Source organism: Etheostoma cragini, chromosome 5, assembly GCF_013103735.1.
Source record: "Etheostoma cragini isolate CJK2018 chromosome 5, CSU_Ecrag_1.0, whole genome shotgun sequence".
NCBI classification, from domain to species: Eukaryota; Metazoa; Chordata; class Actinopteri; order Perciformes; family Percidae; genus Etheostoma; species Etheostoma cragini.
Genome location: NC_048411.1, coordinates 14,574,353 through 14,641,560, shown reverse-complemented (window position 1 = coordinate 14,641,560; position 67,208 = coordinate 14,574,353). Strand labels below are relative to the sequence as shown.

The following is a 67,208-nucleotide window of genomic DNA, read 5'->3' as shown; positions in this document are numbered from 1 at the left end:
CACACACACACACACACACACACACACAAACAAACACATACACACACACACACACACACACACACACACAGCAGGAACACTGTGGTGAGCAGATGAAAGTCTTCCCTGCACTTTTCTTGGCATTGTGCAGTAGGACCCAGGGGGTGTTCTTAACAGTCTGGTACATATACAACACTCTACAGACAAGCACACACTCACTCACAAACACACACACACACACACACACACACAGACAGTAATGTGTGTGTGTTTTTTCAAGTGCAGGAAAACTCACTCAGTAAGAACTGACAGGTCACATAAGGGCAAGAACGCGCTCCAGTTACTACTTCAGTCTAGAGAGAAAATATCAATTCAAAATGTATTTTAAACATATATCCGTTTTGTAAGTAACTGTTCCCAGTGGACCATAAGATTAAAATCTAGTGTAAAGTAAAGATTTTGTGGCTGCGATTTCAATATTGCACATCTTTGAAATCAATCCCCATTCAGGTTTAGGTGAGTTTATGCTTCACCTTACACCTTTTGATGTGTTCTTATCCTAAGCTCAAAGTAAGATATAAAGAGAAATGTCAGAAACATTTCTCTTACTCTTTCAACTCTTGTGCCCATTAACAGTTAGTGCTTGGAGTAATTGTGATTTGAATGTAACCCCAAATCTGTTTAATGAGAGCAATGATCCTCAGAGGGAGCACAGGTAAAGTGCTTTTAACGAGAGGGCCCTTATTTTACCAGCCTGAGAGGAGCAGAGCTGCTATTTCACATTCGGCTTCAAAGCAGCGCTTCAAATTGTGCAGACGAGACTTCATTTCCTCTTATCTGCCAGTGTATAGGTCCTCCAGAGTGAGAGTGCACAGAGTGAAAATGTGAGGGAATGGTGGGTGAAGATGTATGGAGCACACAACACCACAGACAGACGGGAAGACTCAAATTAGCTGACAAGAGGAGTAGAAATGGAGGAAGTTGTTAGACATTACAGCTACGAGCTTTGGAGTGTTGGCTCTGTAGTTATGTCCTCCTCAAGACAGACCTTGAAAGATACTTTACAGGGAGGGATAGTCTACTATATGAATTTCACAGGGTCTCAATAGGCATAGCCTCAATATGATAACTGCCTTGGATCAGGTCTCTACTTTGAGTTTTTCAGTTGTTCTTAGGGTCCCATGTTTTATATTGTTTTTGAACATTATGATGCCAAAGGTCAAGGAGGGGTGCTATCATTGAGCTGAAGTAAATGTGAAGTCCAATACAAAGCAAAAGGGAAAAGGGTGTTTATATAATTGCCAGTCTAAAAGTCAAAGTCAAAAGCATTACAATTTCTGTTTTTATAAAAAGTGTATGACTTTGTGCTTATAACATGCCTTTACTAAAGCAAACACACTGTAATAAAGTTTAGCTAAGCTCTTGTCTACTCATACTGGTGTCATGTACTAGGTATTGTTGACATTTGCTAAACCTTCATTTATGCCCAACCTATTTCTCAATTTACTGATTGCTTTTCTTCTGTATTTTGGTTATTTCTGGTGATAAGAAGGTGATTTTGTGGCATCAAAGTCACACTTTGAGGGATTAGTTTTCACTCTATTTCCTTACTGCAAAAGCTAGTTTGACCCCAGTTCTAACAAAGTATTGACAGAAAACACTCCGGTGAAGCTTTGCTTATACAATGTGATGTGTAACTGGTGATTAAATTGACTCTAGCTGCTGAAATTAAAATCCCGTCTTAACGTGTCTCTTTGTGTCTATTATTCACATTGTATGCAGGAACGACTTCATGACACACAAGGTAATTTACTATTGACGCCATGTTAGATGTGCCATAAATAAAACCCAAATTGGTAATTCAATTGAAGTTAGCCACTTGGTCAAAACTACAATTAGGCCTAGTGAATTGTGTGAACATTATGCAGTATAATATAATACATAGTATTATTATTAAATAATAAATGTATTATTTAATATTAAATATATTTCTAAATTATTAAAAATGTTCACAAGAAAATCAACACTTCTGGTAAAAAAAAAGACAATGTACAATGACAACAAACAAATAGATGTGAATGGTGCGTCAACCTAACATATAAAGAGTTGTCTCCCTTTGAATGAAAAGCTTGAAGCTACACCAACATAAAAACAACTAACAGCTGTGCCCTCTTCTATAAACATGGGGAATAAAGAGCAGGAAAACTGACAACCTTGACCAACATTAGAAAACACAGCCTGAGTTTCCCTTTTCCCGACAGCTACTTGCCTGCATACTGCGGCCTTGACCACCTAATTAGCAAAGCCTAATTATTAAGCACATTTGACAGTCTTCATCTTCTCAAATAACCAAATAATCAATTCCACATTCTCACCTCACAATCCAAAGTGTTGCCTTTATATCTGCCAACACAAACACAGTATCCCTGCTTTATCTTTCCCCATCATTGAGTTCTGTTTTCTACAGTGTCTTCCGATCAGTTTTGATGCCATAATCCCATAATCCCACTGTTATCCCAAATGAGCGAGAAATTTGTGTGGAAACCATTTGCCTTAAACCATCTAAGTCTGTACACAAGGTGAAACTTAACCGGTCAAGCTGCATTAACACAGAACGGCAAGTTGATAAATGTTGAAAAATCAAGTTTACATTAGTAGTCGTTATTACTCTGGAAATCCACAGTTCTCGCGAGAGCACAATTTAAATTGCTCAGCGAGTTACTCTGCTCATTAACTATACCCTTGTAGCCGAGCTGCGCCAATCACATTGGTGTATCTGATATAGGCGGGCCAGAGGCGAGCTAAACAGATGACGACAGTTTATTCTACCAGTTAACTCCGCTGGTGGCTAAGCGCATGGGGCTCTAGATACGTCGCCCCATGGGTTGACGTGATTGGTTGTAGTGTTATCCAATTGCTTGCAATGACATTTTCAAATGCACGCTTAGGGCCGCCACTCGAGATGGGCAACTTTCATTACTCACTGCCAGACCCTTAATCTTTTGGATTTTGGGTCTGGATTTCCAGGCTAAGTCAGTACTAAAAATCATTAGTAAACAGAATAATTTTTTTCTGAATTCATGTTGTCTAAAATGTTAAGTTAAGGTGAAGCTTTAGTGCGATTCTTTTTAATCGTAATGAACGCCTGTTACATTCCACCCACTGTCAAATGATTTTCTACAGAGCTAATTCGTAAATTGAGACTATCAGCTACACACAACTCTATCATTATGGCTATGTTCAGAAACTAGTGTCATCCGGCAACTTTCGTGTGCAAAAAATCAAGTGAAGATAATTACCTTTTCTAAAGAGTCCATCATGTTTTTTTTAATCCTCTGTGTCCTCCTTGGCTACTAGCAGCTGCGTGGAGGAGGGGTGGAGATGGTGCGCAATCACTAAAGGCTTGTATTATATGAGCGCGCCAACAGTGTTGTAGTCTTTACTTTGAATTCCTCATGGAGGAGAAAGAAACTATGCACTATAGCTTTAAACATGCAAAGAACTATAAGAAATATAAAACATTAGGCTTCTTATCACTAATGCAGAAATAATTATTTAGTATAAATTACGTTTGTTTTCCTTCCTGACAGCAAGAGACCATAAACACACATAGACCATTGCAAAATGTAAATATAATGTGTGGCATGGTAAATTTTACTCAAGAGAAGCATTACTTTTTTCTAATCTGCATATTAATTACGTGATGATTTTTCGCTGCCCAGAAATCATGAATCCCTTCCTGAGTCTCGGTCATGGTGCAACAATAAATGATGATAAACATGGACACTAAATCAACCGTAAAAAAACAAAACCTAGATAACACATACATGAACATTCAAAACATTAACAGAATCATTACAACACACTTACTAGGACCCAAACCATTCAGAACATATTTTTCCCTGAACCTTTGCATTGGTCCAGCACAGAACAGTTTCAGTGACCCCACCACTCCCATTCAGAAGCTTAACATCCTTATTTGTCTCTTCTTAATATGATCTTTGCACTGCATACGGTGATCATTACAAACATCTAATGTGATTTAGCAATTACTAGGGTTTTTAACAAAACATGAAAGAATAGTTTTAGAAGAGTTTAATTACAGCTAAATCTGGGTTTACAAACGTAATAATACGATTCAGTCACATGGTTTGGCATGATGTAATAATATCCAACAACCCATGTCAATGGTATAGTTGTAATGCGATAATATCTCAGTCAGTGAAGATTGGCGGATAGAGGCATAAAACATAATATGAACTATGCTATATGGGCTAGCATAAGCAGTTAAAGTGAGTGCATAAATCAACTGTCAATATCGAGCTTTGTATGTGGGTATCTGTGTGTATGTGTGTATATGTGTGTGTGTGTGTGTGTGTGTGTGTGTGTGTGTGTGTGTGTGTGTGTGTGTGTGTGTGTGTGTGTGTTTGAGTGTGTGTTTAAGAGAAAGCATTTTCATGTGCAAATGTGCTTCAATGTACCTTTGTGTTTCTGACTTTTATAAAAAGAACTAAATCGGAGCAATCTAGATGCTTTATAAGCAAGGCACATAAAAAAATACATATTTTGTCAGTAACATCCTTGCCTAAATCTCCTGGTGTTCCATTACCCAGTATAGATAGAAATCCAAGAGCAACCCCCCATCCATACAAGAAAGCATCTTGTACTAAAGAAATACTGCTGGAAACCTTTGAGGTTGGATTGAATGAATGAAAAAAGAGAAAATGTCACCAATTTCATCTTCGAAGATTTCAGATAGAGAGTCTGACAATGAAAGTACATCAAAGGGAAATGCAGACCCCACAGTCTTCAAAAGGCACAGTGAGCTTCACATTCAGCATTATTAAATAGTCGAATATTGACAGGGTTTTTCCTATTTGAGGTGAACGACACCTCAGCTATCTCCACAGATCCAACAGGACCGGGGAGATGGCGAGTCGAGCTCTCTCCCACCTCTCAGTCATTCAAAGCAGCCTTAATTGACAGGCGAAACCCTATAACGACCATTTTTTTTCTCCTCTCACCTCCTCGCTGCTAACTTTGCCCACTGGACCAAGCTGTTGCTGAGCCAATCAGGGGAGGTTTTGTTTGCTGAACTCCGATATGTCCTTCAGCACTTTGGCCCCATTCATCTCACCAAACAATCCCCCTAAGAATTTAACTGGTGGGCAAACATACAGCATATGGGTAATGATGGGGGCACCTTGGCTGTCTCTGTGAATATTTACCCTGTCATCAAATGAGGGGCATGCATATAAATCTATGCCGCACTCCCAAGTTTAGGTTCAGGCTTTGGGAGGGCAGGAGGCGAAAACAGAGAAAGACAGCAAGTGAATAGTCCTCAGATCTTACAACCTATGGTAAGTGATAGAGCCTTAAACCTATGGAATAGGTTTAATAAAAATTAGCTTGCTATGTAACTCTGCAGGCACGCAAAGGTTGTTTAAAATGTCAGATTCATGAATAAATACATTTGAAAATAAAATGGCACCCACCCATGCCTCAGGGCTATTTGACAAGAGATGTGTGGAAATGCTGTGGTGCATCCAAAGCACCTAGCACTTCTTTCTTTTTTTCACATCCAAAGGTTTTGTGCCCTCTTAACGCAATGAAATTGAAACAAAGTTTGGTTTTGAGTTTTGTAACAAGTTGTGACCTTTTCCACAATATTCTTTTCTCTTGTTTAACACCTGATAAACCACCCCTATTCCATTGTTCAACACCTGATAAACTCAATTCGTAAGGGCCAGGAAACAATTCTGCTGAAGAGAGAAGCAAGAAAATAGCTGCAATCAGCCACTAGATTGCAATGTTTTGTCTGTGTTGTGGAAGAGTGGAGAGATTCTATCAGGCTAGTTGTTGTGGCTGATATGCTACTGGTAATATGTTCTGCCCAGGTAAATGTCCAATGGGATGAATAGACATTTTATATAAACTTCCATACATAACACTTAAGAGCTGGCATGGTCTACTGGAGACAAACAAACCGTGCTTCTCCATTTTTTCGATGTGCAAAAAATTCCCATCTCTGCCAACGTGATTCTTATATCCCCTCAGCCTTGAGCAGACTGTAGCTTTATAATTACTTTGTGTTCCGGAGAGACAAAAAAACTGAATTAAATGCAGTTAATGAATAAGAAATGATTAACAGGAAAACATGTCATTATTCCGTAAAGAAGAGAGAACAAATCAAAGCTCAGGTGTGTGGATTTTATTTTTATTTATCATATTCCCCGGGGATGACTTCAAAACATTTAAAGATGTGAGAGGCACAGAGTTGATCGTAAGGCATGAAACAAAATGGCTGCCATTCGTCACAACACATGCAAGCGGCACCAGGAGAAGAAAAAACGGCACAGATCCTCTCTGTGCACTCTACACCACAGAGCATTTCTCCTTCAAGATCCTCTGCTGCTTCTATCTTCACTCTCCACAGGAACAGTGCTCGTCCGTGTGTGTGCGTTCGGGTGGACAGAGTCTTTCTTATCGTCTCTCATAGCTAGCGAGCATGCATCTCTCTCAGATCAACAAAGCCCTAGTCACACATTACTGTACACGTCTGTTCCACTGCAAAGCCAGACTCCTAAAAACCTGTCAGAGACCCTGAAGATACGAGCAGGCGAACATTAAAAAAGGATGACCTTATTATAAGTAGGAACGTCGGTTATATTTGTTATGGCATGTAGACAGAGAGAGGTTGATAATGGCAGGATGATATGTTTTATTTATTCATTTTGCTGATGTATATTTATTATTCAATAGCTCAGTGTGTTAGCTTTGAATGACATCCTAGGACTACAAGAGGCAAAATGTAAATGCACATCTACTTAGTGAGTAAAGCATAAGGAAAAAGGAATTTGTGGGTTAATATTGCAGGATCATGTTGTGATATGAATAAACATGTGCACTACATGTAACAAAAAACAAAGTAGAAACACGCAATTTGCAGTACTGATAGAAACACTTGTGATTGCTCCAAAATCCCAACTAGTAATTAAACTAGTTAATAAATCGTGTTTTTGATTTCATTGTGGGTCACAAAATGCAAATATTTTATCCTGTGACCTCTGGAATTTATTCTCACACACACAATGTTAATCCAATTTATTATTTAAGATATTTTATTCAACTTTTTTTGCGTTCTACTTACATTACGTTGTTATTCATTTGGAATTAATCAGCAATTATGAGACAATCCTGACAACAACATCATTATTGAATAATCATACCATATGTTCACGAAACACACACCTTAGTGTATTTTCTACAACACAGGTTGCTGCTCTTACCCTGCTAAAATTACCATGACATTATTTGACGTCCTTATCCATTATCACAATTAGTTATTAATAAAACCGGAGATTGGAATTTAAAGCTAACATGGAAAAATAATAATTTATACTCACACAAACCTGCACAGGTGTATAGTCACACACACACACACACACACACACACACACACACACACACACAGACAAAGCCCTTTGTACTGTGTGCACACCAGCACTCCTCCAGGGGCCAATACTGTGCTCCAAAGCCCTTTAGAGGGGCAGCAAGCCGGAAAATGACCCCATGCTGTCCCCGCTCGCCTCAGCCCCGCCTGGTTACGCCCGTTTCCCAGGGACCCGCTGAGGGTCCAATGCCCCTAGGCCTCCCTCTCACGCCACACTACCTCCCAGGGCCAAACGTTAACGGGGGCTCCTCAGCACGGACAATGGGAGCCTGGAAACGTGGGAAAGAAATGTCACAAGGCTCTCTGACAACCAAGGTTCAACCCCCTGACCCCCAGGGCTGGTCCCACTGGGCCTCTTTATGTAAACACAGGGTGTCCAAACAAAAGCAAACGCTGTGTTAATCAGATTCATAACCCATGTGAGAAGATGTATAGAAGCTAAGGTGTTGAAGATTTAGATGTAGAAGTTTGGACTGATAGCAGCATACTCACTGGACTGAAGAAATTATTGACATGTGTATAAATCTTTTTCTTGCGTTTTTATATATTTCTATGGGAATAACTGCTACTTAGAGCGCTTTCATTTGGATCAATTAGTCGAGATTATTTCAAATAAATTGTAAAATCGTACAGTTTACCAATAATGGCTTAAACACTCCATGTCGCTGCTCTGTCCGCCTTTAATGGAGTCATTAGCAAGGTGAGGACAAAGACTGGACAAGCGTCTGCTGTTTGAACTCCCCGTTGCCTTGTAAACAGTCCTGGTCATTTAACCTCTGACCTCCCGGCAGTGTGTCCTCTCTGTCTGTCCAGTGCCTCTCTCCATATGGGAGATGCAGGTCAAATGAGGATAGGATAGGGGTGTGGCACTGGATGGACACAGACAGCAATGGTAGTGGGGCAATTTGTTGAGGAGTGGGGGGTTAACCAGGGAGTGATAGGCATTAAGCAACACTCGACTTAACCTAGACTCCTTTGCTTTGACTGTTTTTTTTGCTGGGATCGATGTGTGATTGGTGAGAGGCATGTTGGAGTATGTTCTGTTTTAGCTTTTTTTTAGCTGCTATTTTTCATTGTTTTTGTAAATTATTACACATTGCTTAAATTGTAGGATCAAATTTATGCCTTGTCAAAAATAGTCAAACAATATTTGCATGTTCTCCTGCTTTTTCTCAACAACGAGGTGTTATGCAAACTCTTTGTTGAAAGATTGTGCAAAGACACATACATCTTACCAAGGAATGCCGTTAAATTACTTGAACAACCACTTGAGCACCCAATAAACTGGGCCTTGTGTCAGTTTACTTCTTCACAGATCCCATCATTGTAGTGATGGGCAGTGAGGCAGCTGGTCATCCTATTACAAACAATGGGCCTAATCTGTTTGCTCAAGACCCTTGACAATGTCCCACTGATGACCTCATTGGTGCAAGAGCACATGTGTGGGTCAGACCACTGTCGTCACAAGAGGTCAGAGTTTGCGAACCAAACACCCCGACCTCATTCAGACTCTTACTGAAGGATTCTTTCGCTTGTGAGTGGACATCATTAAGGACTTAGGGTGGACAAGTGAAGGATTAATGACCCCTGACATGATGAGTTACTAACCTTGCGGTCAGAGTTATGACTGAAAAGCAAGGCAAGTACAGCACATTCAGTTTCAATGCAGAGAAAGAATAAAACCACATTGCAGTCATTGAATTCCCAGTCCAACACCTGCCCAGATGAAACCCCATGATAGAAAGCATTATAGTTTGAAAGGGGGGGAAATGCACTGGAAGTCGTTAACAATGCTGAACTGTAAGTGGGAAACCATAATTAAGTCTTCGAATGGGGTCTAGAGGGACATTGGGGATTGGATTTTCCAGCGTTGATTTCAAGGTTAACTATTCAGCATTGAAATAAGGGGCCAAAGGTGCAGCTTTCCCTGGCCATGAGCTTCATTCAGAATTAGCATCTTAATGTGTGGTTTGTATCCATGTGAGCATTTATATGGTAGTTTTCATATGAATTAGAACTGAATTGGTTTGGCTCTATTATCCATCCAAAAGCATCATGATCACAACATTGTGCGCAACAGCTTACTTGCTGTCCTTCCCCACCTTATCCCAACCTCCTATTTCTCTATCGCCTCATCATCGCCATCATCACCACCACCCCCATGACTGCATACAAACTCACAGGACTGTACTATTTATATGAGTATAGATAAGATTCTGCATTGTCCCATGTCTTCTTGCAACCCCCATGATCATAAATCTGCCAGCATGGCCTGTAATCGTTTACTAGCACTTTACATGAAGCTCACTCTCACAAACAACGCCCTTCAGCCAGTAATGAAAGCCAAGCGTCAAAGTTGAAGATCAATGTCAGGTTACGACCCATGTGTAAAGAAGAGCTCAATGGGATGTGAATGGCGAACAACGGGAGATACGGGACGATCCATTACGACCGGTGACGTTTTGCTTGATATGTCATCAAAATAATGGTATGTGAGCACCTTTTTTCAACTGAACCTTGGGCCTTTAAACAGATCTGCCCATCAAAGGGCCAAAAAAAGCAAAGCTATTGTTGAGTGTGAAAGTTAATTCTTGACCTGGAAAAGCTTCTTCTTCGTATTAGTTTTTTGTCCTAATAATTATATTATATTTTCAAAATCTGCAAAATCTATAGCACAATGTGTGTCCAGAACTTGATACTGATAGATCTTTTTTAAGCCACAGACCAACTGAAATAAACTGTATTCCCAAATTGGGACATGCTTTCAGCTAGTAAGGTGAAAGGTTAAATGGCTAAGGTCAGAGAGTCTCAAACCTCTGTCTAGGGACCCTTTCAGATCAATGAGAGGGTGTTGAACATATGTACTCATAATGGGGGATTGATTAGAGGAAGGACAAGTGTCAAAGGGGTTTATTGGTCTGTGGTCAGGCTTACCAAGAATTGTTTATTCTGTTATATCTGTTATCCAAAACAAAAAAGAATGTTATATTATAAAAGCATACAAAGTGGATATTTTGGTTTTGAATGCTTGAAGACATGTTCACATAAAATGGATGTTCTTGATTGAGAAGCTGACACTCCACATGAAACAACGAAAAATAAGTTTGTAACTGCAACACACACAGGCATGTTCTGATCTGACAGGATGTCTAACAGAACCACAACCTTACAAATCCATTGCATGATGTGTTCAGACTTTGGTTAAGATTTGGTTAGGTTTAGGTACAAAGATGACTTGGTTAAGTTTACAAAAATATCTTAGTGTGGTTTGAAGTTTATAGTTAAGGTTAGGGAAACATTGTGGTGTGGGTTAAAATGACTAGTTCTGTAAAGGTGAGAGCCGTGGTTACAATAACAATAACCACTTGGAAAAGGTTAGTGAATGATTGTGGTCTTAGTTTGAAAAAGAGAACATTGACTAGCGATTTGAAACGGGAAATGAATTGCACTTCCGTGTTAAAGTCATTTTTTGTTTTATCTCATCCACATTGCCTCCTCGTTGTAACATAACTTGAACGTAAACAAATGTTGTTTAAGGGCCCTTGCCGCAATGTTTAATCTTGATCTTGTTTTCTTGGGAGGACAGACTGGAAAAAAATAAAAACGAACCTGACCTTCATTACAGCAATACCTGTCCACTTCTTCTGCCTTCTTAAAACCTTGAATGCCTGGTGTTTACCTGATGCTGTGACCCGACGTAGCCCTTGCTGGGCTCAGGCAGGTGCCAGCTTAGATCAGCACCCCACTCTCTAGCCTGGGCCAAAGATTAAAACATGTCTCCCTTTTGCCCACTTTCATCTACGGCCAAATGTCCAGCCAAGAATACCCTATTCCTCCTCACCCCTGCCTCCTCTTATCCTCATCCTCCTCCTTCCTATGCCTTCTGTCTCATGCAGGGGACCGAGAGTGGCATGCAGGGACAACCCTGAGACCTTAAAAAGAAGAAGAAGAAGAAGAAAAAAGGATGGGAAGGACATTGAGGGGTGGGTATGGGGAGGAAGAAAGGAGACTAGGAGAAAAAGAGAAACGCACATTGTACTTTTCAAATGGATGGGAAATGATTCGCTGGGATTTGCTGACAATTATACGGTGGGGTTTAATCAATTCGGACCATTCACAGCGTGGAGAGGGCTGATCCTCCAGTACAAAGGAACAGACCGTGGGAGGGCGGTACCTGAGAAAGCGCCGGCCTGGTGTAAGTAACATGAGGCAACACTCCCCTCCCCACACATAGCACCGCAGCATATGGCCCCTCTCTGAACTTATTAGCTGGCGGATTAAGGCCAATCGCAGAGACCCAATGGCCTGTGGCTGCCTCCATCGCACCCTCCCTCGTCCCTCTTCACCACCAGGAATGAGGCTGACTGACAAGGGGCATTGTGTCGGGCACCTAGATTGCCACACCCCTCACTTACTCTGTCATGCGGTGCAGTTTGATGAGGTTATTTGGTAGAGAGAGCAGGATCTGACCATTAACCTTACAGCCACACAACACACTGTACATGATCTTAGATAATTACTGCGTGTTATATCAGAACAGCTCCCTTCAAATATGTCTACATTTTAATTTTTCATAAGATAATTTTAGCCTTTTCCCTTGACCGCTATATTAATACTACCTGCAAATTAGCAAGCTGCTCGGCTATGGAGTGGATTAAAAGCACCTGAATGTGAACACGCAGATTAGCCCTGTAGATATGAGGTCTAATTAGCATCTTATTGCAACTCAACATGCAAGCTCAACATGAGTGCAGACACGCTGAGAGAAAAAGGCTCCATTGGCCAGAGGTTGATTATAGGTCCATTATGCACACAGTACTTAGTGATGGGCTGAGAGTAGGAATTAAGAGCTTCATGGCTACTGTGAGGGGACCTGGGCTGAAGTACACGGGTGTTAGCAGTCAAAAGGGTCTCAGGTCTACAGAAGGCCAAGGCTGGGGGAGGCTATACAGTAGTCTCTGGCCTTCCTGAGTATTCATGGAGAGAGATTTGACAAGAGAGAAGCCCCCTATTTAAGCCCTCATTTGATCTGGCAAGCGGCAGGTGATCCTCTGCCTCTTTTTGTGTCAGACCACAGGGGTTTGTCGACCTCTCATGACCTGTCTTACCTGGAGCCTTTCAGGACACCTCATTTAGTGAGGAAGAGAGAAGCTAATTCAGCAGTGGGTACCACCCATCGTGGAGCTCCACCTGGCCACAGGGCTGCAGGGTCAGCTCCACACTGGGACAGCGGGTGGTGCTCGAGGCCCGCTTTGCTAATCCCCTCATATACTGGGAACTCTTGGAGGACCCGAAGGCCAGAGATGGAGCAGAGAAGCCATCTTCCTGGGTCTTTTAGACAGGATTAGAAGCCCAGCAGGGGTTGGTCTTCAGGAGCGAGGCCTCACGCTTGGAGATCATGAAGGCATTTCTCAGAAGGGCAGAAGAAGAAGGGCCCAGCTTTGCTCTGCTTCCCTCTTGAGACCACCTGTGACCTATGACCTCATCTTGATAGCGCACATCCACAATTTATCCTGACAAGCACGACGCTGGAGAGTTTAGTGGACGGACAGAGATGAAAATAAGCAATATTGTCTACTGTGCAAAGCCTCTTCTCCATTTTATGGTTCCCACCTTCCAAGTGAGTGCCTGTTTGTTTGTTTGTTTTCAAGGAGTTCTCGTTAGGCGAGAGCCGAGCAGTTGATCTTTAATGAGAGGGGAAATCCTCTTCCCCCTGCAGGATGGTTCACTATACTTTATCTCAACCCCCCCCCCCCCCCCCCTTGCTAGCTTTCATGTGTGTCTCGTCATTCGATGGTGAGTGACTGCTCCTCAGACAAACTGTGTCTTTGAGAACCAGGGATTAATTCTCTTTGAGGATGGAAGTGTGTGTGTGGGGGGGGGGGTGCTGCACCTCCCTTCTTTACATACAAAGCAAAATACCCTCCTTTTTCCTACACAAACGGTGATGCCACAGAGAAAGAGTTGGTAAGAGAAACGCACACAGGCTGCCCACACACAGATATCCTAATAGTCAAATCTTTTTCTCCAACCACCTCTCCCCAATCAGCACTTCTGCACTTTGTAGCTCACCATTTCTGACACTCTCTCACCTCTGAAAACACCCCAGAAGCCTGGCCTCTCTCCTCAAAAGCTTTTCTCACAATAAAATTAGCCCCGGTATGGGCAAGATCAACTATTTTTAAGAGTGAATGACGGATACGGAAATAGAGATGAACACAGATGCTTAGTGGAATCAAAAAATTCAATCAAAAATACAAACCCATGAACAAAAACAAAACACGTACACATGATTGCATTTGGATTACATTTGATTTCTTTCATTTACTGAATGCCAATGATCGCCACACTAAATGCTTGTAATGCTCAAGAGCATTAAGCAGAGGCTATTAGATAACCATAGTAATAAAACCAAGTAGCATCAGCGCAAGGGCAGCTGTTAACATTACAGATTAGCGCCATGCTGAACCGCGGGGTTCATTCGGCTGCGTTTGCTTCCATTATCAACTGAATAAGCAGATCCGGCTGGCAGAGATCCATTTCTCTCCACACACTGTACCACTTCGCCTGAGCCCACTCAAATCCCGTTAGCCAGTCAAATCAGGTTAGCTCCTCTTAAGCGTCAAACTTACTTTTAATTCAAAGCATCACTTCATCGACACCGACTTGTTGGCATGCCAAAGCCTGAGTTGTCAGTGCCTCTGCTGATCCACATCCACTGGGGTCAGACAGATCGGGATATTGAGCCAGTCTGCGTGTGTGTGTGTGTATGTGTGTGTGTGTGTGCGTGTGCATGTGTCTATGAGATATTTTAGGGCTCGATGAGAAGAGTTACTGACAACCTGGCAGTCCCTCACACTGACACGTGTGTTAGACGGTACACACAGCCCGTCATCAGACTCACTGACCCAGTGCTGACACAGAGGGTCGTTATGTGACAACGTGCTGCGGAGGCCCGCGGTTTGTTGAGGGTGGGATGGTGAGGGGCAAGGACAAGGCTGTGGGTTGTCGCTGAGGACAGGGGTTGTGTCGAGATTTCCACTCCTTGTGGTTGTGGGTCATGGAAATACACCCACCAAGTTTTTTTCGCCACCATCTTGATTTCACAGAAATCACAACAATGCAATCGTTTCTCCACGTTTTTAAATAGACACACATGGAAAACAACACATTTCACTTATCTCCAAAAATTCCAAATCTAGATAGACTGGCCAATAGCACATTTTTTTTAATCTTGACTTATCAATGTGTCACTTACCATGTGCACTTTTTCTTGAGGTCATTCATTTCTGACCCACTGCAAAAACACATGTAAAGCTGCGTTGTAGGCAGCGGAAACACTGTGTCCTGTCTATAATAAATCAGCAGGTTGAATGCAGAACAGCAGTGCTACACAGAAACAGTATTTCACAGCCTTTCACTCCGAGGGCTTGGTGTAGATATTGTTAGAGTCCCACTATGAACCCAGCTTCATCAGAGACCCCTGGTCTCATCCCACTCGCTGCCTGCCAGGTACGGCTAATGTCCATTTTTATAAGCAAAGGAGCAAAGAGATGTACAAGGTACAAATGAAAGAGAGAATGACTCTCTGTCAAAAGTCTCTTTCAATGCGCCTGAGGCTACACTTGCATCATGTAAGACTAAATAAGACATTCTGACCATATGTGAAATAAAATCACAAGGGATAGACTGAGCTGCAAAGTTCTTAAGTTGCAAGAATAAAACAAAAAAAATCTTATAACTGCATTTGCAACACACATCGCACTGTATGCTTTTCCACCATACAGGAAATATTCGTTTCATGATTGCTGAAGAATCTCTAATGATTCTTAGATATCTTAGATATCTCGGATATTTTACTAATATCTCACTAACGTATTTGTTACAGTACCAGTTTTCTTTTCACTCTGCAGTGGCAATTTGATGCACACCATACACATAGAACAATTATGCACTTGAAACTGAGACTGCGGGTTGTTCTGACTCACACATATATACAGTATATGCTGCAAGGTGGAGTCAGGCAGCCTGATTGTCTGAGGCTAATAACAGTAGAGTGGGAGGAAGGGGTGCACAGAGGAGAAGTTAAAAAAGGCTATGAGGCTTGCAGTGGGTGTAGGCGGATGTCTGGGGCTAAACGTGTGTGCTGTGTGTGTGTTTGCATGAGGGCACAGTGAAAGTGTAGGCACATTGTGGTACGCTAACCCTATTCTGATGAATGTGTGGGATGGGAGGATCGTTGTGAAGCCCGAGAGCCAATCTGCCCAAGACCCTCAGTGCAGCCTGAGGGCCTCCTCAGTGCCTCCCTCTACCTGCCTCTCTCTATTTTCCACTCTCCTGCTATTCAAACACTCCAGGATTGACTGAATAAAAAGGCTTTCTTGTTGTTTCAAATGTGTGAATTTGTCCATTTTTTTGTAGGACATTTCACAGTTTGCAAATTTTACCAATTTGTCAACCAAATTATTGATACTTAGCCCTGACTTGAAATATTAAACAATTACTAAAACATTTGATCTTATGTTGCGTTGATGAACCACGGGCAAAACGTCTCCAAATCAAATTCACACCCAACTGACTATACTTGAAAAAGGTAAACCAAGCCAAAGTTTTCCTAGCCATAATTACAATTATTCTTCTGAATTCTTCTTCCATCTTTAAGAGCGGCCCACATTACCGTAAACGCACAATGCCCTCCTCTGTTGAAACTGAGAATTAGCTGCTTCGTTACAGCACAGCTAGAAGCCTCACGACAATCACTCTGCAGCAACACTGTAATAACTGCGCTGTGCCTCAACAAATAGACATTACAAAATGTGAGAAATATAGATGACACAAACACTTTGTAAATGTAATTTTTTGCATTTGAAATGATGAGTGGTGCAATATACAGGGCTGGAATCAAATAAAGATTGTGAGAGAGAGAGGAAGAAGAGAGTGATGCAGAATCAGTGTGCGTCATGGAGCTGAGCAGCAGACAGAATAAGGTGGTTTTGATCAGGAGTTTCTCTGGGATAATTGTCAGGATCTGCTGTTTGGGAGATGACTGACAAAAGGAAAAATATGACAGTGAAATTTGTTGAGGAAACATGAAAATGTGTCACACATCCGTCAAACAAAGAAATGCAATATTTATGGATTCTTGAAGAACCTCTCTCTCTCTCTCTCTCTCTCTCTCTCTCTCCACACACACACACACACGCAAATTGTCAAAGTCTTCTCAGCGTCTTCTCTGCGAATCATTCCTCATGTCGTCATGCGTCTCTCTAACGTTCTCCCATAAAAGGATTAACATGCAAAAAAGGCTGTTTACATAACAATGACAAGAGTGTTTAAAAATCCACACTTCAAAACGTGATTATGATAAGCGTGTAAAAGTTTTAACAGAGCCTCAAGCTTCTGTGGGAGAGCATTTTTATTCTTTTACTAGCAGTAATGTCATTGATGATTAAAAGATTACTATGAGTACCGTACAAACACTTCAAATAATGTGTATTTCAATTTATATACAGTACATACAAATCTGTTTTTCCTAGAGTAATTGTTGCCTTCTTTTTTATTATCAGAGTGTGTATATATATATATATATATATATATATATATATATATATATATATATATATATATATAAAACTAGGGGAAAAAATGTATCCAATAATTTTATTTAACCAATGATTTGATGCAGGCTATTATTTTTATTCTGTTATTATTGTTGTTTTTAGATATAATCTGATAACAATATTTGTTCAATTTTAGGTTGAGTCTATTGAAACATTACACACAAATGTGCATTTGCACAAATAAACAGACCCATACATTGTTATTGCTAATTGAAAGAAAGAAAAAGAAAGAAAGAAAGAAAGAAAGAAAGAAAGAAAGAAAGAAAGAAAGAAAGAAAGAAAGAAAGAGAGAAAGAAAGAAAGAAAGAAAAGAACACTGAAGGAAAAATCCTTTTTCAGAGAGCCAGTTGATTAATTAGAGCTATCTGTCTGAAGACCTCCTGGTTAGACAACCTCTCCTCCCTCACCTCTCTTTTTCTCTAACACACACACACACACACACACACGGACACACACATTCAGTCACAAAACACTCACACACCTACTAAGAAAACAAAACCCCACTAATCATCTGAAGCCTGTGCTCTGTAGGTGGGGCCCAGTCATTATCAGGCCTCAGCAGTGCAGGTTTTTGTTGGTTTTAGCTCTGCATCCTCAATCAATCGCTAACAGGAAGAACTTTAATCAGGGTTTTAATGCAGCTGTACAAGAGGTGGGCCGGCCCATTGTTTGGGTCTGAAAAGGTTGATCGGAGGGGAGTCCTCTCGCGTTTCTTTACATTCACCTGCTGGGCCCTATTGGGTCTCTTTCTGAAAGAAAAGGACAAGGGAAATGAATAAAGAACACAGTGTGTCCGCTCAACCAGCCTATGGGTTAATCAAAGAGCTACTTGTCATCTCCACAGAGCCTCACAGTTCTGGCCGTTAAGCTCTCCTCTTCTCTTTCCCATGCCAATTCAGACACGCTGAGGAGCTGGGACAAGACGAACAACAGCGGGCCATAACACAACCATGAGCTAATGATATGCTACTCTGCAATCAATGTACGAAGGAGGAGGGGGGTGGGGGTGCTGGGAAAGGAGGACAGAGAGGAAAAACTTTATGAATCGCAGAGAAACGCAATGTTAAGCGTCTAGATGTGCGTGGGAAAAAAATGACATAAAACCTAAAATGGATTCAAAAATGTTGAACTGTGGGAAAATGCGTTTTTTATTGAGTTATTTGGTTTAATACGAAGACTAGTTACATTCAAACACCCACAGTTGGCCTACTTAAACTGCTGTGGTGGTTCCACACAGAGGTTATGAAAACATTAATGCAACACACACACACACACACACACACACACACACACACGTTTTGTTACTTTGATATTTTTCTTTGCATTTGGGTATTTTGGTCATTATTGCTCACACCTTAGCCATGCACACACGTACATTTGAGCAGGAATGCAATTCAAAGACCTCCTTCAGAGATTTAAACCATGCACAACTTGCTAAGGTGGCGTAAGTTCAGCCCTCACCAAGACCCTGGATTTTTTAAAAAACTAAAAGGAATTAAATTACAATTTCATCAAGAAATTGCCATTTGCAAAAGTGCAGTGGGGAAACATTTGCTCAGTTTCAAAGCCTTTTAAATGAGGCTCTTTCCCCATCTAGTGAAAAGAGAGGGTAATTCCCATCATCCTCACAAGTGTGTTTGTGTGTGTGCTGTGCGAGTGCTGTGCATGTGTGTGTGTGAGTGTGTGTGTGTGTGTGTGTGTGTGTGTGTGTCTGTGTTCGTTGTTTCTCTTAAATGAACATCTCAAGACTACCAAGAAGCAGAATTAAAAAAGGAAATGAAAGTGTTAACATAATTAAAATAATTTAATTGGAGATAAAGTAAAAGGGAAAAACTGTATTTGTACTGTTATCACATTAATTATGTATTTCCTCTGCTTAATTTTCCTCACACAAAGACCACAAGAGGGCATTATTTAATCAGGGCATTGTCTAAATCTATTGCAGATTACGATAAAAAACTGTGTTTCATTGTTTCCAATAACGTGACGTAATTTGCCGCATTATTATTATTATTTTTATTATGTTTAAATTACCATTAGAAATTGTAACGCATTTCAGACTAACTTGAAATGCTTTTTCATACAAGAATTTGTGAATATGAATTCAGAATTATAATAACAAAGTTTCCTTTGATGCCAAAAACGATGCCATGCCAGTCAGCCTATGAAAATAATGGCAATCATTTTCAACAATTAAACGTATTTATTCCCATATTTTCTATTGCGATAGGCCTACATTTGAGGAGATGGGATTGAGATGAGCAAAGGCAATCATCATTTTATATCAACATGTTTTCTGTTAAAAGTTCAACCTGACATTTATGACAATACGTGGTTAAAACACATGCAATTTGTGGAGCACAGAGGGTGCTTTGGAATTATGTGTGTACTTTAAACGTCAGATTTGTCAGAGACAATGTAGACTGGTGACTAATGGCTGATCCACCTGACAAGGCTTTTTGTTGGAGTCCAAAGGAAGTCTACAGGAGGCCTTCAGTGCTCTGAAAAAGGAATTGATGCGCTTGTATGAATGCTCTTTAACAAAAGGGATGCCGGCACTTAGGAAAACAAAAGAGAGGAGGGTGCCAGTGATTATAGTTGGAGCACTTCAACAGCCAAAGCCCAGCTTTCACACTGTCAATTAGAAGAGCGTCAGAAATTATACCTTCTGGTGATTCATATTTCTGAAATATGTTTTGATGAAATGTCTGTGGTTATAGTTACAGAAAGTACAAACAGAAATATTAATAATTTAAAAACTGGATTTGTATCATTCTTGGGCAAAAATGTATTATATTTGTTTGTGAGAAAAACATATTTTGGCTTTTTCCACATTTAAACAGGTATTATATCTGTCTATCATTACATTTGGTTTTATTTCGGGGAATCAACGAGGCATGCAAACTGTGAATCTTTCTGAGTGGAAAATTGTAAATGCCCTTGTGTTTAATTCATAACGACTGCGTTTAGACTCACTTGAGCTTGCTTAATTAAAACAATTCTAAATGAGAAAAGTACACTGTCTGCACATGTCGGTTTAATTTTCTTCCCTTCAGCTTTCATAAGCAACATTTAAACGCTTATTTTGGCTGATTTGCAGTGTTTGAGTGCTGGTGTTCACAGGCACTCACTGCAGAAGGTCAGCCTTTCACCTGTAAGTCGAGAAATTACCCTGCCTAATTTTTGCCGTTCTTCAGGTGCAGCCTGACAGCCTCCTTTGCATTTTAATGCAGACAACCTGGTTATTAAATCTTAGAGGGCTTTTTTTTTTAGTCTGAAATAAATGGTCTGGGTTGCTGGGCAACCTGACTTGATCAAACATGGTCCCCCTCCCCCATTTTCAGCCTCATAATTCTCCATCTGTATTCAGGCATCTAGTTCTTAATTAGATTAAGATGCAAAAAGCCTCTGTGAGCAAATTCACACTGATGTGTGTATCTCATCCACTCGCCTTGGTGATGTACACACACATTTAAAATAGAATTTTTTGGTGAGGTATCTAATTTTTTTTGTAATTGATGCAAGTTTGTGAAGAAGAATGTATCTATTTTAAATGTAGGATTTGAACCAAAATGTTAAATTTATTGTGACATTAGATCACTATTGTGAACGTTTCCATCTCTGATAGAAATTAAATACACGTGTGTATTAAATTATATATGTATGTATGTATATACACATACATATACAATATATATGTATATATATACATATATGTGTATATATATATATATATATATACTATATATATATATATATATATATATATATATATATATATATATATATATATATATATATATATATATATATATATATATGTATGTTACAAATGCATATATTTTAAATGTAATATTTTTAAAAAGAAAAAAAAAAATGCCTCTCAATTACACAATATACAACCCACATAGTAGACACGTCCATGCTTGAATACACACATACACTCCAGTTCTTTGGCAAGAAAAAGAGAACAGTGCCAACAGACTTAGACATTACTCTGCAGCACACTACACATGCATCCATTTCACCCTAAAGGCCTGGCTATTTGGAAAAGTGAGAACATTGCATTGATATAAGGGGTCATTTGGAGGACTTGCTGGAGCTTTGTACTGTGAAGAATTTGGACTTTCAACAGAATGGCTGCACTTTAACATCACTCCATCTGCCCTTCTCTGCATTTCCCTCAAAGCTACAGTGCTCAGAATGATATTTGTTTTTCACTCCCCGGTGATTTAAATCCTTGCAGCCATTCACAAATGAACACTGAAGTTACATTGTTTTCTAAATAAAACATTTCCATGTAAATTCACTGAGGGAACTAACCTGAAACACTTTTGCACTGCTTGTCTTCAAGGTAAGGTTAAATGCATCATTTAATTACACTCAATTCTCACTGGTCCTACTGTGGAGGAAGAAGTATGCATATAGCAAACCAAGGACAGTTGGATTTGCCATAAAGAGCATGCCATTTTTTTTCTCTCCCTGGAGCCATGGCTTTGATTGAATCCTGAAATGAGTTGAAATGTCACAAATCCCTACCAATAAGCTAGAAATGAAAATTGGCCTTGGGGTTTTAATCTTCCCATTAAGGACATGCTTAACACAGTCTGTTAAGTGTGGTTGAAGTGCATCAAAAATACAACATCATTACGTGTATCTGCGCACTCAGGCAAAATGTCCCGAAAATTCCTCGATGCTGAGGAAGTCTCTCTGAGGAAGTGCAATAGAGTTTAGGATCAGGCCTCCACAGGACTGAAGCCAGAGAAAAGCCAAGGGGCAGCTGGGTCTGAATCAAACCTGGCAATATTTGAGCAAAACAGCTAGGTAAATCCTGAATTTCCCTGCAGAACGTTTGTGATATGAAAAAAAAGGAAACTACTGATAGGTTCTGATGTCTGAACACTAACATATAAAACTGGCTTTTTAATCACAATCTTCCATTACATATACCACAGTACATCTGGCTACTTTTATATTAAATTATATATGATACCATCTGCAATGTCTTGTTTTATTAGAAATAATAAACTCTTCCTCTACATCAGCATCTGCTTTCAGGCTGGTAATATCTGTCTTGCGCTGAATACACTGATTTGATACAACCATCGTCCTTCCTCTCTACCCATCATCGCTCAGGTAGCTGTGTTTTCAGGAAACAGAAAAAATGACTCTCCTCGCTGCTTAGTATTCACGTCACGTAAAGTGGGTCTGTGTTCCTCATTTAGTTCTGTACTGTACAGCTGGGGAGCTGTCCGGCGTGCGGCGGCAGTATGCAAATGACTCTGGATTTGAATGGAGTTGGAGGTAGACACAAAGCTCAATTAGAGACAGAGAGGGAGAGAGAGATGGTGGGGGAGCTTTGAGTGTCTGGAGGGGAGGGGGAGGGAGACAGGGGGGAAAAAAAACATTGGCTGCTTAATGCCAACCTGAGGAAACCAATGTACGGACACATTCAAACACAAAGGCACACACACTGATGTGAATGCAGTTAAATAGCCAGGCAGATTTGAACATTCCTCAGACAGGCAGCTGATCTCTGACAGGCTCAGACAGCTCAGTTCTGTCATGTGTTTCGGTCGCACCAATCACACTGAGAATATCCCCCATCGTCCATATCACACATGTCATCAAAACAAAAAAGGTATCAAGCAAGCACAGGTGCACCTCCTGTTTTGTTAAAGCCCATGCGGCAAAAAGTAGGTATAAAGAGGATGGTGGCCATTTTGTTCTTGGGTGTTAGCCGATGCCCAGTAGCAGTACACATCACCTGACCCAGCGCCTGCATGACTGTCCTTGGAGGAGTCTCTGACATCAGCACTGCCACTCCTGGTTGCCACAGCAACTGGAGCGCAATGGGGGGGGGGGGGGGGGGGGGGGGGGGGGGGGTAGGGCGTTGGTGCTGGATAGAGGGCAGAATAATTAATATGCACATACAGGGAGTTTGAATCAGGATTTAATTGTATTTGTTGGTGTGTGAAGCTGAAATGGATTGAACGCTACAGCAAAAACGGGAAATATCAGAGAAGGGGAAAAAGAGATTAAGCAAGCTCACTGGTCAGATAAATCAATTGCATCGTTGTCAAGGTTATTTTTAATTATTTCCATTCATACAAGAAAGTAACTTCAGAGATGAGATGAGACGGTGGGGAGGTGGGCTACTAGGTGGGGATTATCTTCATCCTCTTCCTCCACAACATTATCATCATGAATAGTTTACAAAGCCAAGGTGATGCTTCACACAGCATAAATCCGTCAGTCAACGGCTGACTTTGTGTCCATGAATTGCAATAATTTCAGCATGCCTAGAAAGGTTTTCATATGCAGCTGAGAAATAACAGACAGGAGTCGACTCTGGGTTGATGAGACTTACTTGATCAGAGAGGCTCAAAGATCATTCTGATGATCTGGTGATGCCACCAAATAACCCAAGTCGGATTTTCCATTAAACACTGCCTGTCAGATAATACAGGCACAACCTTTTGTCACAGACATACACACTCAAGCCTGACTTAACATTTTGTCTCTCTCTTTTCCAAATCACCTCTCACACACACACACACACACACACACTCATAGCGATACACACAGAGAGTTGTACTTGCTGCCTCGGTTTCAATAGCATTCAAGCATTTCTTCTGCAAGCTGCATTGATTACTGCCAAAATTGTGAGTAGAAAATTCAACATGAATGTAACAAAATGCATTTGTTTTTAAGATATTCTAACACAAGATAAAAAAAAGACAAAAATGTGTCATCTACACCACCACACTGCTGAATTATGCGAAATAGCAGGAGGAAAAGTGTTTGGTTATACTGACAACACAGACGTACAGGTATATGCACACAGTCACTCACGCACACATGCAAGCATATACACACAGGCGCGCATACAGTACACGTTGCAATGGTCTCATCAATAATGCATCGGCACTTCATGTTTATGCAATTGACAGGGCAAGACCTGAGCGATGGATACTGCAGATGTAAAGCTGGCGCACATTGAACGTGGGCTGGAGCATTTTACATCCCATCACAGACAGAGCTCAGACATTAAAGTTCAAATCTTTTCCGCCTGTAGAGAAAGAGATTAAGATAATAAAACAGTCCTCAGCACATACCTGTTAAAGCCTTATTTCTTTGATTCTGGTTTATGCAGGCTTGAAGGGCTTCATGATAACACCGCACTACGGAAATAAAACTGTAGCTGTGGTGATATGCAAATTAACGGCTCCCGCTGAATGCAAGGGCATTTATTATTCATAAATTACTCATGTTTATGCAAATTACGGTATACGCAAACACAGGTGGGGGTTGAGTGGCTCCATCTAAACATACTGTGATTCAATTTCTGTTAGGCTATGCTCTTCATCTAAAATGATCCAAATCCAGGAATTTGACCAACATGCTCGTGAAGCAACTATACTGAAGTTTAAACCAGGTAGTGAGGGAGGAAGTGGAGGGAAATCCTGATAACTGGTTGGCTATTGTATGGATAAATAGTCTTACGCACCATGTTAAAACAGGACTTTGTGGATAAACCTCATTTATCTGATTTTATTTTATTTTTCAAGAGCAGGTTGGTTGTGTAAAAAATCTCAAGATGTGGGACACCCAGAGGGGGTCCTTTGCATAGGTGGTGTATGTTTTGTCAAAAAGGCAGTTACATTTTTTCTAATCAAAATGTTTTGATAAAAAATAGATGGCCAAGGCTACATTTAGCATTAAGTAGGCCTTTGTAAAGTATACATTACAGCAGTGTTGGAGCCAGATACTTGGGCATTTTATTTTATGAATGTAATCCCAAACCTACTCAAATTATTGTGTGTGTGTGTGTGTGTGTGTGTGTGTGTGTGTGTGTGTGTGTGTGTGTGTGTGTGTGTGTGTGTGTGCGCGCACGTGTGTGTGAGCGAAAGAGAGAGAGAGAAAAGAGAGAGAGAGAGACAGAGAGAGCGAGAGAGAAGCCTGATAAACCCATTTGTTGTGCGTACTGTGTCCTAATTTACGGTATTAGCACGTCATCAAAACGGGACAACATTGACGCAAGAGAATAGCGACGCGCATCAGTGTTATTCTATTTTATGGTTAATACAGCTGGTGGTGTTTTTGTATTTTTATTTTAAGTTTCACGAGGAATTAAAGAGGCGGTTTTGTACACAGCTGCCTTCTGCCTCATTACACCGTTGACGGTATCCGGGTGTGTTGGACTAGCGTATATTTAGACACAAATAAAGCGAATTAACGCTAATACTAGTGCAAAGTTGTTCCACTGGGAGCAACAACTGTCAGCGTTACTGTTCCTTCGCTCTGCAGCCATGTTCCACAACAGTTCACAGGGGAAATACTGGATTTTTAAAAGTGACAACGACGTTGAGCAGAAGCGATACAAGGCCAACCAGAAATTTCGTAACAAGATGCTAGAAAGTGGGAAGGTAAGTAAAGCTGGTAACGTTTACGTTACACAAAAACCACAGAAAACCAGAACAAAAGTCCAAAGTGTGACGGTTTCCTTCACCTCCGCCCGTCTCTCTGTCTCAACCAGCCCGGGGTCAGTGAGGACAGGTTCTTGGACCGTCATGAGGAAGACATTCTGCTCCGACACTATGAGAAGAGGATGCTGGACTTCTGCAATGCTTTCAAGCCGATAATGCCCAAGTCTGTTGTGGTATGTGTCTTCTTTCTTTACATCTGCATGGGGACTATACATTTAAATAATAACAATACTACTACTAATGATAATAATATATTACTGCCCGTATGTGTCTCACCTATGCAGGGGACAGCTATCATGTACTTCAGAAGATTCTACCTCAACAACTCCATTATGGAGTACCACCCTAGGATTATCATGTGAGTACACAGAGTGTATGTTTTAGGGGGAATAAAATAAGCATTTCCAAAGCTTAAAAGAAGAATTAGTCCTAGCTCTAGATAATAGTGGTAGGATCCACTAATTGAATCAACACATGAATTAATAAATAAACTCCAGTTGTGTGTTCCAGATGCTGGAAGCAATACTATTTGGAGCAGATGCATAATATTACCAACATATGTTTTTTTTTTGTTTTTTTTTATTATCCGTGGTTTTAAAATTATGTTTACATTAGAGCTGGGTGATATGGAGAAAATCAAATATCACAAATACATCTAAGCTGATATTGTAGGGTTGATTATGGTGCTTTCAAAACAGATTAACACAGTGGGAGTTTTGATAAATTATCACCAATGATGTGGATGCAATGACTTAAGTAGGCAAACAATAAAGTTCAGAAAATGACATCACTTTACTGTAAGGCAGCCTTTAAAACCAGGAAGGGACTACACTTTCACGATATTAGGATATCCAAAATGTAAGATGACAGCCTCGGAATCGATGCCGATGTAATATTGATATATTGCCCAGCCCTAGTGTACGTGTGGCGTGCCAGTTCCGAATATGTTATCAGGTCCTCTCAGCTGTAGCCTGGTTTCTGGACCTCTAAATGCCCGCCCACATCTGCAATTTGATTGAAAACACAATGGCAGTAGCATCTAATTATCTGGCAACTAGAGCTGAGGGGGGGAAAGTACTGATCTATGTTCTATGCAACCTATTTCAAACTCCCCTTCCTGTTTTCAGGCTGACATGTGCATACCTGTCCTGTAAAGTGGACGAGTTCAACGTGTCCAGCACCCAGTTTGTGGGCAACCTTGTGCAGGAGACCCCGGCAGGGCAGGAAAGGGTTCTGGAGCAGATCCTGGAGTATGAGCTTCTGCTGATCCAACAACTCAACTTTCACCTGGTGGTGCACAATCCCTACAGACCGATGGAGGGCCTGCTCATCGACCTCAAGGTAGGGGGATTTCTGGAGAACTTCAAATATCACTCTTGTACTCATAAAATGTCCCAACTAGCTAAGTAAATAGAAGGGCTTTTTTTTTTTGCGACGATTTTTGAAATTGATTCTTTTCCCTTGAATCTGTATTTATTATTTCTTTCTTTCATGTCCATCCACTATAAGAAAGGGAACCCCCCCCCACAAAAAAAAAGTGTTGGTTATACGGTACTTCTAGAATCACAATAAAGGAAAATCCCAACACAAATTGAATCAGCACCCATTTATTGTGAAAGAATTGAATCGGGACAAAAGCACATCGTCCCATCCTTATTAAATAGTCGTGACTTAATGAACTGTGTCCTATTTTTATACATTTCATCTCTCAGACAAGATACCCCACGATGGAGAACCCTGAGTCACTGAGGAAGAGTGCTGATGACTTTCTGACACAGGCAGCCATGACAGATGCAGGACTGCTGTTTCCCCCCTCCCAGATCGCTCTAACGGCTATACTGAACAGCGCCTCGAGAGCCGGCCTCAGCATGGAGAGGTGGGTCTATAGACACGCTCAGATTAAAACAAGGAAGATTGCTCAGTGTGAAGTAGATTTAGTAATGAAATGGCCTTTAAAATAATCAGCTGATAAACATGAACTCTGTTTGGATTGCCGTTAAAGGCAAATGTGCGACCAGAATAAAAAGAAAAACCATCATCTGAAATGTCACTCATGAAGAATTGTTAGCGTGCAAATGAACAATGATGCTTTCGTTGGTTGTTTCACATGCCTAGCTACCTGACGGAATGTTTGCGACTGAAAGAAGACAAAGAGACTCTCTCAAAGATGTATGACTCAATGAGACGTAAGTAAACTGCACCTCTAATGTGACACCACAAGATGGTGATAATGAGCCAGTGTTATAAAGATGCAAAGGGCGAGTTTATGTGACATTTGAAGTAAATGTTTTCTCTGTTCATCCAGGGATGAAAACGCTCTTAAAGAAGTATGAGCTTCCCAAACCAGAGGAGGTGAATGCTTGCAAAAAGAAGTTGGAGAGGATTCATGCTGAATTTGCCAGTTCAAGCAGGTAAGGAGATGAAGTCAGACATTACAGTATGTCGTCACACTATACACTAGCATGACAAAAGTCAACACATGTGACTTTATTGTGGAGAAAATGAAATGTCTTAACTAGTCCTTGTACTGAGACAGAACTAGTGTAGTGACATTTTGGGCACTTTTTTAGTTTCAGCAGTTAATGTTACAATAGCAAAGAGTCATTCTGTTCTGAAGAGTTGTGTATTGGTGCTGGTAGATGTATGCCTTTTGTAATCACCAGTGTCATTTCTATGGCCCACACCCAAGTAAGCAAGTCAAGTTTTCTGTTGTCGTACATAGTAACAGTTTTATTTTTTAGCCAGGTTGTCGTATCTAAGATGCAAAAGGTTCAAGGTTCAGTATAAGGTAGAAAAATAAAAAGGAACGCATGATCAGTTGTTTGAAATACAGAAAGCAAGTACAACACGGCCACATTCCTCCCTACATCACCCATACCATGTAGCACAGCTGATATTGGCATCGCTGATGAGGAGACCTTTAGGCTCATTCGACATCATTAATCTGTATTTATCACAGGTGAGGTTTGTGGTATCTTTAAGTGCAACTACAGTAAACAGTTTGGTAAACTCTTGAGCTATGACAGGCACAGATTCAGACTCTGCAGCTGCTTGAATCATCAGGAGGCACACGACGCCGACCCCTTATGACTTTGAAGTTGATAAATCTGTGCGTGGCATGACTTCTCAGGATGAATCTATATGAAAATAGTCGGTGCAAGAGGTGTGCTGAAACGCCACCGGTGATGGCAGGACAGCAAGAGAGACTGCAAATGGATGAAAGCTTTTGTTCACACCCCCAAGGCTCATGGGGGGTGCAGGTGATGTTTGTTAGAGCAGCAGATATGTAGGCCCACACACTACTGTATAGCAGGATCCATTCAGGGTTAACACATGCACAGGACAGGTTACAGAGATCTCCTACAAACTCTTAGACTATCGTCCAGCTCTGTTCAGCTAGACCATACACAAACACCTTTTACTTCTATACAAGCCTAAGTATTTAATATCAACAAACAAAGCATCATATAAAACTGTAACAAGTGGTTCCAGCGCTACCTGGTAGGTTATACACAAAGACAGTGGAAGTCATTAGTGGTTTAAAGGAAGAGCTTGTATTAAAACCAGGTGGCCGTGCGGATGGTGTGTAGAAAGGGGAGTTAAGGCTTGTGTCATCTTGGAGAGAGGTGCTGTGTTTAAAATTCCCTGATGACGGCAGAAAACGCTACTTCAATACTTTGGATTGCCTCCCCTGTAATCCTCGCAAGTTTTTGTCCAAGGAAAGGAGTGGCTGATCAGGGTGCCACTTTTTGTCTGGTTGTCACGTCAATCGCCAGACGTAACCAGTCAAACTGAGGGAGTGGCAGGCATACCGGGAGAAAAGAAGGTCAGGCCTTGCTCCAGTAGAACGCATCTCAGGTCCATCTTCATAGAAATCATCTCTTCGAGGTCTTATGCGACAAGGCTTCTTATCAATTATTTATCAGTTCAACACACTGTCTGTGTCTGAAATATTTTGGGGCTTTGGAAGGACAGGTTTCAGATATGCAGCATGTAGTTTCCCATGGAGAACTGCCATATTTAGTTTGAACGGTCAAGAATCTAGGCCACATGCTTATAAATACAAACTGACTCAAGTCTTCGGTCGGGCACCTCATGGGATGAGGCCTTACTTTGGCTGGCTGGCTGTGCGCTCTGACTACCACACTTTGATTCTCGGGGAGGGGGTGGGACCTGTAAAACTCACATTACCTGGATGGCAGCAGCCAGTGACATGATGGTGCACTCTGTCCTGTAAGATAAAGTGGACATGTTTGTAAAAGACACATGCTTGGAGAGTCACTCAACTTAAAATGCTATGTCTGTATGCATATTCACACATGGCGTGAACTAGGTTGAATGAACTTCTTGAACTAGAAATGAAGTTGCGTAACGGTTGAAAATGAAAAGACATGGGCTACTACAGCTACTATTGGTGATTATGGAGGTGTAGTATAAAACGAGATGCCACATTATCTACATACTACCTTAATGAGTGTTAAATGGGCTTGAAGGGGTTGGTCACAAATGTTGAACAGAATGAACAATGTTCAACAATTACGGCTTGTAAAGATAGGTTCTGATTCAGAGTTATTCTAAACTTGCTGTTTTGGTACGCGTCGACTCGTAGTAAAATTACTTTTGTATTGCAGCAAACGTAAGAGAGGATATGAAGAAGACGGTCATGTTGCAAAAGAAGCACGTTTAACAGAAGAGGTGAGACAGTATTTTGCATTACAGGCTGGCATTCTGACACTTAGTTAAGCTACATCATTCCTGTAAAATCCTTCTGAAATTAACTTTTTTGTCATTGCAGGAATGGACTGATGAAGACCTGTTGTGAGCATTTATGGTTTTGGATTTAAAGTTAACATGCTAGTTAATTTCAACATTAAACTGTCAAGTTTGGATGACCAAGCCATTATGTAAAGCACAATGGAGTGTCATAGACAGTTATAGTTGCATTTGTGTATATGTTATATTTACTTTTCTATGGGCTATTGTAGACATTTGAGTTTGCTTTTGTCCTGCAGTAAGAATAAATATATTTTTCTACATTTTGTCTTACGGTTTCTGCAGTTAATAAACAGAACAAAAGCCACATGATACTGTGTGCATACATTTCTCCACCTTTGTCAGGGGACAATGAATGACTCAATCTACTTTACAAAAACTGTTTAATAAGTGCATGCATGTCTGATACAGTCCGTACTATTGACATTTTACTGCTGTAAACACTTTCATTGTACTTGGTTTCTGATTATGTGTCTTGTCCGGCATTGAGAAGTTTCAAAAAAAGACTTAACCAAATTATCAAAAAAAAAGCTGATAAAGTCTGAGGGAAAAAAATGCAGCTTATCTCACTTATATACTCATGATTCCAGCAAGAGAATTTATTCTTAATATAAAATAACCATACTTTTCTAAAGACTTTGTTCCAATCTAGAAAACGATGAAAGAACAAAACAAAAAAAATAGACAGAAATGCTAGTTTTAGCACTTTGCGGATATTGTCACAACCTTAAAATAAATCAGTCAATTACAGTATAAAAAGCATTATCGCTCATAATCCAGTTACAAGAAAAGGTCACTGAGAGAACTAGCTTTTTCATGTCAGTTTCCTCATACTGAATAGGAAGGGGGGGTACACTTTGGCAACCTGTGCTATCAAAACACAGTACAAAAACTCTTGAAATCTTAATATTTGGCCCTCATGATGAAGGGAATGAAATGTACCCAAGTCAGAATTGTGAACAGTTTATAAGTGAACAGTATGTTTCCTGTGCATACAGCTGGCAGTCCCTGGTGCAAGTTGTTTTTGTATTTGTGTTTTTAAGTACTGTATTGGTTGTTGTTGCATAGCTCTCTGGTGGTGAACGGGACAAGATGGTGGGTGGGGATGGGCAGGACTATTGGAAGAAGACGTGATGAAGGGGTTGCCATGGTGATGAGGGTAGAGCATGCTAGGTCTCTTCTGCGCTGCACTCCGGTGGAGGATGGAAAGATGGGAGGAGAAGAGGAGTGCAGTACTACCTGTTGCTGTTGGACATGGCATACTGAGTCTGCTTCTGCTGGAGCAGCTCTGTGATGGCCAGCAGCTTTTTCAACACATGCTGCAGACAGGAAACAGGAATTAGATAAATCCTCTGAAACAGGACGGCAGTTAATTGTCCTGTGCGTGCACAGCCATGCATCTCATCAGTCTCTGACCTGCTGTGCTCCCCTCTCGTTGCTCAGCGTCCGGAGCTCGTCTGAGTGTGTGGCACAGACCTCGTGCAGCGCAGCCAGGTCCCGGGACAGGTCCGTCCTAAAGTGCTCTGTGGCTTCAGGGAGGTCAGGGACATTCTACACACACAGTGGACAGTTTTTCTAAGCTTAGGAAGCTCAGTTGGCAAGGAAGAATAAGTGACTTCTGACGATTTGATCAGAAGGAAAAGAATGTTACTCACCCCCAACTCATCCAGAAACATGATCATCCTGTGTTTGTTGTTTTTGATGAAAGGGTTCACACCCTCCATATAGGGCTCCTGTTTGAGGAAAGAATAACCCTTTGTAGAATGAGTCTATCATAACTTACAGCAGACATTACAAATACCATTGAAAATGACTGCACTGATGTATAGCCACTGTCAAAACAATATTTCTACTCAACTGCATGCTATTGTTTCAAGTACATACTCCTCACCTTAGCACCGAATTCAACCAGGTTAGCCAGGTTCTGGACAGACTTAGCCACCAGTGTGAGGGTCCTGCCTGCTGCTGAAGATGGAGGGTCTGCAAGAAGAGAGGGTGGTATAAAACACACATTATTACATTGTCACATGGCAAATAGAGGGATTTTGTGTGTTGTTCAACCCATACATACCAGCAATGATGTTAAACAATCTGGGGTTGAGGATGGCAGGGCAGATGAGTCTTAGGAAGACAAAGCCACTGGAAGAAGAATAGATGAAGTAAGTCGGACTGAATGAAAACTAACACAAAATAACATGCTGAAATTAAAGTTGTAGTTCTAATGGGCAGTTAACACAGACAAAAAGGTATGTTGACAGCTTTTCAACTCTCAAAAGAAGTGTGTCCATTGAGTATTTGTTTTTCTTTACCTTACAACTCTTGTTCGCATGGTGGTGTTGGTGGGCCATTTCTGCTGCACCGATTTCTGGAGACAGCCATAGATGAACCTCAATGTCCTGGATGGGTCATCATCACAGAAAAACAATGACATATTATTTGGGTTTATTAGACATTTGGCAGCCAGTTTTGAGTGATCTACTCGGAACAACACTGTGTGAGTATATGTGGGTTTGTTCTTACGGTGGCAGGATCTCAGCAGCCATGAAGATCTTCTCCACCAGTTCAGACAGGATGTTGAGGAGATGAGCAAGGTTCAGGTTCACATCCTCATTCTTTTCCAGTTTGGAAGGGTTCAGCTTAAAAGCAAAGAGGGAAAGACAGCAGCAGGGGGAAAGCAGAAAACATGACGGTTAATTAAAGCGTAACTCTCTCTCTAACCTAGGGTCTTTTTTGTCAATGTACCCAAGTCAAACTTTCGTTTAAAAGCATATTTAGGACGGAAGCACCACTTTTAAAATATACCATATTCTTGTTATTGCGATCAAATGGCCTTTTGAATGGGAGAGCTAGGGGCACTTTTACACTAGCCTCAAAATAGCTATTTTTAAAACACTAAGAAGGCTCGAAACAACAAGCTTTTGAACAACTCACTGTAGCGGTTGTTCTTCTGTCACCGTCTGCACGGATAAGTGTTAAAATATATATATATATATATACACTACCGGTCAAAAGTTTGGGGTCACTTACAAATTTCCATTCCACTCCATTATAGACAGGATACCAGCAGATCTGGGTGGGTGGCTGATCTTTAATGCAATATCTACGTTTCCCATTATCAGCAACCATTCATCCAATGTTCCAAAGGCACATTTTGTTTACTAATCTGATATTATTTTAAAAAACTAACTAAGAAAACATTAAACAACCCTTTTGCAATTATGTAAGCACATAATGTAATCTGGAAACTGCTGCCCTGGTTAAAAAAAACAAGGCAACTGATCTCAGCTGGTATCCTGTCTATAATGGAGTCCAATGGAAAGTGACCCCAAACTTTTGACCGGTAGTGTATATATATATATATATATATAGAGATTCTGACTAAGGCTCACAGAGCAGCCTCAATCTCAGCCTGGTTGATGCTGTGTCACTGACTGTTTTTTGGCCAGGCTTGCAGAGCAACTGCACTGATAGGATATATAAATGCCAAGTGCTTTTTAACCATGTACCACAGATCCGTTAAGGGGAAAATAGGTTGGAGACATTGTGTATTGCCGTGTGTAAGAGAGAAAAACCCAGTGTAAGTCTTTACCTCACAGGACTGTTTGCTCTCCATGATCCTGAGGATGGTGTCTTTGAGAGCATGGTGGACAAATGGTGTGGCTGTGGCCTTCATGTACTGCTCCATCAGCGTGCTGGCCAGTGTGGTCGCTCTGAACAATGTTGTGGCTTCGTCTGGTTGCAGTGCACAAGCAGAGAAGGTTTAGCAAGTGTTTGCACACATGGTTGTACATGTTTCTGGCTGAAGCGTCTCAACAAACAATCAAAACATTAAAGCTGAACGCTGTACAACACTGCAGACCGATGTGTTGCTATGCAAAAGGATTGAAGGTTTAGCACCAATTTACAATACATTGTATTCAACAGTATTATACTGTGGGTTCCTTGGGTAAAATGTATGCAGATCCATTATTTCAGCAATGCTTGTTTTTACATCACTTCACATGTCTTGTTATTACTGCTTGCTTTCTCACCCTCCATGTTAATCTCTCTGTCATTGAGTGTCCTGAGTAGAGGAGCTTCAGCCTTCTCGTGCCTGAAGATGCGCAGGAGGAGGCTTGCCAATAAGGTGCGGTCCTGACCACACACATGGGCCAGACCGTAGATGACGTGGAACTCTTTCTGCAAGATCATCTGCAGAGGACACACGACAATGATATCATTGTCATTTTAAGTGAATAAAAGAGCAGCAGACATTTAATGGACATTGCAATCAAAAAACCCTTTTCGGCAGATCAGACCTCTTTGAACTCGTTGTACTCCTCTTCAGGCATGATCTTCTCCATGGAGTATCGGGCACGTACACGTAAAGAGCCCGGCTCGATGCCCTTCAGAGGCACGTGGGAGCTGAGAGGGAACCACTCATCAATCATCTGGCCCTTCTGCAGACGATTCAGCTGGCAACGCATGAACACTGAGAGGGAGAGAGATTGAGGCACGAAAAGGTGGGAGAGATGTCAGTTGTGAAATGAAACAAAAGAAGATTAGGTGAGTGCAGAGACCTACAGAGATTACATTTGTTTTAAAATGTGCAAATATACTTACAGATGTCACTTTCTTTGCTCTTTTTTGTTTTGTTGCTCAGGCTGATTTCAAATCTGTTGATTTCACTCGACAAGTCACTGAAACAACAGATAAATATATTCTAGAATTCTGTAAACCATAAGCGAAGAATGTTAGCAATTCAAAGCAAAATGGGTTGCTGGAAATGTGAGTTGGATAACATATAGAGGGAGAAAGAGCAGTGGAAGAATCCAAGGTCACATTCAGATATGTGACAGACTCACTCAAAGATAAACTCCTCTGTGAAGACGGGGTTCTGCCCCTCCCTAGGGTGTGTTTTAGCCACCTGGACGCTGTTCAGGTAGATGTTACAGTAGGGGTTGGTGAAATACTTTACTGGCAGCTTGTGGGCCTCCTCCACATACAGCACCAGGCTGCTCACCTGAGAGAAGAAAAAGCTTAGGCATGTTAAACATATGCAGTAGATAACATACATGCATACATATGGGTGGGTTGTAATAATTGCTGAGTATATTCAATAGTATTCTCAACTAAAAATGTATATAAAAATCGAAACCATTAATGAACACAACAGTTTTGAGAATGTGAAATGTTAAGGAGGACAGCAATCTGCACTTGCTTTCTTCTACAGTGTTTCCAGCCTTTACCACCCTCTCCTGATGATCCACCCCCCCTCTACAGAGAATCTCATCTTTCCCGTTCACAATCTGTCTCGTCACACAAAGAAAAGAAAACAAGTATAGCACTTGTATGTATGGCACAGATTTTTTTCTTTGCCTAAGAATTTATAATAGTTCCTCATTTGTTAAGTAAGCCAGCTATAAACAAAAATAACTTAACATAAACCTTATTGTCTTACCCATTTTTGAAAAAAGTACTAGATTAAAAAGGCAACCGTTTAGGTTTGACAGTACCTTTATCACCAAAATTATGTCCAAATAGACATTTCTAAATATGTTCATCTATCAAAGGCCTTTGTACAATCAGCTATAGATACAGGGTAAAGAAAGAAGTAGAAAGGAGAAAACAAAGAAACAAAAACAGTGTAAATGTGTGTAGGTATGTATGTAGGCTGCTGTGTCTATGATGTGTAAATAAGTGAAGTTTCCGATTTTGTATTTACTAAAGAATACAAATAGAGAGAAGGGGTAGGACCTGATAAGTTTGTTTATGAACTTCTTCCTAAATAGAGAATCTTTGGAGGGAGCTCAAACTCTGTGTTTCCAGAAACCTGACTGATCTAGAGAAGATCTGTGTGGAGGAGTGGGCCCAAATCCCTTCTGCAGTGTGTAAAACCTGGTGAAAAACTACAGGAAACGTTTGACCTCTGGAATTGCAAACAAAGGCTACTGTACCAAATACTAACATTGATTTTCTCAGGTGTTCAAATACTTATTTGCAGCTGTATCATACAAATAAAAATCATATATTGTGATTTCTGGATATATATATATATTTGTTTTTTATGTGTTCAAAATAACTACTACTACTGCTACTGCTACTACATCTGTAACCAAATGTAAGGACAATGTCAGTTTACTATATGCATACATAAAGTATGCAAAAACTTTAATGACAACAAGAAAGAAAGTAAAACAAACATTTTAGGTATCGCTAGGCATGAAGCCTTCAAAAAATTGAGTTGAGTGAGGGAAAGGTGTAATTATGCAGTAAAAAGATTGACTTGTCTTACAATGGCAGTACAATTAACCTGCTCAGTGTGTGACAAGCCAGCCAGGATAAGCAATAGGATAATTTTAATAAATGCATTAAGCCACTTCAGACCTTTCGACCTATTTAAAGTCTTTCTAATCAAGTGGCCTCCCTATCAAAGTTATGCTCAAGTTTGATTCATTCTGAACTGCTGGTGGTCTTATGCCTGAGTGATAAAAACATGTTCACTGACTTGTTGGATATGACCCATCTACTGCTTTACTTTGTCTCCATGAACACACACTGATGGAATACGTACCTGTCTAAGTCTTTTGTTGGAGGTCGGCTGAGTGGTTTTCCTTAAATTACTGCAGAAAGTTTGAAGGCATTTCATCCAATCCTGCAAATACAGACACTGTCAAAACACCTGTAAAAGTTGTCATGGGCTCTGTCTTCTTGAGAACTCACAAAACTATAAATTGTTCACACACTTTGTACTTATTCGTTTTATCAAGAAATAAATGACTGGCTTCTTGCCACATACAAAGGTCCTGATTATCACTATAACTAACTATCCAGAAGTCATCTGTATCTGATGAGAACAAGTTTGGGCTGGAAATGTATTTGTAATGTATATATTTTTTCAAACAATGGGAGCAGTTCACAGTGTTGAGAGTCATCTTCAAGACAGAACACATCAAGCTTATTTGACATAATAGATGTGCATGTGCTTCTGCCGTTTGATGAGACAGATATCGGTGACAGGGAGGTGCTGAAGCTCTTATTACCTGGGCCTGCTCTGGAGCCTCCCCCGCAAAGTAGAATATGTACTGTTCCTCGCTAAAGTGCTGGACCACAATCTGGAAACAGTGTGGCCTGAAAAAGTAAAATAGAAAAAGAGTACAAAGTAAAAATTACTTTGTACTGTGTGATACATTATTTTAAAGAAATTGCCTTCATGTGGTGTCTGGTTGACTGATCTTTCAGAGCTGAGTGACAGTACTTCCTACCTACTTGACGGAATTAGACCAAGTGCAGTATTTTGACATCTCACCTGCCAAAAAGACTGTCATGAACACCATACACGGAACACACGCTTAGGTCAATCAGCCCTTTGGGTTTGGTGGCCCTCTTCTCGCTCTCAAAGTAGATGAGCTGGGCATCATTACCCTCCAGGATGAAGTAAAGGTTCTTCCATCGTTTGCCTTTGCCTAAAGGTTGAAAGGAACAACAGAAATGTGTATTGTAATGGTAGATCATTACTGACATGACAACAAGACAAGACAGAGATACAATAATTCATGGTATTACATGGGGGCTACTGCATGTCCCTATTAAACTGATATACAATGCAGACGTTACATATTTACCTTTGTTGAACTGGAGGTAGCCTTTCTTGACAATGTTTTTGTAGAAAGCGTCTTTTGTTTTCCGTCTGATAGTGTTATATATTTCTCTCCCATCCACTGTGTCAGTAAGAACTTGTTCCTGGTGCTGTAGGGAATATAAAAACAAAGCAATTATTGACACAACCATCAAAACAACTCCATTCAAAGGGCTAGCTTACATTAAATTATAATTTTCTCTGCAATGTATATAAGTTCTGCAATATATTCTCTTCAGAATTCAGCATTTACTCTTTGTCTAAAGTGGTATATACTGACATCCAGTTGTGAAAGACACACACACACACACACACACACACACACACACACACACACACACACACACACACACACACACACACACACACACACACACACACACACACACACACACACACACACACACACACACACACACACACACACACACACACACACACACACACACACACACACACACACACACACACACACACACACACACACACACACACACACACGAGAATGAATAATGCAATGTATATGATTTAGTATCCTGGATCTATGGAATAACTGGCATTTAAAAATAAAAATCTGCCCGCCTCTATAAGAATTTAACATTGGTGTGTGTATACTTATGCCCCCTGTATTTTAAGGAAGAACATTTATTGATTTAAAATACATTATTCATTCACAAAGAAAATTGGTGTCCTTAAAAATGTTGTATTTTCCTAATTTGTTTTTAATTAAGGCATTAAGATCAATTTCCAAAAGATGGCTTTTTATTCCTGTTTTTAAATCAACTTTTGCATGGGTGTGTAAAATTATTTAAGCCACTGATACATTTACATTTTTAACACCCTTCAATCATGTTATGAGTGTTGGCGTTGAATAGTTTTTCCACCAAAGGGCACTCTACAACGTCCCTGTTGGCAACACCAATTTAAATTTTTGTTATTATTTGTTTGTTTGTTTATTTATACACACACACACACACACAGTTTATACTGTATACACACACACACACACACACACACACAGTTTATACTGTATACACACACACACACACACACACACTATATCGGCCGGTATATCAGATTTTTAAATCACCATGACTTGTATCCATATCAGCCTTAAAAGTCCTAGCATTTAAATCCTATCCAAGCCCTTAAACTGCCCTTAAAATGCCATCCCATTAAGGTTCAACAATGCTAATATACATTTTTACGTACCTGCACTGAAACTGGCTCTTTCAGGTTGTAGCCCTCAACAATCTGCTCTTTCTTGTAATGGTCAATAATGTCATCAACACTGCCAGTGAGGGAGTGAGACCAAACAAAAGGCATCATGTTAACGGCAAGCCAAAACACACAGTACAGCCTGGCTACGACTTCAAAAAATGCTACAATTAGCATACAATTTATCTAGATATTATTCTGTATAATGACCGATGAACATACCTGTTATAGTACCTCCCACCCATCATGTACTGATTTGTGGGGGTGGGTGAGATCTTAAACCTTTGGATGTTTTCATTGGTGCGAAAAAAGAGGGAGTAGTCCCCAGGTGTGTTGTCTGATGGTCGGACTAGAAAACCGCACACCTGGCCAACTAAGAAATGAGAGGCGGAAAAACAATCAGAGCGAGGGGGAAAGAGATTTTAGTGCATGCTCAGCATTGTATTTTGATAAATGTAGTTTACAACTTATTTCTGACAAATACAATGCACAATAACGTCACAAGTGATTAATAATGTTCGCCTAGTGAAAGAGAAATGGTACCGGTCATCAGCAGGTTGTAGGCTTCTTGCTTGGTGATCTTTCCATGATACCAGCTGTTCAAGAGATCGAACAAGAGAACATGAGACACAGGCAATACAATTAGCTCAATCATCCAAATGTTCAGCAGAACCTACTGCAACCACATCTCAGTGTGACATGACAATCAACATTTGCAAAAATGTATAACTAGATTCTAAAAACATATCGCATTTGTCCTTTTATTATCTATGCATTGTCCAAAGAAACACTTAGGTGTGACCATCATGCACTCTCTCACAGGGACTTCTAGCATACTAAAGGTTGTTTTATCAAATCTTTAATCATGACTGAGTCCCTAACTCCGTCATAATTAAAGATTTGTCAAAGCTGAAGGACATTGTAGGTGAGGTGACAATAAAAACTAATAATGTGTACAAATTGCTGCCATGCTATTCATGAGGACAAAGAAAACGAGGTTGTGTGGATAGAGGTAAACAAAGAGGCAGAAATTACAAGGTAGATACTATTCTGTAATGATATTTTGTCTAAAAATATAAACAAAGCAACCGCTATTACAAAATAAAGTTGCCTAATAAGTCACTGCATCATCGAGAATCACATTTTATGGGAAACGGAAGCATGTTAACTTTTACATCCTGCTTTGGAATTTTACAAACTGATCAGATATTGGACAATAAGACAAGTGAGTTCAGCTCAACACAACTTACGCTTTTCCCTCATGTGGATCTTCCTCCCGCCCCTGAAAAATATGAGAAACAAACATCTGTTAAGAGACCAACTCTAAAGGACCAATGACTGAAGTCTTTGTGATGTCTATGGAATGCTGGGCTGTATATTCCTATTATGTCAAATCACTATCCTGGGTGCTATGTTAATGCCACTTTGGTATGATATATTCTAGTCACATCACATTGGTTGCCACTATTAATTTTGTCTTTATTGTCTTTGAAGTTTTGATACACATCTTCTAAAAACAGCCTTCACATCTTGTACTGTACTTACCACCTCCTCCACCAGATCCTCCACAATGAGGCCCTGCTCCTCTGTGCGTACATTGGTCACCCACATCCAGCCATCATCCAGTTCATTGTGAACAATAAACATGTCCCCTTTCAAGAAGCTGAAGATACAAGTTAGTCAAAAAGGGCATTAGGGAAAGCCATAACAGTGAGACATTGTAAATATTGGATGAAAAAAGTTAAAAAATAATAATAATAATAATAAGGTGTGTAAAACACACTGCAAATTGCTATGCATATGACACCATATTTCACTGTAACACTTTTGCTACGTCAAAGCACTCTCATATGGATGTTTAAAAAAATAACTGTCTATTTATTTAGTCCATTGTAATACCAGAGCATTACCAGCAGGTGTCTCCTCTGACTCATAACATTTGAGGTGAATATTCATGTCTATCTACTCCTTTAAGCCAGTGACTCCCTGGCAGACTCAGGGTTGAGGTTGACTTCAGACAGATGTTTATCTGAAATCAGGGATAGCTGGGATCATCACTAAGTTTTCCTACTGCATCTTAATGACAGGGACAAGACTGTTTTTTATTTAACAAGTGAGATGATGAGCTTTCCAGGCTGCTGTGAGGGGAAGAGCAGGCATGTGAAATCTTTTTAACCCCAGGAAAAAACATCAGGGCTTGTCTGTGTCTCAAAGATTACGGATCATATTTATGACAGTAGAAAGTGGCTGGTTGGATTAGAAAGTGTTATACCACAAGGAAAATCGTTTTTGTACAGTTACACACAGATACATACCTGATCTCATCAGTATCTGGCACTTTGGTGTATGGAAGTATGGCCCTGACTCTCCTCCTGTCTTCTACAGGCTGTGGAAACATGCACACAAAGTATAAAACTGTTATTCTTAGGCTTGACCTTCCAAAACCACATCCATGTTAATACTCCTAATTGTTGCACAAAATCAAGTAGTCTCCTACAACTCCCTTCGGGAGCTATCACAGTCGGCTACAAAAGCTAATTAGCATTAGTTTAAACTTTGCCTAAAACAGTTCTGAATACTGCTTGAAGGCAAAAACAAGAAGGGATAAGGAAGATGTAATAAAACATGCTCTTGTACATTGAACAAGTGGCTGAATAAAGGAATCAAGGTTAACTTGATAAGATAGATTTTTGCCACTCATCTTAAACCCTCAAAAATGAAATCAGGTACTTTTACTGGACATTTCAGGAGATTAGGTTTTGGTTTGCATACCTTACTGTTGATTCTCACCGTTTTTGCATGCATTTGACATGTTTAAAAAGTTCTGAATTTAGTTTTTGTTAGATCTCTGGGGAAAATTCTTTCGTTTTCTATTATTAACAGACCAAGAGACAAATCCACTAAGTATGGGTGATCCATTTCTGAAAACAAGAAGCTGCCAATTACATTTAGATTAAAATGCTACTATGTCTATTTTCGCTATATTGCAGTGTTATACCATTTGTACTGCACTTTTATACGGCCAAGATTTAAACGGCTTGTTGTTCAGAATTGTTTTTTTATTGGCAAAGATCTATAAAATGTGGAAAACAGAAAAATGTCTATTTTCAAAGATGCAAACCACAGTAATGATTCCAATAGAAAAAAAACAAGATGCCCTAACCTTACATTATTTATAGTCTTTAAAACAAAACCAAAAGAGAATTTTTAATATTGCAGAATTTCAGCTCAAATATAACACCCTTAACTTACTGGAAGTATGTCATGTCACACAAGCAATTAAATGAGTTTGGAATTGCAAAACATTGAAGGGGAGTGCTGCAAAATTTCAAAACATGCCAGAATTTAAAATCTACTTTTTACTCCCAGCCATGAAGTCAGTCTCACCTCTGGGGGTGCCACTGGCGATAGCAGTTTCTCTCCTTTTAGCAGGCAAGACACATAGCTGTAGTAACCAATCAGGTCTGATAGAGAAGAGAACCGCCGCCCACCAATGTAATAGTCCCCACACATGGCGATTATCCTGTTGAGGGAAGACACAACAACTATAAAAGACAGCACAGTTATTTTTAAATACAGTCTAACTGCTGGCCATTGAAGGAAATAGAAAACGTTCAACTTTGATTCATTTGATAATGACATGATCTATCTGGACTGCGTCAACGTTGTTTTTTATCAGTGCTTCTTCAAAGCAGATGACCCACAGCACATATAAACTAAGATATAAAATAAGACTAAGCAGTGGAACTACAATCCTTAAATGTCTGAAAATAGTAAATACATATCTAAAGAGGATTTCAGACAGTGAGAGAAAGAGATGGATAGAGGCTGTCCTGTTGAATCAAACCAACACTGAAATGCCATTTACATTTTGGGACTGAAAATCACTACAGTGAATGAATGCAATGGTATGATAAAAGTACTGTTCCAAACCATATCCCATTTCAGAGCCACTAATCCTAATTCTCTGTTCATCAGTTGAGTGGATGTCTGATGATAGTTTATAATAAATGCACTTGTGAGATTACTTATTTAATCTGTGCACAATCTAAGGACATCAACTGAATCAATTGAAGTGTAGGTGTCACACAATTAACCTTATGTTCATAATTCCCCTACAAAAGGGCTCCTTTGTTCCAGCATCAATGACATCATGGGTCCAAACCAATGTGAGTGAAGGAGATGAAGTCACTGTAACTTAATTAATGAAGTGCATTTTCTGGAGAGAACACAAATGTCCATGATTTCTCAAAGAATAAACCTTTTGGTTTTCTTTAGACTAAAATTAGGACTAAAAGGTCAAACATGAGCGGTTTACTTACAGGTTCATAAATAAACAAGCTTTAGAACATTTGAGAGAAATATGCGCTTATGCATAGAGGTGTTTTAATGACCACAATTGGTGCAATGGCCTACACACCCACATTATGTCCTCAAGTACTTACAGTTAGTATTAAATACACAAGGAATGTAGAAACCTGGGTGCCACCTGTGAATGCAAAATGTTATTCTCAGTAGCCTGCTTAATGATCAATAATAAATACTTCTACTTTATCACATCCCACCTTCAAGTGAGCCACTTTATATTAGTCAAAACAACTAAGTAGAAGATGTCACATTGTTTGCCCTTGATCACAAAGAGCATATGTTTACCAGTAATGTGTGTGCTGCATGATAAATGGGCCCTCATTCTGATGATAACATATCCATTGAAGGAGAGGACATATTGTAAGGCCTAATCTGTTTTGTTTTATTGACTATAAGGTTAGTAAATACCCCAAGGTATTGTTGCTAGACTGTTTTCTTTCTGTTTTATTTCAGGTCCACCCACACACAAAGGTTTTCTGTGTCACACAAACACACATAACACTTAGTCATTGGTTTCCCCAGACATCTAAGTGTGCAAGTTGATAGGAATAATGTCTGCATGCTGTTTGTTTGTATGATTGTTCCATAGGTTGATGTTGTCTACGAAGACATGGCATGGCACTGGAAAGCAAATGTCAAACCTAAATATTCTCCTTTCAGTATTTGCTCATCTCTGAGGTTAATCTTTCACTGCAGTGTCTGCGGCTCTCTGCCCTTTTGGGTAGCGGGTAATGAATAACTTCCTCTTTCCTTATCTGCTACTTTAGGGTGGCATGCTGCCTGCTTACTTTCAGATGTCATGTTTTGTTCTGTTTCACCTACTAAAGGGCTCTATAGAGAATAGAGGTGCAACAGTTTCTGTCGGACCAAACTATTCCAACTACTCCACCCACATTGCTCTCTCAGTTATAAAACATTAGCAATACCATGCTAGACAGGTTAGCTTTACTCTAATGTAGTTAATAATGGGTATGGTAAACACAATGACACATAGAGTTACTGTCCTATTTCATATAAATCCAAAATTGTGGAACATTTTGGCTTTAAAGCAAATTTTAGCAATGGAAAACAATAGATAAAAAATTGTTCATTGGACAAACCTTTGTGTTTGTATCAGCAAGTCAAGTCAGGTTAGTTAAGGTTACATCTCTTAAAATAGCTACTTCAAACATGCTAAATGCTTTGCAACGAGACCCCCTGAATGTGTCAATACAAAAACTTACTTACTTACTTACTTTTCCCTAAGGCATTTAAGTAGGCTCTTGTTGTAGATCAAGACTGGCCCTATCACAGAGATGACGTTATTTCTGCCTGTCGCATGTACTCTGTCTTACCTGAAATGGTTGACCACGTTGGTCACACTGAGGAAAGACAGGACAAAGGAACCGGGCCGGCGGTCACTCTCCCTGATGAGGTAGCTGCCAGGGTTCCGGGCCTGACGCAGCCGCTCCTCAGCAATGGTTCGGTCTAGCTTGCCATGGTACCACCTGAGACAGACAAAGAGTAACAATTTGATTACACATTTCTAAATACACCATAATTTCAACTGCTTGTTGGGCTGAATTTTGTGGCAGGTAGTGCTGGGCAAAATGGCTGAAAATGTTTACACAAAACATTCCATATCATGCTATAATAATGTTTATTACAATACACTAGTAGTACGCTATTTGACATTTCTGTTAAATGTTACATTTATCAAAATAAAATAAATACAATCAACAAGCTCATGATGTAAACATTATAGAGGAATAAGGCATGTTATTTATTCATTCAGAAAAATGTAGTCTAATAATACATAATAGCATCAAGAGAATGACAAAACTTTGAGGACACAGTTCTTCTCAGATCAAGACATATTTCTAATGATATAGCCTAGAACATTCTTTTGAGTTATTCACAGTCCAGTTTTATGAAATAATGATAAATAAAAAGTGGTTGCTGCAATCACAAATAATAATCTCAATCATAATAGAGATCTCAAGCACAGGTTTTCTGAGGTCATGTGTTCTACATTTCCAATTTATCCTTGAGAGCATATATAGTAATTATTTTCCTTTCAAAAAAGTTCTGTAAACTTGGTGACGGAAACACTCAAACAATCAAAAAAAATATTGATAGACTAACTGAAAATGAAATCCATATTAGATATAAAGCTATAAGGAATTGTACTAACTTATTTCAGGAGAGTACCACCCAGACAGAATCAGCAGTTCATGTATTCTTAAACAAATGGAAGTCCAAAACCTTTTTATTTTTTTGAGTTTTCAGCACACCATTAAAGGCTTGCTACTCTCTGAATTAAACAGAAGCCTCAGGAACAACACTGGTTAAAGTTTTAGCAGGTGAGGCTGAACTTTACTGGGCCTTGCCAGCCGGGGTAAAAAATTAACACGCTTTTCCAAAATTAGGCCACTGGGGCCTATCAAAGCGGAAGACAGTGACTGCAAAAAACATCCAGCTGAGAAAAGATGATTAAAGTGCTGCAGTAGTTTTTTTTTTTTTGTTTTTTTTTTTAAATAGAAGACCTACAGGGCTCCCATCCCGTTTAGGTCAGTAGAGGTCTCTACTTATACAGAAATTGCGGTGAAGTCTGCTACCATGGAGTAAGCTGGAGAAGGCTTGTAGAAGAGGGGAGAGTTAAGTGTCTGTGAGGGGGCTTTGGGTGATAAGAGAATTGAAGAGGGCGATTGAGAGCTGTTGGAGAGTAACGCCAAGCAGTCCGTAAAAGGCTTGGGAAGCTGGGGGAAATAACACTCAAGGAGAATGGAACATTGAAGAGGGAAAGGTCTGTGAGACAAAATAAGAATGGCAGAAAGTAGAGCTGGGCACACCATCCTACCCTATATAACCCTATATATATATAATGACATTAAAAGCCAAATAAAAGACATGTGACACAAACTCCTGCCACTAATCCTAAACCAGCCTAAGAAAGACCTGAGGTCTCAAAACCAAATTATCAAAACCACAACGTCTACAAAAACATTTTAATTCAACACTCAAATAGCCACAAAACAACATGAAAAACAGTGTGAGGACCACTTACTGTTTCCATTGCTTTAAGCCATTATAAACAACCAAACAGAGGGAGCAGCTAGTGTCAGGCCTGCAACTGGGAGACTGGCAAGACACAATACTGTATGGATCATGATGGACAGGAAGTCTTACCAGAACTAATTAAAGACATTTTTAGAGTGTGTGGTATATGACAGGTACACCCTCCTTAGATCCAGTCCTTACATCACCAATAAAAAAAAAAGAATTAAAAAAAAAGCAAACTCGACTGGGTTACATTTTTAGCCATGATATTAACATTTTGCAACAGAATTATGGCTGAAATAGCATTAGATTGATAGAATCATATGAACTGCTTAACCCAACATTTTTTAATCACCATTCTGCTAATTAACTGTAAAGAGAAAAAAATAAATCTGCCTCTAGCTGCAGATATGTAGTGTTGCACTGTGTCGCTCTGCCCTGTTCAGAGAACAACATTATTTTGTGGAGAGGCTAATCCTACATTTGTTGAGTCGTTGTTCTCATGAGACACTGTCATTGGCACAGACGTTTCAGAGTGATGAGAACAGCAATGTGAATGGCTAAGTATTTATTAATCACCCCAACCTCCAATCTAAATTCACCTTCAAGCTCCTTCATGATTCTGCAAATACATGAACCAAAATAGCAAGTACATGGGTATTGTGGTGCTTCCATAGGGAACTCTGAGGCCCTGTGATAGCATACACCAAAATAACTGAGCAAACAAACTTTAAAACATTTTGCTATATAAAAACAGGCACCCATCAACAACCAACAGCACCCACAAATAACAAAAAATGTAAGGGAAACACTTGGGTTTATATATATATATATATATATATATATATATATATATATATATATATATATACATATACATATACACACACACACACACACACACACACACACACACACACACAAGCAAATGTGCAAACTACAAATTCCCTGTGTTTTTGTCTCACCTCGGTTAAGGTAGACATGTTGTTATGGCTATACTTGTTGAACGTTTATAGATTGTCAAGCTTTTTTAATTCAAATTCATCCAGGTTTGCATGTCTGCATTAGGCAGTCTAATGAAACCATTAACATTAATGGGGGAACCAAGCCTAATTCCAGCCAAACTGTGGCTCAGTCTACTGTATTGACTACACTATAGGCCACTTGACAGTTCTTCAGCTTTTGTCATGCACTTCTATAGAAGGGAGCTATGCTAATACAGCAACATGTTCAAACTGATAAAACTCCCCACGGCTGTGCATTGTGCTGCCTGACAGCCTGCTGCTGCGGTTGGTTAGGCTGCAGTACGCATGTCCAAGAACTGCATCAGCTAGGCTGTTTTGGACTGTTTAAAGCTGACGATGAACACAATATATGCTTTCTATTAGTGTTGTCAGTTAAACGTGTTATTAACAGCGTTAACGCAAACCCATTTTAAGCGTGTCCATTTTTTATTGCGAGACTAACGTTCGTTTTGGCCTAACAAACTAAAGTTTTTTTCAAATGCTGTTGCAACAACTAGTATTGTAAAACTACAACACCACACCAGATCTAGCTTGACCGGAAACAAAACAACAGGCACACCACACACACTTGTTTGGGCTTGCGAGCCAGTGACGTTAAGTCGAGTGTGAGATGCCGAAATGGATGCCAATGAGATTCTGCTTGGAAAGATTACCTTTTAACAGTTGCCAAATGGTTCTATTGACAAGACCAAAGTGATCTGTGTGTTTTGTCGTTGTGAACGCAGCACGTCCAGTCTGAGGGCGTTTTAACACCGACAGCCTTTAGTTCGGTTGAATTGAACTAAAATTTGTTTGCCCGCTGGTGCAGCTTGTTTGGGCTGGTGAGAACGTGGCAATCAAACTCTGGTGGGCACCAAAAGCTGACCAAACAGGCGTACCGAGACCTGCTTGAAGAGGTGGTCCCGGTACGCTGTCAGACTCTGGAGTGGTTGTGGTGAGAACATGATCAAACCGCACCAGCTATACAACCTCCGCCAGCGTGAGCTGATGTCTCCTGTAGTCAGGTGTGTTCAGCAGTCTGTAATGCAGCAGAGCAGCAAACTGTAGCAGCTTGCAGTGTTTCTATCACACAATTGGACAGCGGTCAAGCTCGCCGTCCATCACTTGTATCTCCATAGTCAAACAAGCAGCTGTGGAAATTGCGGACAGAAGCCGGCAGAGCAGAGTAAAGTCTCGGTGACCAGAGCAGATGAAGTAACGTTTCTTGCAAAACAATGTCTGATAATTTCAATGAAATGAGCTGGTTTGACCACTAGATAAGAACACAGGCTAGATGTTTTTGCCTGATTTGTAATGATGCAATTTGGTACGCTTGGATTTGTCCAGGTGTGTAACCAAACCAAACTGACCAAAGGCAAACTGCTCCAAGTTCACTAACTCACCAACTGATTTAGATAGATAGATAGATAGATAGATATTTATTGATCCCAAAAAAATGGGAAATTACAGTGTTACAGCAGCACACAAAATATACATACATACAATATACATGAAATAATAATTATTATTATAACAAAATATAAGAATAAAATATAAGAATGTAAGAACAAATATTTAAGTATATACAAGATCGGAAAAAACTAAATGTGCAACTGTTTAAATATAAGTATGCTAAAAAAATGTAAATGGACCAAAGCAAACAAACTACAGGTGTGAAAAGGAAATACCTGAAATACCACTTGATAGCCAAGCACACAGCTAATGGGAATTGTCCACCGCCTTGTCAAAGTATTTCTTTCACCCTTTTACTGAAGAACAATGTTACATTGTGTGAGAGATTATTTGCTGCAAGTGAGAATTTTGTGCGTGTGAAATTGAACACTACAGTATGCCATATGCCAATGCTGTATTCAATAAAATCAAATAAAAACATTTGCACAAAGCAAGGTGACTTCTCCACGTTCATAAGAGCATTCAAATGAGAAAAAAATAGTGGGACAAAATTAAATCAAGGGTCGTTTCGGCGACTGTGGCTCAGTGATAGAGTGGTCGCCTGCCAATCGGAAGGTTGGGGGTTCGATCCCCGCCCCTGCAGTCATTGTCGAAGTGTCCTTGGGCAAGACACTGAACCCCGAGTTGCCCCCGGTGCTGCGCATCGGAGTGTGAATGTGTGTGAATGTTTATCTGATGAGCAGGTGGCATCTTGTACGGCAGCCCCGGCCACAGTGTGTGAATGTGTGTGAATGGTGAATGTTCCCTGTAGATGTAAAAGCGCTTTGAGCAGTTGTTAAGACTGGAAAAGCGCTATATAAATACAGCACATTTACATTTGGAATAGATAAAAATGTGTGATTAATTACAGGTAACTATGACATTAATGCAATTATATATTTCAATTGTTTGACAGCACTACTTTCTATAAAACCAAAAGAGCCGTCCACTATACAGTCCAACCGAGTCACAGAGGGGTAATATATGTGTGTTGACTTTAGTACAAGTTCAAGACTGTAGGGATCCAACACATTAGAAGGTAGAGGTGTGACATTTCCTAGACAATAGTTATTGCATCGACCTTGTCACTTTAATACTTTTAGTGCATTTCTATTTTTGGATTCTGAAAGCTGTTACTCATCTCCCCACCAACCAAACACACGTCTAAAATAGGCATGTTAACGACTGAAAACCGACAATAACAATTTTGAGACTTTTAATATATTAAAAACAATTTTGGCTAAGATATGCTCTGTGGACAGCTGCAGACTTGTGGACAGACAATGGCACGAACGCAAGCAGTTTCAGGAAAGTGGCTTCATGTCTCCACAACAATGCACAGAACACTGTGGGTGCACAACCTGTACAAGTCACCAACTGTCCACGGATGGCGGAAAGTATGCCTGAGTGTCCTGGATCGGTTAATTGGGACTTAACAAGGGTCGACAAGTTATCTAGCAAGCCTAAACCCATGGGTCACCACCAAAAGATAATTTTTTTTCAACCAAGAAGTTCTTGATTTAAACAAGAAATAATCAAACTAAGGTAAAACGTAGTGTCTGAACCTGACTGGCAATGCTACACTTAAACCACTGACTTAATGTTGAATGTTGAATTTTCCTCCAAATTGAAAATCTATCTATACATCGAGGAAAATCTGTGCGTGTTTCTACACATGCGCAGTACTGCAGAGGGGGCGGGGATTGGTTACTTCCCTACAAGGCCCGTTGATTGCAGGTCACCGGCTACTGGTGTCATGCCAAAAACTGATGCCGTCTACCCTACATGCAAATTATGAAATGGGGAACACTCTGGCTCTCTAGATGAGCAGCTGAACTGCAACTGATTAAGCCACGCTGCATTATACGATATGTTCAGGGCGTTTTAAAAAAACATTCACTACTAGGCGCTTCACCTATGCCGTATGGTAAAACTACCTGTGACTACACCGTACAGTCAAAAGAGAGGCATTATCAGCACAATGTACTTTAAGGTGGATATTTTAACTCTAATATAATACTGGATAGTTTAATGATCATATTTTGTTCATATTTTGTGAAACGTTCTGTCAGGTAAATGTAGTAGTGCAATGTTTTTACTCTGAAATACAAGTACACAGCAATTCAGTAGGCCTACAGTTGCATTGGGGTCCTTCTGTAAGTTATTTCACAGTACAGTGGTTCTGGAGAAAGCTGTAACCAGCGACACAGGAGGCCATGCAATCAACCAATTCCAGACAGGCATGTTTTGAATTGGCACTGCACCAGTACATCTAAAAAGGTGTTAATAGTATTGGTGGCCTTGCAATTGGCTCCTAAAAATGACATTGACAATGCCTTTGATGCATGATGGAGGCGTTTTTAACTGGGCACGGTTGAATGGGGACTCGCTGACCTCTGTACACAAGTCAACAATACAGGGACTACTCCAGCAGAAGACTCTCCATTTCGAATGTTTTTCGACCATAAAAATTCCAAGCCACTTATTCCAAGTGTGGATGAAAAAGGATATTTGTTTGCATTATACATTTGAGCCAGGACCCAATACAAAATGTTTTAGAGTAGGATGCAGGGGAGCTCCACTATTGGTGTTTTATGGAGCTCAGCAAGAGGTGAGTTTTCAAAATACATGATAAACGGCAGAGACAATATATTTGTTTGTCACCTACCATATGTTTTACTGTTATAGACATGTGACAATATAATCCTTAGATTAGTGAATCCTGCTTTTACTCTATGCATTAAATATAGACAGAGTGAAATACAGACCTTTTTATTTGGGTTGTTGAATCAAGCAGGCGGCACATAAACTGCATAACCCAGTCTTGTTTGTTGAGTATATTTCAATCCAGTATTGATTATCAGTATTCTGCACAAACAAACTTTTGACTGGTTTGCATTACTGTACTTTTGTTTTGACTTGCTGTAAATTGCACCAGAAAAATTTATTTATAGCTATGGTGTTCCTCTTTTACTTTACCGCTGTATTATAGGTTTTCTGCGTTGTAACACAACCATCTGGATTTGTTGTTGTACAGCATCATCTGCATTTTTTAAGCAGCCTGGTTGATTAATTTACTATACACACACACACACACACACACACACACACCTTTGTCTGCATCTATTGGTATTTTACATTTTGTGAAACTTTGTACTATAAAAACACTTATTTACAGATTTGGAAACAGAAATTTATCAACTGTTACAGCAGTTTCACATATATGAGCATTAATACTAAATTCTTTAATTGCACTGTCCATGTTGACATGTGATGTCAGTGAGAATAAAAGGCAGAAAGGGTGTTATGATAAACAGGATCTGAGCATAAGCCATGACAGCGGTGATTGGATACAGAACTACTATCAGCTTGAGGAATGTCCTGTCATGTCAGTACATGAACAGTGAATAGTACATGGACGTCCTGGTTCTCTCTTCTATGTATTCTTTCCAGTTCGGGAGGGTTTGCATGGGGGAAGGTTCTGAATCTAAGAAGGTTGCAATATGTGTTAAAGGTCCCATGACATTGTGCTTTTTGGATGCTTTTATATATGTCTTAGTGGTCCCCTAATACTGTATCTGAAGTCTCTTTCCCAAAATTCAGCCTTGGTGCAGAATTACAGCTACTAGAGCCAGTCCCACAATGAGCTTTCCTTAGGACGTACCATGTCTGTGTCTGTAGTATGAGGAGGAGGGAGGAAGGGGAGGTGGAGGCTGGGGGTGTGTCCTTGACCAATGGCGTTTTTCCACTGCTGGTAAATGCTCGACTCATTCTGCGTCCGTTTTTCATTGCAGATTACGTAACGCCTTAGCGTGGCTGATCACCATAGCTACGCGGGTTGATGTAATTTTCAACGCAACACAACAGCACGTCGGCTACCTGCCACAGCCAGAAGAAATGGTTTGTTTCAAAAGAAGATAAAGGAAGCAAGAAAAATCACCATTTAAAAAAATAGGAGTTTGGGAATTCCTACTGTGTTCAGACGTCGACATCACTATTGTTCGGCAACACTGATAAGTTAAGTTTCCTGGTAACGTTAGCTAACATTTGCATGTGTAAGTATTCTGCAGGTTTCCAGGTTACCTGTTGATATCGCCTCAGATCGCTTGGAACCTTGACTGAGGTAGTACTAAAAACCGTACCTGGTAGCAGGTCCCGCGGACTTTTTTTTCGCCTACAAATCGTATCCTACAGACTTAAAAAAAAAGTAAAAAAAAAACAAAAAAAAAAACTTTGTTTGGTACAGATCCACACAAAAATCATACTACAATCATTTTCATTTTTTAAATGTTATTTTTCAATGAAAAGCTTGTTGCTCAATAGCAAATTTCAATACCTAAGGAGTATATTGCTCTCTACCAAGATTTATTAACACTGATGATTGTCTGTCTTCCCATCATAGAGGCATTCAGGAAAACTATGTTATGCCAACTATGTTACGCACAGAGACAAGGCTTACGTGTGTGTGTGTGTAAGTGTGTAAGTGTGTGAGTATTTTGGCAGTGCTTGTCACATAACTGTAAGGGAGCTAAAAAAAATAAAAGATGTGTACTGTAATGTAATGTTGTAATTTCTTTTAGCCCTACCTAACTACCTATTAATGACACCATCACGCCAAAATTCAAATTACTGGGGGGAGTGAGACAAAGGAAGTCAACAACAATGCCATCGTTCACCAGTCCAATGCCCACATACTGAGGCTCACTTCACACAAAACACCCACTTAGTCAGTTCATTATGAGACAAGCGCTAAAGACAATCCTTTCAGCTGTTCCTGTGAGCAAACAAGTTACTAGGTTAAGTCATATGCATAGTTCAGCTACTTGTGTCATGCTGTCACAAACAATATCACTGAGCATGCACACTGCGGAAATTGAACAAGCCTAGAGAGCTTGGGCAAGATGCCAAAATATAGGGCTTAGGCTCCAGCAAGCAGAGCAGCATGATTTACTGTGTATATAATCCTTCTGGCTATATTTTAAGGTTGAATGCCTTAAAAATATTGCATTGCAAAATCTCTGACAAGACAGGGGTGACATAGGCTACCGTTTGCAGAGCCTGTGGTGTTGAGCTAAACAAACCTTCTGTGGTTATCTCACAGTTTATAGCTTTAGATTTGGATTGAACAGCCTGTGGCGTACACAAAGTGAACAGTGTAGTTTTGTTCTTCCAATTGGGATGAGATATTTAAGTTCAAGAATCAATCCACAATTGCCAGATAAACTGCACAAAGATCACCAAAGTGAATACTTAGCAAAAAAGAATATAATACTGTTCTGAGAAAGAAAGAACTATTCTAAAATTGATTAAATTAATAAAGTAAATTACTTTACTTCCAATTCCAATTCAACTTTATTGTCATTGCACTGTCACAAGTACAAGCAACGAAATGTGATTTACATCTATCCAGAATTGCTATATACTTGGATATATATGTATATTTCTAAAATTGTAATGTTGTTTTATTTAAAAGATAAAATTACAGCCTAATTTGTGCTTTAACTGCAGTAACTAATATGTGAAGGCATAAGATGCATGTATGTAATTGATGTTTTAATTAAATAGGCAACAGCTGCTGGATACAGAAATGTCTAATACAGCAATATAAATAAGCTCTCGGCTAAATAGCATACGCTGCACGCATTGCTTGGGTCATTATTGTGCACCCAACTCATGATTAGGGTGTTTTAGACAGCACTTAAAGAAAGCAATACTCGCATAAGTATGTTGTATACCCCTAAGAGGTATTACGCAATGACTTAAATGTATAAATGGATTAAGAGAATTGATAACATCATTCAACATTTAAATTCTCTGGGCAAAGGGCGTCATCCCAAGGTGGAATCATTGCTAAAATTAGTGCAGACGTTCAGGCAATGACAAGCTATGGTTTGAATAGAACACCAAGTCTTCGGACATTTATGTGCTCAAAATGAGGACACTGCATACTCCGCTGAGCAAAATCATTCAAGCATAACTATTTTTAAAAAGTAATAACCAGGGTATATTGGGTAGGACTTAACCCTTGAATAAGCCTTGGTTAATCGTAGGGATAGACCCGATTCTCAGGCTGTCTTTGACAGTTCGGTGTCTGTCCCTCTGCTTCGGTTTCACTCACCACTGAGTCTGACTTAATGTCCCGCCCACAACACTATCTGACTATCTTTAACTGTGTATTATGTTGAGAGTTTCTGATTTATTAATTACTTAAATTATCTAAACTAGGTTTTGTGTTGGAGTTTGTAAGATTCTAAAATCTTAATTTTGACCTAAAGATTTTCATTTTTCACTGTTAATGTAGATTGGTTCCAAATTTCGGATTTCGGTATCGACCTTGAAGAGCCAAAATTGGTCGATCCATTGTTAATGGATAACTGAAGCAGCTGTGCATTATGCATTTTTTAAAGTAGGCCTACTGTAAATATACAAAGTATCATTGGAAATTACAGGTAAACAAAGATTCTACTATTTGTGCCCCTTCACTTTATGTACAGCTTTATTGTTACCACATTCTAGAAAAATCGGACAAACTGTGTTCTTTGTGTTTGCTGGAGCCTCATCTCCAGGGGCAACGAGACAGGACAGACACAGATTGCTGTGACTTGAGTGAGTTAGACCTTGTTTCTCTGTAGGTCTCTGTCAGTCTGTCTCTCATTAAGCTCTTTTGTGAACTCTTTCGCTCCAGCTCATGTCTTTCTTCTTCATCTTCTGTCTTGATGGATGCAGCTGAACTCAAACATCTCCACAGACATACTGTCAGCCCTCATAAGTATCAAAAGGAATGAAACATTACATTACTGTTGATTAGCTATGCACCTCAGTGAAGCTGCCCTCTTTCTGTAGGGGGTACTGAGTACATGTTTTCTACAAACAAATCAAATGCCCAGTAAACACTACTGCACTAACATGTTTCAATAGAGACAATATACTCAATAAGGTTGTCTTGGCCTCATGCATTACCATGTAGTTACACATACAGTATGTACACATAATATGACCTTTCCTGACTTCCATGTGCCAGGTCTGTGAAATATGTGATTAGACAACATTGGCATTATTGGCAGTATACCATTATATAATATTATAGGTGTTTGTTTATCCAGTTAACACTTTTCCAAGCAAAACCTTAAGGACACACAAATATCTATGGTAGATCCCTTGTGATATTAAAACTGAAAAGTCAAAAGATCACAGTTGGCTTAAAGATCTCACATTTAAGAAAGTCCCCTGCATAATATAAAATGAATAAACTGCACACACATAATCACCGATTTTCCGTTTTAACAAACACTATTTTAACAACTACAAGGAAATTGGAATCCTGAAATAATAAAAGAAAACAGTTGACAAACAGGAGTTGTCAGCTGTCTCTACCAGCCCATTGTTGGGGACGCGAGGTTAGAGTTGCAGGGTTTTTTGATGCCCCACTTACGCCGAGTTCGCCCTCTGCTGCATCTCCCTCCTGTGTCCCGTGGTTTCACAAGGTGCACCGACTCCACTGATAATGCTGCTGGCCAGGCAAAAACTGTGAGCTCCGAGGTAGAAAGCAGAGCAAAGGTAGCTCTAAATCCATACAAGACATGATGATGTGACCCTGCTGTCGACCGGATACAGTCATCTCCAGTCACTAAAGGCAAAAAGCAACATATATGGAGGTAGGATGAACAGTCAGAGATGTAGACTGACACTCCACAAGCATTTAGTTGTGCTAACTAATCTGAGGAAAATTGAAGTACCATGTCTGGTTCCATCAGCCTTTAGACACTGTTCTTATGAAGTTTCTTTCAGAAACTGAGGCAAATTAGTCCTGTCGTCTTTGCTCCCACTTTATCCTGCTCTGACTTTCTCTTACCCTCCCCTCTTTCTCTCTCATAAAGTCACGCATCACGAGCATGCTGCCTATTGGTTTTTGAAGCAGTGGGACAGCAAGGGTAGGGAGTGGCATCTAACTGTATGAATACACATAGATGTGCTGGCCATGAACAAGGGCTGCACGATTATGGCCAAAATGATAATCACGATTGTTTTGATCAATATTGAGATCACGATTAATTATCACGATTATTTGTTGATTTTAACCAAAACAAATTGTATAGTCACATAGGCTATTTATAACTGCTTTCACATCCATATTATGCTACATATTTCTGTCTTAAGTTGTATGTTATAAATATATATACAGCTGCAACACATGTAAATGAAGATTAGCTAGCTGAAATGAATAGACTGTGATGTATTTTTTTAATTTTTTTATGTATCTCTGAAAAAAAACTCCTTCACTTGTTTTCAACAATTACTGATTAAAAGAGCACGGGAGAGAGAGGGAGTGCGATGGCGTATATGCTACTCCCAGAGTGACAGCGGACTCATTATGAATGGGTCCAGCACGGGTCAAATGGCGGGTCAGCAGAGTTACACACGTCGTCTGCATTGTCACTGCGCTGCATTTTATGAACTATGATATTCAGAATCAGAAATCCGAATACTGAAGTAGAACTTAAGTAAAAATGCATTCAATACCTTCTTCTGTGTTTTTTGCCGTGGCGGCCGCAATAGCAGAGTTACCAGCGAAAACACTGGTACAAATACAGGTTTGCCTCTCATGCTTAACAATATACCGCTGTGTTAATAACAATTAAAACTGTGGACAAATGTCAGACGTGTGCACCGGCGGCCGCTCTGTCTCTCCATGTTGCAGAGGAGTTGTGTGTGAGTTAATAGGGGCGGGGCTGCACAGAGAGTGGGAGGAGAGATCCAAACACAGGCACGGCTTTACAGAAGAAATGAGTCATGTAACGCAAAATTAAACCAAATTGATATAAAAACATTGCTTCGTTTGTGGAGAGGCAGCGGATGCAAGGACATCAGCACCAGTGCAACATAGAGGAAAAATGTTAGTCGCACCCTAGAGCCCTGTGAGCTAACAGACACTAACTTCCACTGGTCACTGCTGTGTCTGAAAAACAACACAGACGGAACAAAATGTTGCGTTTACTAGTAAACTACCACCTTGTGACCAACGTATGACTGACTGGTATCTGTTGTGGAATTTTCCTACAAGTTACTCTATCCTCCGTGACTGTCTCCAGACCTTTTCTAGCCTTAGTGAGTACTAGTTTTAATGTAAACACCGTATGGGTTTATGTACTAACCACCCAGCCAAACAACTATTACATAAACTGTTGTCCCTTAAACATTTACTCATATTTGTGTGCTCAGGTTTCCACAATGGAGCTGCGGAGGCCTGACAGCAGCTGTGAATTGGCTTTCTTTTGCTTTGAACATGATGGACTGCCACAGCTTGTTGCCTATGGTGAGGGCATGAGAATGACAGCATGCAGGGGCAGACTTAAAATGTAGAGATAGAGAGATGGAAAAGGCCCATCCATGTACATCTCGGCTTTCCTGCTGTGAATCAGCCTCTCTGAATACCATCATTACATCAGTTATAATAGGCTTCACTTTCATCTACCCATACAATATTTCTCCTGTGCTTCTGATTTCTACAAATAAGGACATCCAGTTAAGAACACTTACTCTCTTACTGCAGAATTAAAGCCATCATTTCTTGTCAAAGTTAATGTGGAGTAACTTATACAAACCTTCACAAGACAAACCCGAGATCTCAATAAAATGGAAACATGGCTGCTCTTTTGTACAAGTAACAATATACTGACACCACTATTAAAAGGAACACCTTTTTTATACTTTGATAGGAAAGCATATAATCTGGTACTTAAAAATTAAACTGGCACTGTAAAATGTTCTATGCAAATTATCCAATTTATTATTCAGCACACCTAACTAATGTGAAAAGTCATTCCAATCTAGGTATTGTCAAATACAACTGAAATGCTTCTGAGGATCCTGTTAAGCCCACAATGAGTGGCTCAACAGTCTTGAAAACAGGATGTAGGAGAGAAAAGGCAGGGCAGTGTGGGTATTAGAAGGGCATGACAGGACGTTGCGTAATACATTGAAAATGCATGGAAACCATAGGCTTTGCCTTATCAATGCACAGCTAAGAGTTTACACTAATAAAAGTGGGACTGGTAATACAATCAATGGGTCTTGTAAACCACCCCTAAGCATGTTCATCGTTTGCTATAAAGCCGGAGGACTGAGGTGGAATGTTGTGCGACAAGATGCTTACATAGTTCCATAGAAGTTGTAACTTTCCAGCGAGGAGTGTTACAGTCATTTCAACAATCTACGGCAGGAATTTACAGGGTTAATACTAAATGCTGGGCTCACCATTCATCAAAACTGTGTAATGACTGATCCAATCCCATTAATAAGACCATGCTTTGTTATAAAAGTGCTGTAACATTTTTGGCGAGTGAGAACAATCTCCATTAGGGAATAACCTTGTTAAGAAATGTGACATGATCCTTCTGTCACATAGCTCTCTGCCTCCCTACACAAAGGGCAATTAGGCAGTGTGGGTACTCAATTAACCCTCAGTTACAGATATGTTTCCACAGCTAACTGCTAAACTCTTTCACAAAGCCACTGATCTTCAAATCCAACCTTTCTTTCCCCTTTTTCTCCTTCCTCCTACCACCACCTCCTCGGGGAAACCCTTTAGGATTTAAAATCCTTGTTAATCTTCGTGGAAACTTAAAATCCACCACTCATTTCCCAACGTGCTGTTTGTTTAAGCTCATCCACTGGCCCAGAGGTTTTTAATGGCAACAGGAACGCACACTGTTAGAGCCACCTGACGTCTTCACTCTTGCCTCTTTGCTAACCTATCATCATTGTGAAATTCTTATGACATTGCTGCAGTCATTGTTTATGAATGACACACTGTTGTATTGAGGTGTGAATGAATGGGGCTGCTGTTTGTCAACCTCTCACGCTCACGAACATTTTCAATCACCAGCACTCTGCAAATGTGCCAAGTTAAGCTTTCACAGTCACTGTGCAACACACAGTGGGACCACTTCCAACGATGTGGAAGTTTTCCACTATCACTCTTCCAACATGCACTTTGCAGGCTGCTAACATAACTCAAAGGAATACAAGATCAGTCAAAGTCCGATTACAGAAGGCATTCACAGATAGCTACACAGCTGAAGGGACAGCGTGAAATTCAGAATCATTCAGGGTAGCAAGCTGTGAATGTAACACCCATTGTTGCCAATGGTAGATTTGCCACTGGCATATGCTTGTAGGTGCACCATGAAAGAAAAGTCCATCACTAAACATAGATTTGACATTCACATACATAATGTGACACTAAGCCTGTCGCAATAAATCAATTAATCGCGTGATAACTAAAAATGAGGTTGATACTACCACAGAGTGTTGCAAAAGAGCCGTGTGAGGAGGAAACGCTAGTTGAAAGTTGGAGAAATAAAAAAAGACAAACGCGACAGCTGCAGTGTGGGAGCACTCTGGACTCAAACCAAATGACCATTATGAACCACCTAACCTGAGCGAGTTAGTATGTCGCATTTGTTGTAAAACAGTCACAACTAAACTCTGCAATACAACAAACATGCATATGCACCTAAAACACAATCATCCGGTGCCGTTATCCGAGCTGGGAAAAAAAAAAATACAACAGATGGGCCATCTCCGGCTTTCCAACGTAACACAATCACTATGGCGTTGAGTTGACAAACAGGGTGGTGCAAAATGGTGTGCACTCAAGGACAGTGTAGTTTGCTTGATTGCTAAAGAGATGCTGCCCTTTAGTATTGTTGAAAAGCCAGCATTTCAATGAATGCACGCTCTCTCTCTATCCCTCGTCCTTGGTGCACACCCTGCTGTGGACATAGACTGCAATTCACTTTTGCTTTATTTGACCAAAGCTTTATGCTGGAGAAATTATTTTTAAAAAATCTTTTTGCATATGGCTTCTCTTGGGGCATCTGCTTTATCTCTTTGGCACTCCTTATCCTGAGCCTGATGTTTAATATTTTTTTCAAGTGCAATTTTATTTACATCCATTTTATTTGATTTGGTTGTGCCTGGTTTCTAATTTCCTTTTACCGTCCAGCAAAATTTGTTATCGTGACAGGCCTATGTGACACAAGTCAATTTGATTTTATGACATAATAATGTTTTTTCACAACACCAATAGGGAAATTGCAGGCAAATAATAACCAGAAACTTTAAAGAAATGCGGTCCAGCTTTCTGAGGCCTTCACCACCACTACAGGCAATTCACCAAAACCACAATCCCAATATAGAGGAACGGCTTGTGTTGCGCATGTTTCTTGCACAACGCGGTGTGAGTAAAGCACCTCAGAGTGGGCAAGAGTGAGTAGATTCATTTAGACTCCCACCAGCGGGTAAAATAATGTATGTTAGTGAATGTTGTAGATACATTTTTGACCACAAGACTATCATTGTGAAACAAATAAGACCAAAGAAAATTAATGCCATTCATGCACAAGTGACAACTGTTCCACTGCCTCGCTGGCAACCCTGCAAATTGATAAACAGGAATCCAAGTGCAAAGACATGAAGAAGTCTGTATTGGCAAAACTACTTCTTCCACAGTAGTAATATATGTAAGAACTCGGAATCAATTGCTGTCAATTCCATTTAGGGTTGTTAATTACCAGTACAGGCAAGACTGATGAAATGCTGGCCTTCCCATCCTTTGTATTTTGACAGAGAGATATAGGGTGGCTTCTAAAATAAGAGCTGAATCCACACTCCAGGCCCAGACACTTCCATATCTTACAGTATGAGGGCCAGAAATGACAAAGCTCAGCAGTTCCCTAATGAGACTCTAACAAATGGGAGGGCCGTATTTAGGTCATTACAACACACCCACACACATTTGCACATGTGCTTTTGTGCATACCTGACAAATTCATAAAAATGCCTATAAATGTATCCCATGCATCCATTATCTGTAAATGCTTATCATTTACAATGTCAGGGGGCCTGGAACAGATCCCAGCTGACATTGGACAAGAAAAAATGCACATAATTAGAGATGCATGCATCTCTTAAATACTATGCAGAGGATGCATTTTCCATGCTGAAATTTAAAAAAGGTTAACATATAGACTACTCTGTAATATGCTTGTGTTACTTAAACTAAACATACGGTAATATTATATTTCTCACGCATGATGTCCATTAAGTCCAAGGACTCAACATTATTTCTCCACACCCATCTCTATTTACCATGTAGGACACAATACTTAATTGGCCTACTATTACAGTGACATAACAACAGGTGTTTTATGGTGCAGCACCAACCACAAGTCAGCCAAAAAGAATTGATAACTTACTCTATATTACAAATCGGGCAATTGCTGGTTAATGAATGATAAATAGCCATTTGTATAATTAAGATGAACAAAGTTGCCTCCCCTGAATACTAAGTCTATCCATAGAGGTGTTCCCAGCAGTTCAAGCTGAACTTGTGAGCAGAACAGAGGCTGTGATGCAGGTATGACAACTGTTTTTGACACAACAGAAAAGGCACAAAAAGACGTTGCTTCCATCATGCACTGACCCCACTCAGACTGAAGTAAGTGCTTGTCACCATAACTCTTCATCAAACCAATTCATTTAAGCTGCTTCCTCTCATTTTCCCCTCAGGGAAAAACTAATCTGCTGATGTTTTCCCCCCATATGAAACAAATCAGATGATTTATTTATGGTAAAAAGACTGCCCGAATAACCCATACTTGGTAGATATGCTCATATTCTTTAACAATAACCAGGAGGATTTAAGGAGACTGCATAACCATTTTACTCTTACACAGGCACTAAATTGTGTCTACATTTTGCTACAAAATGCACTTCTGTACAGTCAATACACTCTCGCACTCAATGTGTCATCAAATTGAACATTCTGCTACTAATTTGACTCGATCTGAGTAGTTTTGATTTGATTTATTGGGCTCTCCATTAGCTGGGGATACTAATAGTTTTGATTCTTCCAACAACCATAACAACTTCTTAAATGTTAAAAACATACACAGAAGGTAACAGGTCTTTTTAAATTGTGTTGCTTATTTATTATACAAATCCACAGTGTACTGACTAATGATTGTGGGATGTACTGTGAATGTAATTCCAAAGTGATGACAGCTTTGAGTAGCACAAGTCACTATTGAACCTGCAGGAGTAAACAAACCAAATTCAGACCTGTGACAAGTGCATGATAGCAGGAAGGAAGTGAACCCAACAAAAAGTACAGGATGCTTGAAAAAAATAATTTTTTAGGTGTCAATGAACAAGACATAATTTTCGATGGCAGTATACTTACTGGTTCGTGGGCGGTGCAGAGAGGGGGAACACCACCTCTTCTTCCTCGATTTCCGGTCCATCCTGCATGTCGCTTTCATCCATAGTGCCACCAAGCACCACGCCGCCTGGAGGGGGAGGAGGTGGTGGCAATGGGGGGAAGTCAGTGGGCCCATCTGGGCCTGTTGATGTGGGTGAAATCCGACTAGCTGGACCCTCCGAAGTAGGAGAACTGCAAATGCCGCCCACGGTCCCTGAGCTTGTTCCTTGGGAAACTGAATGTCCACCTCCTGCTCCGCCACTCCCTGTTGCAGAAAGCACTGGTCTGGTCAAATCCCCACTAGATATGGCGTAGTTGATACTCATTTCGGGAAGTGAGTCCGGAAAGGTGTTTAAATGTTGGCGGAGGGCTGGTGCTGGTCCTTGTCCCATATCAGTGACTCGCATACTGCCCGGCTTGGGATAGTAGGGGAAAGGGGCTGTCTCCGGGCCTCCTCCGCCTGCCACCCCTGTCCCTGTCGTGACCGAGCCCGTATCCTCACTGCTGACCTCCGTAGCCATCATATTAGGACAATATGTAGAGGGGGGAAAGTCCAGAAGGGAACCTGCCCTTCCCCTCTGTTCTTACAATACTCCTTCAGTGTTTGGGCTCTGGGGAAACAACACCAAAAGTTTCTCAAAACGCGTTTAGCTAGCCAGCTAACATTAGCCGACAAGCTAACTTAGCTCACTTGGCTGCACTAGCAGGCGTTAGCTTTACCTCGCATTCGCTGGCTGCAAGAAAGCCAAGCTAATGCTAGCGGGATGGCTAGCAGCGTCGAGACACTTGATGAGTTCTTGCTTGCTATGTCTTCATTGTTTCCTGAGTTTAAAGTTCACACATAAACGATATATTGAAACAAACATTTAAAATAATTAAAATAGAATACAAATTTACCAATATTTCCTGTTATTTTGTCAAGACTTCACCCTCGGCACCAGGCAGACCACTTGTCCGGGAGTGTTGTTTTATTGTCACTGTTGTGTGTAACCCCCGTATTTTTTCCAGTGTTGTTGTTTTCTTTCCTTTTGAGTTTCCAGACGTGTCGTGTAGACTCCACTAACGACCAAGCCGTATCGGCTAAATCCCCGGAACGGTATGTTGTTTTGTGTGAACTATCATGTCGTAAAGCCAGGTAAATTATTCTTGCGTATACAAGCTAAGTTCGGCTTTATTTCTGTGTTTCAGGGCTGGTGGCTTGCCCACCGCTGCCTGCGCTGCTCTTTCTCCCCTCCCTCTCCCACTCCTCTCCAGTCACAGAGCAGACACAGCCAAGTGAACACAGAGCGGCACTGGTTCAATCCATGTCATCTTCAATCAGTGCCCTAAAAAATGGGACTAAATGTATCATAATTGATATCAAGATATATTAAAGGTGACCCCCATTAAGGTATATGAAATGTGATGGTGTCACAATTATTTAAAATACAGTTTGATATTACTTTTTTTATTTTTCATTTGGCAAATAGTAGGTAGAAAACAGACCTAGAGCTGATGGGCTTTCAGACATAGCACACTTGTCAAACCATGCTTCTGGACTACTTGCAAATTTTCCTATTTGTCTGTATAAACTAGGCTACCTACTCACGATGAATTTGGACACCTTTGATTAGTTGTTTTGAGGCAATCAAACAAACTGTTACTCTTTTTCCACTTTTTGGTTGTCTGATTACTATATCATGAACAGAGAAAAATAATTAGACTAGCGTAGCAACAGGATTGCAATCTTAGAGTTTTTTAATGATTGTTCCTCTTTCTCTGCTTAAATTCAAGAATTCTTCCTTTTGGACAATGTACGTAAAGTTTTGTTAATAGTTTTTAGCTTGATTGTGTATTCCATTTCAATGTAACTCATATTTTGCCTTTGCATTCTGTTAGACTGGCATACAGAGTGGTTTCATACAATTTATTCAGAAAGTATAAGGACAGTAATAGCTTTTCTATTGTTTGGAATGCCACCTTTGTGTTAGAAGAACACTGTGTGACTGTATCTATTTTTATACTGTCACAAACCGGCTCAACACGTGACAAAGAGGAGAGACAACCCAGGTTAAAATGCTAATTAATTGTTTATTGTAAAATAAACAAGATACCTATTAACAAAACAATTATGACTTGTGTGAAATCAATGGTAACAGAAACAGTGTGGGGGGTTAGTGGGTGAGTGAAAGATGTGTGGATAAAGGACGACAGCAACAGAAGAGGTGAAACAAACCCAAACCAAGAGGTGTGGAGCCAAGGAAAAGGAGAAGGCAGAGAGCGAACAATGAGACATGACTTGTGCTGCTTTCCAGGCAACCCGTAACTCGTGTTTTCACAACCTTTTACCTGTGAAAGTGCCCTGAAATAGCAGTCAAACCTGTAACTTACTAAACGTGAACTCGTACCAGATCGTTGTACTCCTAGTTTTGATGGCACACACACATAAACAACAATGTTGACCCCTGTTGATTCTGTACAGACGTCGGTGATTAACTGTTAGAAATGGAAATAAACAAGCAACGTTAAGTAATTCCGCACATTGCAATCAAAACAATACACATATGATTGTGTACTACTATAGGTTGTGTTTATTAAATGAAGCCCAAAATATGTTGCAGACGAGAAAGCACTAGTATCAGCTAACGCTAGCTAACGTGAACAGTATGTAGCCGCTATCTAGCTAGAATTATAAACGCAACACTTTTGTTTTTGCCCACATTTTTCATGAGCTGAACTTAAAAACTTAAGACTTTTTCTATGTAAACAAAAACATATTTCTCTCAAATAATGTTCACAAATCTGTCTAAATCTGTGTAAGTGAGCACTTCTCCTTTGCCGAGATAATCCATCCACCTCACAGGTGTGGCATATCAAGATGCTGATTAGACAGCATGATTACTGCACAGGTGTGCCTTAGGCTGGCCACAATAAAAGGCCACTTTAAACTGTGCCATTTTATCACACAGCACAATGACACAAATGTAAAGTTTTGAGGGAGCGTGCAATTGGCATGCTGACTGCAGGACTGTCCACCAGAGCTGTAAGCTGAATTTGGCAGTACATCCAACCAATCACATCCAATTGGTTTACATAACCAAAGAATTTGTGCACAAACGGTCAGAAACCGTCTCAGGGAAGCTCATCTGCGTCTTCGTCCTCATCGGGGTCTCACCCTGACTGCAGTTTGTGGTCATAACCTACTTGACTGGCCAAATGGTCACATTCTGGCACTTTTGAGAGGTGTTCTCTTCACGGATGAATCCCGTTTTACATTGTACAGGGCGGGTGGCAGGCAGCGTGTATGGCGTTGTTTGGGTGAGCGGTTTGCTGATGTCAATGTTCTGGTTTGAGTGGCCCATGGTGGCGCTGGGGTTATGGTATGGACAAGCGTATGTTATGGACAATGAACACAGGTGCATTTTATTGATGGAATTTTGAATGCCCAGAGATACAGTCACGAGATCCTGAGGCCCATTGTTGTGCCATTTATCCACGACCATCACCTCAAGTTGTAATAAATGTGCTGTCCAATCAGCATCTTTAATATGCCACACCTGTGAGGTGGATGGATTTTTTGGCAAAGTACAAGTGCTCCTTAACAAAGATTTGTGGACAATATTTGAGAGGAATAGGCCTTTTGTCTACATAGAAAAAGTGATCTTTGAGTTCAGCTCATGAAAAATGAGGGCAAAAACAAAAGTGTTGCATTTAGAATTTTGGTCAGTATAGTTTTCCAGTTTTAAGACAGAGTGGCAAGGCAATGATCCACTCTTTTTTTTGAAAAAAATAATGTTAACCTAGGGATACATGTGTAAAGTCAGTGGACATAAACTGACACAATGTCATCAACAAAGAGCATAGTGAGGTAGCTCTTTTGGGCAAATTCTGATCTGGCTAAGCTTTAAATATCTTAAACGTTTAAATGCTGTTTGCAGGCAGGGGAGTTTGAG

The 67,208-nt window shown here is 40.1% G+C and overlaps 2 protein-coding genes across 4 annotated transcripts; one reads left to right on the top strand and one right to left on the bottom strand.

Moving 5' to 3' along the window:
• Window positions 1–24,684: 24,684 nt before the first annotated feature.
• ccnh (cyclin H) lies at window positions 24,685–30,577 on the top strand. The gene is made up of 11 exons (XM_034872608.1): window positions 24,685–24,699; window positions 25,144–25,246; window positions 25,363–25,481; window positions 25,592–25,714; window positions 25,826–25,899; window positions 26,669–26,882; window positions 27,254–27,417; window positions 27,657–27,727; window positions 27,847–27,952; window positions 30,173–30,236; window positions 30,337–30,577. Exons 3-11 carry the CDS (start codon window positions 25,365–25,367, stop codon window positions 30,361–30,363), a joined length of 960 nt encoding a protein of 319 aa, XP_034728499.1. The 5' UTR covers window positions 24,685–24,699; window positions 25,144–25,246; window positions 25,363–25,364; the 3' UTR covers window positions 30,364–30,577.
• LOC117945189 (ras GTPase-activating protein 1-like) lies at window positions 28,257–64,536 on the bottom strand. Of its 3 annotated transcripts, XM_034872497.1 has the most exons (27): window positions 64,174–64,536; window positions 63,259–63,887; window positions 44,853–45,005; window positions 42,538–42,673; window positions 41,466–41,536; window positions 40,696–40,813; window positions 40,401–40,432; window positions 39,694–39,746; window positions 39,373–39,523; window positions 39,145–39,223; window positions 37,919–38,042; window positions 37,603–37,759; window positions 37,337–37,424; window positions 36,868–36,948; window positions 35,159–35,316; window positions 34,917–34,993; window positions 34,613–34,785; window positions 34,346–34,505; window positions 33,904–34,046; window positions 32,835–32,950; window positions 32,624–32,710; window positions 32,386–32,453; window positions 32,206–32,294; window positions 31,970–32,047; window positions 31,731–31,865; window positions 31,554–31,633; window positions 29,724–29,772 (listed from the first exon to the last, which is right to left on the bottom strand). In XM_034872497.1, exons 2-27 carry the CDS (start codon window positions 63,798–63,800, stop codon window positions 29,724–29,726), a joined length of 3,198 nt encoding a protein of 1,065 aa, XP_034728388.1. In that variant the 5' UTR covers window positions 63,801–63,887; window positions 64,174–64,536. The 3 variants fall into 3 exon arrangements, with proteins under 3 accessions (XP_034728387.1, XP_034728389.1, XP_034728388.1); XM_034872496.1 differs by having other exon boundaries at window positions 28,257–29,772; window positions 63,259–64,536; XM_034872498.1 differs by lacking the exons at window positions 63,259–63,887; window positions 64,174–64,536 and adding an exon at window positions 56,446–56,705 and having other exon boundaries at window positions 28,257–29,772.
• Window positions 64,537–67,208: the final 2,672 nt, after the last annotated feature.

Excerpts from the sequence above, each read along its gene's own strand:
- ccnh (XM_034872608.1), top strand. The coding sequence starts at position 25,365 with ATGTTCCACAACAGTTCACAGGGGAAATACTGGATTTTTAAAAGTGAC. Across the intron at positions 25,900-26,668 it reads TACCACCCTAGGATTATCAT|GCTGACATGTGCATACCTGT; the intron begins GTGAGTACACAG and ends TCCTGTTTTCAG. Across the intron at positions 27,953-30,172 it reads GAATTTGCCAGTTCAAGCAG|CAAACGTAAGAGAGGATATG; the intron begins GTAAGGAGATGA and ends TTTGTATTGCAG.
- LOC117945189 (XM_034872496.1), bottom strand. The coding sequence starts at position 63,800 with ATGATGGCTACGGAGGTCAGCAGTGAGGATACGGGCTCGGTCACGACA. Across the intron at positions 39,747-40,400 it reads GATCCACATGAGGGAAAAGC|CTGGTATCATGGAAAGATCA; the intron begins GTAAGTTGTGTT and ends TCTCTTGAACAG. Across the intron at positions 37,760-37,918 it reads CTACCTCCAGTTCAACAAAG|GCAAAGGCAAACGATGGAAG; the intron begins GTAAATATGTAA and ends TTCAACCTTTAG.